The sequence below is a fragment of the Bombyx mori genome, chromosome 20 (assembly GCF_030269925.1).
Source record: "Bombyx mori chromosome 20, ASM3026992v2".
Lineage (NCBI taxonomy): Eukaryota > Metazoa > Arthropoda > Insecta > Lepidoptera > Bombycidae > Bombyx > Bombyx mori.
In genome coordinates, this window is record NC_085126.1 from 8,336,686 (window position 1) to 8,408,774 (window position 72,089).

Here is a 72,089-nt window from a genome sequence, read left to right on the forward strand (position 1 = left end):
TTGATCAGTGAACCCAAACTTTGCAAGTGAAGATCCACAAAGGGACCTTTAAAATAATGAGATAGATAGGATTTAAATTTTGTAGATATCTACTTACAATGTTCTTATCATGTATTTATTACTAGGTGTTGATGATATAGAGATATTTAGGAATCGCAAGTCCTATATGTCTATTAATGTGCAGACTATGAGTGATGCCAACTTATTAATAACAGATCTTGTTGCTCGCTGGCCAGGCTCAACACATGACTCTACCATACACCAAAACAGTCAAAGACACCGTGTGTTTGAAAGTGGAGCTTATAATGTTGCATATCTCTTAGGGGACAGTGGATATCCTTTGAAGGTAAGGTTTGCATGCAAAACTAATACAGAAACAAAGACAACATTGCATGTTTATACGTATACAGCTAGGTATGTTGTAAAATAAAAAGCTAATGACCAATCAACAACCAGTATAATATTTATAATTAAGGATCTAGCAATCACAATTTTACTATGTTTTTTCTTTATGCAATCCAAACACAGTTGGTATGTTTATATTTCTACCTGTAAAAAAGGTACATTCATTACTATATTAAAAAATAAAATAAAATAATACATTTTCTTTCAGAGTCATCTTTTGACTCCGTACTTGAACCCTTCAACTCATGGAGAATGAAAGTATAATGAAGCTCACATAAAAACAAGGAACATTGTTGAACGTCAGTATGGTGTTTTAAAAAGAAGATTGCCTGTTTTCGCTGTATGTTTAAGGTTAAAACTGACAACTTTTGTGCACGTTATATTGACCTGTTGTATCTTGCACAATATATCTATATATATAAAAGAAAATCGTGTTAGTTACACTATTTATAACTCAAGAACGGCTAAACTGATTTGGATTTGGCTGAAAATTGGTGGGGAGGTAGCTTAGAACCAGGAGAAGGACATAGGATACTTTTTATCATGCTCCCGTGGGGCGCGACATAAAACGTGGTATAAAAAAACGCAACTGATATGGAATTACAAAATGCAACTGACAGCTAAACGTAATGTAGTCTATGGCTAATTATAGTAGAATTTTTAAGTTGACCGGTTGATGTGTTTGTTTCGAATTTCTATTTATTGTGCCGAGATAGGTAATCATTAAGAAAGCCTTGCCGCGACCAGCACTATCAAATCTTTTCCGACGAAGCCGTAATGCAACTAGGATTCGAAACATTGCGAGTGAAAGGACTGAAGAAGAATAAGAAAATACAATAATAATAATACCAGCTAAAATACATGGCCAATAAAGTATCTTTAAAATACTTGCTATTTTAATTTATATTAATTATCCAAATAAGAAATTGACCATGATAAAATCAAAAGTCTGCTCATCTATTGCCTCTAAGGCGGAACAAAGTTTGCCGGGTCACCTAGTGCATTATAAAAAAGGAACGAGATCCTATAAATGATGGCAGCATTCCAAATTTAGAAGAGTTGATACAAAATGGACAAATTCCTCCTACTCATCATATTGCAGCTGATCTTAGTTATGGATTTCAGAGAAATTATATGACACAATATTTTGGAAATCTTACAAACAAATTAAAATATATGATTATTTAAAAATCTTTTTTTACCCTATAGATGAAAAGTAATGTTTTTGAAGTGAACGACTGTTTGAGTAAATTTAAATTATAGCTCTATGGGTATCAAATAAAAACTTATAAATAGCCAATTCCAAATTAATGTTCATTATAGCTCTTGCTACTATTTTAATACCAACCGAAAGAAAAGAAAGTTAATATTTGCAGTCAGATTTTTTTTATTACTTATTTACCTGTAATCTTTAGTTTAGTAAAAATAAATTATTATTTTAAATAATTTTAATTGAAGTGAGACTTCATTCTTAATTTCGACTTCCTTTGTCTGCTGCCTCTAATGAGTACTTGTAAAACTTTCTTTTATATTCTAATGCTTCCTGAAGAAGTTGTCTTTTTATGTCTTCTATATCCTCTTTCTTTTTGTTCACGATGCGAACTTGTCCAAAAATAATTCTAAATTACTAGGGTTTGCAGAAGAGATAGGTTTAAATTCAAATAATTGATCAAAATACGCAGTAGCAGATAGACCTTTATCTTCGTATTTTCTATTTAACAAATCAAAAATTAATGAATAATTTTCGGCGCTTGGAGTGATTCCCGCGCATATGGTACGAGCCCTGCCAATTAACTTGCCTATCAAATAATAAAGTTTCTCAGGGTCCGTTAACGATATATTATTATGTACGACATTCCGAAAGCTAGAGATAAACAAAGGCCAGTTTTTTATATCGCCATTGAATTCGGGAATTTCTATTAGGGGTAGTGTTGGAACCCTATGTTGAAAAGCCTAACATGATCCCCCGTTTGCGATTGCGATTGTAACCTTTTGGCAGCTCGTTTCACGCAGCCTAAGAGATCTTCAAACGCCGTAAGAGGTTAATAATTAACTAAATAATCGGGATTACTTATTAACTCCGGCATGATTATTTTATCCAGCACACCTTCAAAATCTTCACGCAATGAATCTACTGTTTCAAAGTCGCACAAAAAAGCGTCAGTGTTGAATGACTTTGAATCCATATCTCTAACGTGTCTAATTTTAGTACTTTCAGACAGAGGCCAGACTGATGTGCAGGAAGGCCGAGTTGTAGAATTTAATTATTACTAACATTTCTAATTATTGTAAAACATTTCTGATCGAGTGAAAGGATTCTGAACGTATGCTGTGTGAAAGGGACGGATGTAGCTCTATCTCTCGCTCTCGCACGACGCCGCCATTATGAGTAAGATGTGTTTAATGTGCTCTATAAGAAATTAAATAAAAAGTATAGTTAAACCCAAGAAGTAGTGATTTCATTTAGACCCACACCTACAAATTCTCGTTCGGGATACTCAGGAATATCAAGGTCTAAATGATTTAACGTATCTACACATATTTTACGAAGTTGTCGCGTGGTGTGAACAACGCCGCGGCCGCCATACTTAACCTGCGCCGACGCCACGCCGCCGGTTATCTTTTTCAAAGACGAAAGACGCATTTATACGACGATATACGACGATTCTACACGATGGCGGAGAGCAAAAACGACGATAGCAAGAATCTAATTTACACGATGGACGCTGTACCAAAGTTCACGGGTGATGACATCACGTACTCTTCTGCGAAGTGGACACAAGATCTTGACGATAATGCCGATATATTTGGGTGGAGCCAGCAGCAGAAACTCATTATAGCGCGACGATGTTTAGCTGGAACAGCAGAATTATGGTTAAAAACCGAAAAAACTTTCAGAAGTTACGAGGAACTAAAAGTGGCTTTGATGAAGGAATTCCCAGAGGTGATAAACAGTAAACAAATGCATGAGACAATGAGCAGACGGAAAAAACAACCCAACGAGTCGTTTTATCAATATATGCTCGTAATGAAAGAACTCGGAAAAAGAGCTAAGTTTCCGGATTTCGTCGCGATTCAGTATATAATCGACGGAATATCTGACTATGAATCTAACAAGTTGTTATTTTACGGGTTAACGTCGTATTCTGTGCTCAAGGAGAAATTAGTATTATATGAAAGTGTAGTGTGTAAGTTAGTAGTAAGTGAGTCAGAAATATAGCGTTGTGCAATTAAGACGTGCATTTTATTATATCCCGCAAACCCCACACACCGCATGGCGACCCTAGCCAGTCGTGCGATAAAAATCGCCGCGTGCACTTGCACAGTTATATACGCACTTGCACCGTAATATCCGTTCGATATAAACGAAATAAAATGGGAAAATCATACTCAAAACAAGAAGAAAAAGAAGTCATTATAACACAAAACGCGGCTGCTGGAGAAAATAGCGCAACAGCAATCAGGGAAGATCATATACACACAAATAACATCCTATTAGGCACCCTAGTAACCATCGTCGAACTGGTGATTTTAATAATTCTACTTAAAAATTATAAAAAGTGCATGAAAAAGTGGATGCGCAAGGAGATACGCAATGAGATGTTCCAGAGAGTACAAGCAAGATGGACAAGGCGTGAGCAGACAAAGGCGTCCGGAGACGAGGAAGCTGCCATCTGAATAAGTGAATTAGTGTAGTGAACAAAAAAAAAACCCCGCGTACCGCAAAAGTTTCAAAGAGAAGTCCAAAAAAGTGTTGATACTGTAGGGGAATGATACCCCGCCCCGCTTCGCTTACCATGCAGTTATTGTGCATAGAGTCAGTGGTTAAAGTGCAGTGATCCACCGCGGTCGCTGCGCGAATAAACATATAATTTATACTTTATACTTAGTGTTTTATTGACCACTCTGATGAGGTTTCCTGAGGAGAATGTATAATAAACCCACAACACCATACAAAACCTCACACTGGTGACCCCTGCTAAACTCACGCGGACTTTTGGACAAAGTGTTGTCGTGTTAGTGATCGTGTTTGGTGACGATGTATCCGACTCAGCACGTGGGTGGCGCACCCATTGCGCAACCGCCTGCGACGCCTTTACCAAGAAGCGACGCGCCAGCTCCAGGACCCAGCAATGTAACCTCGGACACAAAGGACATTTCGGCTATCACAGTGGACTCACGAATTCCCGAATTTTGGACAGACCAGCCACGTGTCTGGTTCATTAGGGCTGAATCCGTCCTAAATCCACAAAAATGCAGTGATGATGCCAAATTCCAAGTACTTATTTCGAAATTGGGAAAGGCCCCTATACAACAAGTCACAGATATTCTCTGCAGGCCGCCTGATACTGGAAGGTATGAAACTTTAAAAGCACGCTTGTTAGATATTTATGAGGAATCTGAGAACCGTCAGGTGCAGAAACTGATTGGTGAGATGGAGCTCGGCGATCAAAAGCCCTCACAGCTTCTTCGCCGTATGCGTGACCTCGCCAGGGACAAAATACCTGATGACACACTCCGAATTTTATGGCAAGGCCATCTGCCCGCAGCTGTAAGAACCGTCCTGGCGATTACTGAGACTAAGGACATGGAGAAATTAGCTGCCGCTGCAGACAAGGTAATGGAGACGTTACAGCCGTCACAGTTATCGGTCGTCGAAGTCAAAGTACCAGCTCAAACGAGTGGTAACAAGGATATATTAACTGAGATAGCAAAGTTGAGCATCCGCATGAGGAACATGGAGCGATTTCAACGTAAGGGATCTCGTGACATAAGCCAAGGTCGACGCTCGCGTTCCAGCTCCCGTGCTAGTGGCCAATCTGGTGGTAAAACTAAGGATCCGAATAGGCTATGTTTTTATCACTACCGCTTCAAGGAACGAGCCAATAAGTGCGTGCAGCCCTGTGCCTGGAAGGAGCAGAAAAACTAGGCGAAGTGCAGGTAAATCAGGCGGATACCTGTGCAATGTTGCCGACACAAAACCGCCTATGCGTTACAGATGTGTGTACCGGTTTTCGATTTTTAGTTGACACTGGAGCTAACATTTCCGTTTTACCAGTTACTAAAAAGTGTTTTAACAGTGTTCAGTGTTCAGATTATAAACTTTACGCGGCTAATGGGACCGAGATACGAACATATGGCACAAAATCTATGATTTTAGACTTGCGATTGCGCAGGCAATATAAATGGACTTTTATTGTTGCCGACGTAAAGCAACCAATCTTAGGTGCCGATTTTCTTAGTTATTATGGTTTGTTGGTAGACATAAGAGCTAAAAAACTTATAGATAAAATAACTACGTTAGGTATTATAGCGTCAGTTGTAAAATGTAATGAGTTAACCTTATGTAGTACAGATAAAAACCATCCTTATTGGGACGTAATAAGTAAATATCCCAATATAACTAAGCCCGCTTGTTATAGAGAAACACCTAAACATTCTGTGTATCACTACATCGAAACGAATGGTCCTCCTGTACACGCACGTGCAAGACGCTTACCACCCGATAAGTATGATAAGGTAAAATCTGAATTTAGTACTATGCATGATCTAGGGATCTGCAGGCCGTCGCGTAGCCCGTGGTCTAGTCCGCTACACGTTGTACCCAAAAAGAATGGGGAAATACGTCCTTGTGGCGATTATAGACGTTTAAACGCTATTACAGTACCAGATCGTTACCCTTTGCCTAGAATACAAGACTTTACTTATATTTTAGATAAAAAGGTTATATTCTCACGGATTGATGTAATACGTGCCTATCATTATATCCCTGTTTGGCCAGAACATATAGATAAAACCGCAATCATAACTCCTTTTGGTTTGTTCGAATTTCCTCGAATGACCTTTGGTTTACGCAACGCAGCGCAAACGTACCAAAGATTCATGAATCATACTGTTCTAGAAGGACTCGATTTTATTTTTTCCTATTTGGATGACGTCATCATAGGAAGTTCATCAGTGACAGAGCACAAACAACATCTTGAGATAATTTTTGAAAGATTCAATAAATTTGGTATTTCTATTAATGTAGCTAAATGTTGTTTTGGGCAAGAGAAACTGGATTTCTTAGGCTATGAGGTGTCGTCTAATGGCATTCGTCCACTAGATACAAAAATAAAAGCGATTCAGGAATTCCCTAAGCCAAAGACAGTAGAAGAGTTACGTAGATTCTTAGGTATGGTTAATTTTTACCGTTCCCACATACCTATGGCCGTAATGCATCAATCAGTGTTGAATAATTATTTAAATAATGCTAAAAAGAGAGACAAGACTGTTATCGTTTGGACACCTGAAGCCGACATTGCATTCGAACAATGCAAGCTGAGTTTGCAAAACGCAGTCACGTTGTCGCCACCGTGTACAGACGTACCTATAGCTTTGATGACCGATGCATCAAATTCTTGTGTAGGCGCTGTACTACAGCAATACTCTGGCGATGCTTGGAAACCATTAGGTTATTTTTCACAAAAAATAAGTAATGCTCAGACCAAGTATTCTACTTATGATAGAGAACTTTTGGCGATTTATTTAGCTATCCGTCATTTTAAAGATATAGTCGAAGGTCGTCATTTGATCATATATACCGATCATAAGCCTCTTACTTTCGCATTTAATAAAACTAAATGTGAGAAGGAGACTCCGACGCGCATACGACAACTTTCTTTTATTAGTGAGTACTGTACGGATATTCGTCATGTCAGCGGCTACGACAACGTGGTAGCCGATACTTTATCGCGCGTAGAGACAGTAAACTGTCCCACGGTTATAGATTTCGAAGAATTAGCAAGTTGCCAAGCGAATGATATCACGCTTGTGCAACTATTGCAGAACGATAATATGAAGTTAAAAAAAGTAGTTATGCCAAATGGCAAACCTATTTTTTGCGTAATTTCGGCAGAAAAGTTGCGACCGTATTTACCCGAAAAATTTCGTAGGATTGCATTTAATTCGGTTCATGGCTTAAGTCATCCCGGTATACGTTCGTCTAGAAAATTAATTTCAGATAAATTCTTTTGGCCCAATATGAACACAGACATAAATCTGTGGGCTAAGACATGTGTGTTATGCCAGCGTTCTAAAGTAGTTAGGCATACTAATTCAGCACTGGAAACATTTTCTACTTGCGATCGATTTGAACACATACATATAGATATTGTAGGTCCTCTACCTACAACATCCGATGGTTATAGATACTGTTTAACTATTATAGATAGACGTACGCGATGGCCCGAAGCGTTTCCGATAAAAGATATAACTGCGGAAACGGTTGCCAAAAACGTCTACGATGGTTGGATTTCACGTTTTGGATGCCCGTTAAGACTAACAACTGATCAAGGTCGTCAATTTGAGAGCGATTTATTCTCAAAGTTAATGGAGTTACTAGGTATTCGTAAAAACCGAACCACTCCATATCATCCTCAGTGCAACGGCGCCGTAGAACGATGGCACCGGTCACTGAAGGCAGCGTTAGCCGCTCGACTTAGTGATAGCGCGACCTCATGGTTAGATGAATTGTCAACCGTGTTGTTAGGTTTAAGAGCAGCCGTTAGGAGTGATAATGGTATCAGCGCAGCAGAAATGACTTATGCCCATGTACTAAGATTACCATCTGATTTTTATAGTCCACAATCCAAAGGATCAGTAGATGACTATACCTATGTCGAGAAATTGCGTGAGATTATATCCAGTTTTAAGCCAGCATCTATAGCGCAGTCAAATAAATCTATTTTTGTACATCCCGATTTAAAGACTTGCGAGTATGTATTTGTACGTGATGAAGTACATAAACCTTTAAAACCTGCATACAATGGTCCATACCGTGTATTAAAGAGAGGAACTAAAGTTTACACCGTACAACTACTTAATCGCAAGGCTAATACTTCCATAGACCGCTTAAAGCCTGCATATGTACTCCACGCAACCGACCCACTAGATACCCGCAGTAGCGCTTGCGCAGCGGATCCGCCCGACGCCAGCGTTGCTGACAATGCTCGTACGACACGGTGCGGCCGTATAGTTAGGAGGCCCGTACGTTTCAATGAGTAGGCGAAACACTTAACATAGTTTATATTTAATTTTGTTTTTAAAGCATATTATTATAATTTTGTTATTAAATGTACTAAAATTTTTTTGTATTTAGGTTATTAGGTTAATATGTTGCGAGTTTGTAAAAAATTTTTTGCCTGAATTATAAATACGAATGGTTATTCACTCAACTTATTCATTTCGTATTCTTCGTCAAATCAACTAGTACTGAATTTTATAAAATGGGTGGTTACGAAAGTAAACAGCAAGATAATGTCGTTATTGCTGGTGCTATCCATCAAAAGAATGTGGAAGAGAAAATTAATACTTTCACATACTTATATATTACAGTAACTATCATGTGTGCTATAATGGCAGCATTGTTGATAACGCACTTCTGCCGATCAAGATGCAAAAATTGGTTGAGAAAAGAAGTAAGAAATGTCAGTCGTAAAGTGGATAGCCATCCGCAACCAGTGATGCATACTGGAGTGCAGCAAGCTCAAGCAAACTACCCCTAAAATGTAATGTAGTGGATAGGAATACTTTTATTGTATTTACCTTTATTTTGTGTTTACCTTTATTTTGTGTTTACCTTTATCTTGTGTATAACTTTATGGTATTGTAGTAAAATATGTGTTAGCTTTAAGATTTATTATTATTTTTCAAATATAGAGGGGGTGTAGTGTAGGGGAATGATACCCCGCCCCGCTTCGCTTACCATGCAGTTATTGTGCATAGAGTCAGTGGTTAAAGTGCAGTGATCCACCGCGGTCGCTGCGCGAATAAACATATAATTTATACTTTATACTTAGTGTTTTATTGACCACTCTGATGAGGTTTCCTGAGGAGAATGTATAATAAACCCACAACACCATACAAAACCTCACAATACCATGAGACGAGGTCAGCGAGGCGCGGCGGTAATGCCTAGGATGAAGACGGAACCTGTGCCAAGGCAGGTTCATCGATGTTCAATTGTGGTGAAATAGGGCACCTATCTAGTTCCTGCCGCAAAGGTATCAAATGCTTCAAGTGCAAAGGGTTTGGGCACAAGGGTACGGAGTGCCGCGCATCACATGGTATGGAAGCTAAAAAAGCATCAAATAATTATTATGGAGGAGGTGATAAACAAGATCGGCGATCAATGTTTGTTCAACAGCAGGAGGACGACGAGATGAACGAGAACGAACTATACGAACGTAAGCAATGTGATTTAAATGAACAAGTGAGTGAAATGTCAAATTTTGGTTGTCAACAACTAATTCATATTGTTTCGTCAAATTTATTGAATGTAAACAAACGTGATTCTCTAAACATTAGTGTAAAATCAGTAAAAGTAGGTAATTATGTGACTAATTGTTTAATTGACACAGGTAGCGACTTAAATTTAATAACTTTTGATTTGTTTACAAAACTAAAATGCGAGTACATACCAGAAAAAATGTTGCTTACTGGGTTAGGAAGTTCTAAAGTATTTTCGATTGGTAAGTTCGACACAGATTTAACTATTGACAGTCACAGATATAGTATTAATTTGTATATTGTACCTACAGGTGGGATACCATATGATGTAATATACTGGGTCAACAATTTTTAGTAAATACTATCACAGTTATTGACAAGGGTTTAGTTGAGGTCAGGCCTTCTTGTTATGACATTTCGTATCAAAATGCTATCTGTCTATTTTCCAGTAACAATGACCAGTGTACAGCGGTGAGGGAAATTATTGACAGTTACACACCTTTGAAGACTAAAGATGCACCTATCAGGCTGAAGATTGTGTTGAAGGATGATGTACCAGTTTCACAAAAACCAAGACGACTAGCCATCACTGAAGAACAAATTGATGATTGGTTGGAGCAAGGTGTTATTCGTCCGAGCTACTCTGAGTATTCATCTCCACTTGTACTAGTAAAGAAAAAGGATGGAAATATACGCGTGTGTGTGAATTATATGAAAATTAACCAGAAGATGGTGAAAGATTACCTGTGATTAAGGATCATATTGACAAGCTAAGTAAAGTAAATGTGTTCAGTACTCTAGATTTAAAAAATGGATTTTTTCATTTGCCGATTGAAGAAGAATCTGTAAAATATACAGCATTTGTTACTAGTAACCCTGAAGGCCAGTATGAATTTTTAAAAGCACCATTTGGTCTGTCCATTTGTCCAAAGTACTTCACCAGGTATATAAACATAATATTTGCTGAGTTCATAAGAAAAGGAATTGTGTTGATATTTATTGACGACTTAATCATACTATCAAAAGATGAAAAAGAAGGTATTACAAGACTAAAAGATGTGTTAAGAGTTGCAGCAGAGTATGGTCTGGAAATTAATTGGAAAAAGTCACAACTACTACAGAGATCTGTTGCATATTTAGGTTATAATATTTCTAATGGGACTGTAAAGCCATCTATAGATAAAACAAATGCTATTATGACGTTTCCTATACCAAAGAATTTGAAAGAAGTACACAGCTTTATAGGACTAACTTCATATTTCAGAAAATTTATAGAAAAGTATGCACTATATAGCTAAACCACTGAGTGACTTATTAAAGAAAGGTGAATTGAGTACTAAGTAAGAGTATTTACTATTTGCTTTTATTAGCTGTGTGCAGAGTTATAGCATGATTGTTTGTAATAGGGTTTAACTAAAAATACCTTGTAGCGTTATTATTGTGTAAAATGTTTAAAAAATAGCATAGTAGTATTAGGTACATTAAGGTAAAGTTAGAGATTTTATTTTTATTTTTATTTTTAATTCAAAAGAATTATTTTAGTACTTTCAGACAGAGGCCAGACTGATGTGCAGGAAGGCCGAGTTGTAGAATTTAATTATTACTAACATTTCTAATTATTGTAAAACATTTCTGATCGAGTGAAAGGATTCTGAACGTATGCTGTGTGAAAGGGACGGATGTAGCTCTATCTCTCGCTCTCGCACGACGCCGCCATTATGAGTAAGATGTGTTTAATGTGCTCTATAAGGAATTAAATAAAAAGTATAGTTAAACCCAAGAAATAGTGATTTCATTTAGACCCACACCTACATAAATATTTCAGATTAACAAACTAAAGATATTCGAAGCGGCGGGAAAGGTAAACACCTACCCACAAGAACAAATTTACGCGAATAATACAATATTTTGGAGTAACAAACTAAAGACATTCGAAGCGGCGGGTGTTATTAACACACAGGAAAACGTTACTACTCGTCGCCTGGTGTTTTACCAGGGGCCGGAGGACGGATTACACCCGTACGTCCTGGTCCCTGTAGGTGGCGGCTTCCCCCCAGTGAAGGTCAAGCCAGCACTCTAGCGCGCTGCCGAGTAATAAGAGCGACCGGTTGGCGGTGTATCGCATCCCGACCCGGCAAGCTGGTTCTGGTCCAGCAGGGTATTTCGGGACACCAGCGGCACCGTCTGGGAGGCCTGACCGAGACGGCCGACGTTTCAGAGCCTTCGATTTGCTTCGAAGGCTCCGTCGGCTGGGCGTCCTTGGGGTGAGCCGCGCCGTCTGGTTGTAGTGTTGACTGCGGTAACCCCCCTACCTCATCCGGGTTCTGACCTCGGAGGGGATTGGACGTCGGGTGTAAGAGTGCAGGGGAGTCGTTTAGTGGGTGGGCCTTAAAATCCTTGGGCCCGCGGTCTGCTCACAACACCATGCAGATCGTTGACTCTCACATACTCCGCGCGCCCCTTTTGCGCGGGGACCTCGTAGGAGGTTCGGCCCCCTACCAGAAAAAAAAAACACAACTACTTGATGTGGCCTGTTTTTCGACCGATAAAGACACGAGAACCCTCTCATCGTGGTCGCCGGTAACTACATCCTGCGGATAAAATGGAAAGCAGTCGACGTCGCCCCAAACACGTCCTGTCGGATCCTCCCGATCCACTAACGGTGCTTTTAGGTACCTCAAGCACCGGACATCGTTTTCGTCGAACCCGTCACTCGCGACGAAGGGTTCGACGAGTAAATTAACCCTCAGACACAGCCCACTGAGTTTCTCGTCGGATCTCGGATCTCAGCTAGATCTCAGCGATCCGAAAGCAAGGAATTTGGAATGGCCGCAACACCTTAGGCTGAGTTGATGCTGAATTAGGTCACTGTAATGAATTAGCAACTAAAGCATATGTGATGATGCTTGTTTCTAATACTATAACCGAAAATTGCCACTCGACAATTTTTTTATAAATGGTCTCTCAGGAGATCTTAGAGCCAATTTGATTAGAACTTATCTGGAGAAATGCTTTCAAGTTGGTGTTAACGTCATCTGAACGTCACATATACTTCAGAAATCAAATTATGGAAGTTCACTTAGCTGTTCAGTTGTAAAGCAGAAGCGTAGCGAAATCACTAGAACACTCTTCACAGTAACTCAAAAATTGGAAAATTGACGATGTTGCCCGATGTATAAATTTTTAAGCAATCTCAATGACATTTTTGATGTCTTTAATCGAGCAGATCAATATCAATTATAAAACTGCACCATATCGCGAAAATTCCGCTCATTTTTTACAAACTATTAAAGAATGTATTATAAACATAAAGATTTATAATAACATAAAAAGAACAAAAAAAGGAAATATAAAAATAATTATCAGTAGGTAAATAAAAAGCGTGTTAAATATCTGTGAGTCTAAATGAAGGACAGGGTTTATTGGATTTATGGTTGATAATGAAAGTCTTACGTATTTGTATGAGGCGTATGTCGAAAAAAAGCAATTAATGAGTTATATATTAGAGTTGTTTTTTTATGAAACAGCACGGGGGCTTAATAACAACCCTAATGCACAACAGATTTAATATATTTCTAATATGATTATTTGAGCGACCAATATCTAACTAATTAACCTTGCTTGGAAACGCATTAAAAGATCGAGAAGAATTAAAGAGACGAACTCAATGTGAACAGCCAGAGGAAGAAAGTGTTCGATTACTCTACGATAAAATACTCCCAATTTCTACAGAAAAGTTTAAAAATGTCGTAAGTTTATACAAGTGTAACGCGATTCCAGAAAGTTATCACAAATTTTACTTGTATCTTCCACATTCAACTCAATAAGGTGAAGATAACGTTACCAAGCAAGAAAATGGAGTTGTTTTTTTTTGTTTTAGTTTTTACAAGTATATTAATAATTTATTTAGAAGTATATTAAATCGCACTGGTGGTATAACGATCGGACCGGAACGAGTTGTTCGAGCCAAGGACTTGTGTTAGATAATATAGGTGGTTTATGGCTATGTCGGTTTCGTAACAAAAGTATTTTTACATGAAGGGGTTGTCAGCCCCTTGCATGAGGACCACACCCTACTTTAGTCAGCGAGCCCATCTAACTTAGCCGGCAGCTAGCTAGGCTGTACACCGACCACTTCTATTCGTTATATGCTGTTCAACCTGGAACTTGAAATTTCATACGGAAAGTGAAACACACCTAACGGCGGAGTGTGGCTCAATGGACAGCATAAGGTGATCGGGTATGCCGATGCCCTTGCTCTACTAGGATAAAGAAAGCAGCGCGTAATAGACTCAATCAACTGCCTCGAATAAGAAGCCTCTCGGATTGGCCTTCGTGTGAGCCACGAGAAGAGATCTTCACATGTATCGATACAAAAACATTTGAGAAGACATAGTTGTTGGAAATATGAGGTACAAAGAAGTGGCCAGATTCCGGTACCTTGGCTGCACTGTAACATACACTAATGACAAAGAAGACGAGATCGAAATACGTGTACAAAATATCCTACGATACAGTGTAGCCCTATATCCGGTTCTCTGTTCGAAGTTACTAAACAGGCGTACCAATATTCGGATATACAAGACTATAGTCAGACCGATCTTATTGTATGGATGCGAACCATGGACGCCTAGGGCTCTTTCAGAGTAAAGGCAGTGTGGGCGCGGGTGCGGGTACGGGTAGATCAAATGCATCTAGACGCCTCTCGCTTTCACAATGGTCGCGAGTATGTGCTAGAGATGAGTCGGATTTATTAGAACAGATACGAGTATTAAGTATTTTACGAGATTGTGTATAATCCACCTGTTTCACCTAATCTTCGTATTCTTAAAACATATTCGATTCGTACTGAATTCGTGGAATTCGTTATTCCTTTCGTATTCTTACTTTTTTTTCTGACCAGATATGGGTAGTTTTTTAATTAGTATATATATGAAATGTTATTATGGACGAGAATTGAGTCACTAGTATAAACGCGAATGAGTATGTATGGGTCTTCGGCGATGCGTGTGATGGAGAAAACATATCTGAGTAGGCGCCGTCGGTGGTCTTTTGGGTGGTAAAACAATTTCAACACCTTGCACACTAATTAAATGTTTATTACAAGTAACACTTAGTCCACATGAAAATACAACACAGTTTTATATTATTACAATAACGAAGAAAAGAAGGTAACGAGCACAGAAGAGATTCAGTTTATATGTAGTATACAGAAGACACTTTACACGACAATACAATTACGATAAGCACAAGAAAAGCGCGTTATCAAAAGCGAGGCAAAGCTTCGAAAACAATATACGCAAAAGCGACGTGCGTTCAATCTCGATGTAAGTTTCGACTGGGGGCGTGGCTAGCCGCGATCAGTTGTGCAGGAGTACTTTGTCGATCTACCCGCGACGTTCCGTCCAAGCGCGCGTGTCCACAGCGCAAACGAACGGGCGGCCAGCTGATCGACGCGGTACGATAAGTTGTCGTGTGTGTATGCTGTTTTATATATAATTTAGTAATAATATATTAATAAATATGTCGTATGTGTGAATGTATATTCTGCGTGTATTAATAATTATATTACATAAGCATTATATTGTAGAGTATCTAAATGTGTGTGCATGGAATGTGGGATAAGCCCACATCATCTAAACCAGGTGTAGTATCTTTTCTTGAATTCGAGCTCATAACAAATTCCTTCCAAGTAAATGGATTAATAAAAAATATGAATCATTATTATTATTCATATCAAATAAAAGAGATAATAATGACAACTTATCCAATAATGGTTGAATAAAATCATTATTCTGAATATAATTTAATGGTTTCAATCTTTTCTAATCTGTCTAATATAATTCCATATATCCACCAATATAGTTATCCATAGTAAGATTATTTCAGTAATACTTGAAAGCTTGCTATGATGTAACACCTACATCTTCACATTCTTTGTTCCACCAAGCTGCTGGGACCCCAATTTTTTTTTGTCCTGTTTTAGCAACTTTTGGTATGCAAATCGATTTCTATAGATCTAAACTATTACAAAAATGTTCATAAGACTGAAGTGATTTTTTAGGATCTATTTCAAAATATTTTTCTGATTATAAAGAACCCAATCTGATCTGTGATATAAGTATTTTTCTACAGAGCCGCCGTCACGATATCTACTTGCAGATAAATTAAGTTTGGTAATAGTTGGATAATGATAACTGCCCATAGGCTCATCATGCACATACCATGAACATAATGGAGCAATGTTTGGGCTGACAAATGTAAATAGCTGATGGGTTATTGTATGATCTGTTAACAATAGTAGGGCTACCATCATTTAGAACGCAGAAATCATTTGTATCTATGATATTATACAAAGTGCGCCCTCTACTTTATTTAGTAACTAGCGACCCGCCCTCGCTTCACTACGGAAACATTAAAACACACACGAAACCAAAAAAAAAAAAAAAAAATTTTTTTTTAAAAAAGTAGCCTATGTTCATCAGGGACAATGTCGGCTTCTAATGGAAAAAGAATTTTTCAAATCGGTCCAGTAGTTTCGGAGCCTATTCAAAACAAACAAACAAACAAATCTTTCCTCTTTATAATATTAAGTATAGATATAGATATAGATCTGTGCCTCTCCTGTCAGTAAAGGCTCAACCGAGAGATGGATTATGAGAGATGGATTATTTTACTAAAACTCCTAAAAACTCTTTGTTATTTACAATTTCAGTTTTGATGTCATATGGTTTCTTTATAACTTTTTTTTTGTTTGCTGAAAAAAAAAAATTTTTTACATTTACTTTTGCTACGTCCAATTTGTATGGTAACTGAGAAAATTCTTTAACGAGTTTATAGTGTTGGTAACTGAAGCATGTTATTTTACTCTTTTTTTCTAATATTTTTTTAACTTTAATAGGACATAATTTTTAAATTGCCAAGTGAGGCCCGCTGCAATGAACGCAAACTTTATACGAATGTTTACCTGCACAAATCGAGCATCGCTGTAAAGTATTACAGATTTTAGCAGAATCATAATAAATATATATGTCGGGGAAAGGCTCTCGTCGTTGACATCGTCATTAGTGGATGTGGGCTTAGTGGGCTTCATTGGGATGAAATGCGAGCACAAAACACAATGGATGCCGTTTTATCAGTAGTTTAATTCAGTTTATACAATATTTTGTTATTCCACGGTAATATTGTAGGAATACAACAGTTTAGACCGAGCAGCGAGTTCGGTGCACCAATCTCACTTTAACTATATCCAACGATCCAACTCGATACGTTTTTATGCTCACAAAATGTGTCAATCGACAACACAAGCCTTCCCAAAGTAAAGATGGCGCCTCGACCACGCTAGAGACAAACGCTCTGCTCTGATTGGTCGCGGCCTACGTGAATTTACAGTTTTGGTACCTTTTATTACAATTTATTTTTATAAAAGGTGTAATAAAAGGTACCAAAAGCTATAGGAAAACGTAACAAACAGAATAAAATAAATTTAGGAATTATAACGTAAAAATAATAATAATAAACATTATGCATCTAAACAAGAATCAACTCACTCATTGCTTCCTCTGACATGGCCGTCCTTACATATCACACGTCCTCGTGTGATTGTGACGTGTGATGTTGAAGGCCGTGCATTATCGTTATCTGCAAAAAAAAGATACTTTCTTTTTGTACATCTCGGCCACTCCTGACCCAGGACCATTACAGGATCCTTACATTTGATCCTTTATGAAATTCCATTTCTATTTCGTGTCTCGATCTGAATCCTAATAGATTCCACGCTACATTCTAAATTAATTCCATAGTATCTAAACAGTCACTTCGCCGTTAACAGACTAATAACAATAAAATGGCCACCTCGCCATCCTATGGCCACCTCGCCATCCAATGGCTACCTCGCCATCCTATCCAAATTTGTGAATTACATGTAACACAATGTAGTAATGGCGTGCTGTAATGTACCGACAAGCTTACCAGAGACGTTCTCTTTAATTAAGGAACAGTCAGCACTAGAATCAAAACAAAATGAGAACTGCTCACCAAATTGTGTAATTATCCCGGTGACAGGCTTCATACCACACACGTTCACGACGCTGGGTGCGACGGTGGGTTATGCACTATTACTTGCAACTGACCATGTTTTTGAGCACCGCGATGCCACATGACCTTCAACACCACACTTGTAGCAAGTCACAGAGGCACGCTTACCCTCAGCTGTGTCAGGGTGTTCAAAGATCGAAGTTGTTTGCTGTTTTTCATGCGATCGACTGAAACATTCATTAGTTTTATGGCCAAGCTTTCCACAAGCGTAACATTTTGTGGAACCAGAACTTAATTTAGGAAGTTTGTTAACGTGCGTATTGCTTGCAACGGCTTTTGTCATCTCTTGGTAGCTCCGTTTGCGATAAGAAAAAGCCATTAGTTCGCGTAGCATTTTACAGCGGGTAGTTATTTCTTCCGCAAAAATATTGCGTTGTAACCGTGGCTCAATTTGTCACATGTGTTCAAGTATTAAAGACACCACCATTTCTTTCTTGTCTAAATTACTCCATCGTGACATGAGTAAGGTAAATAAACGGCTTGCATATGCAGCAAGACATTCACCTTCTTGTGGTTTACCACTAAGCATCTTCAATATCGTCGCAGCACATGTTTCTAACGTATCCAAATGAGAAATAAAAATTTCCTTAAACTCTACCTATTTCATATTAGGAAAAACTATTTGAGAAAACCATGTTGCGGCCGACCCTTTCATGGCTTTACTAAGAATGAGAATTAATTTACTTCCCTGTATCTCACGATCCGATAAGCAGATGTCGGCGGTGGCCAGCCAGGCCCGGGCGTCAGTGTTTGCATCATCCGGTTGAAACTTAGGAAGCGTGATGTTCTCATTCTCGAGATTCGGTGGGTTGGTCAAAGCCTCCACGAGTAGCCTCATGCTGGTTTGTTGTGCTTCAAATAACGCACGCCATCCATCATTTGCCGTTATCTGCCCGTTCACGTTTTGTGCCTGCACCGATCCCACTTCTGATGTCGGGGAAAGGCTCTCCTCGTTGACATCGTCATTAGTGGATGTGGGCTTAGTGGGCTTCATTGGGATGAAATGCGAGCACAAAACACAATGGATGCCGTTTTATCAGTAGTTTAATTCAGTTTATACAATATTTTGTTATTCCACGGTAATATTGTAGGAATACAACAGTTTAGACCGAGCAGCGAGTTCGGTGCACCAATCTCACTTTAACTATATCCAACGATCCAACTCGATACGTTTTTATGCTCACAAAATGTGTCAACCGACAACACAAGCCTTCCCAAAGTAAAGATGGCGCCTCGACCACGCTAGAGACAAACGCTCTGCTCTGATTGGTCGCGGCCTACGTGAATTTACAGTTTTGGTACCTTTTATTACAATTTATTTTTATAAAAGGTGTAATAAAAGGTACCAAAAGCTATAGGAAAACGTAACAAACAGAATAAAATAAAATTAGGAATTATAAAAGTAATTACAACGTAAAAATAATAATAATAAACATTATGCATCTAAACAAGAATCAAGTTTTTTTGGCGAGGGAACTTCGATCGTGGCGGGTGTCTTTTTTTTCTTGTTTTAATATAATTTGATAATTTTTGTGTAAATAGATTAGGAAAGTTTGTTTAAGCTGTAAATACTTTTATTTATATTTAGATTTTAGTTTTTGTTTATACAGTCAAAACCGTTTACTGCGACATCGTTTAATACAACATGCCGGTTATAATAACCAAGAACAAAGGTCCCGGCTGAATGCCATATGACCGCCTTATTAAAAATATTGCTTTCTACGACATTGGTAATAACGACATACCTCATAAAACGACCACATTTAACTAATGTTTCGGAGAATTAGATCTGTTAGAACGACCGGCTAAGCTGTATTGTAAACAATTTGAATAGGTATCCACATTTGTCTTCAATGGCTATTAAAATCAGGAAAGAAAACAATAGGATATAATTTAGTGTAGGGTCTTTTCTAATTCTTAAAAACAAAACACGTGCATGCGGTGGTCAAAGCCCGCTTCTTCATATCTCTTCATTTAGTTTGTTACTTATCTATACACAAGACGCACCAAAACTTTGTGGAGTTATTCGTGAAACTTTCAAAATGTCGCAAAGAAAAAGAAAACAAATTAATATTGAAGAAAAATCGCGTATTATGTAAATATATTTTTCTAATAATTCCCTATCGATTTGTTCGTACTTGCACGATACACATTAAACATCACCGGTTGTTACGACTATCGGTTTTTACGACTGAATATGAGCAGTCCCTTCGATGTCGTTATAACAGATTTTGACTGTATATATTTTTTTATAGGGTAAGTTTTTTTTTTACTTTTACTGTACATGAATGAACCTGAAGACCCGGGGGTTTCTCCCCCTGCGGTTGCACATCATGTAACTATTTCATATGACTCCAGTATGGATACTGATGGGTCAAATAGCACGTCGATTTTGAGACGTAAAAGAAATACGCCTAAGACTTGCAGACACTGCAATAAAAAAAGGAAGAGGAACAACAAAAATTTAGATCATGGCACAGATTGTTCTTGTGAATCTAATGTTACTGAGTCGGTTCCACATAATATTCCTTCTTCCCCATCTTCTCATACTGTTTCTGACTCCAACGCCGCAGTTACACCTAATTCAGATAATGTTAATCGTTTATACTTACCTTCTGACGCAGCTCTCTTTGTTGTCCACATTAGTAAGATCATAAGTTCTCCAAATGACAATGTAAGTTTACATCCTCTCATTTTTGGTAGATTTTTAAAACACAATAGCTTCCAAAATATAGTCAACGGTAGTTTAAAAAAAATTGGCAGAAACAGACTTTCTATAGCTTTTAATAACCATTCAGATGCCAACAAATTTTATCCAAAATTCTATATTACCAGCTAACAAATATAAAGCTCTTATACCTACTTTTAACATCACTCGAATGGGAATTGTAAGAGGGATTCCTATTGATTTAAGCCCAGAGCAAATTATCGAAAATGTTTCTGTTCCAATAGGGTGTGGTAGAATTTTAAAAACTAGAAGATTAAAAGTTAAAAAAACTATAGATGGTAATACTGTGTTTAATGATACAGAGACGGTGGTCATTACATTTGATGGACAAATTTTACCAAATAGAATATATATGTGCTATACAGCATTGCCTGTAGATTTATATATTTACCCAACCATACAATGTTACAATTGTTGCCGGTATGGTCATATTAAGAGCCAGTGTAGATCTAAGCCACGCTGCTTTAAGTGTGGACAGGAACACTCTGGAGATTCATGTGCTGTTGATGATGATTTGATTCAGTGCTTACACTGTTCATCAATCTCACATACAGCTATAAGTAAGAGCTGCCCCGAACATGCAAGACAACGCTCTATTAAAGAATCCATGGCCAAAAGTTCGATTTCATATGCTGAATCTGCAAAATTACATCCACCTATCAATCGATCTTATTCTTCTGTAGTATCGTCTCCTTCTACTTTGAAAAAGAATCTGATTGATTCTTCTTACAACCTTCATTGAAAATAATTGAACATTTAGTAAAAAATCGACTTGAATTTTTTGTCGAAAGTAATTGCTTATTGGCTGAAAGTCAATATGGCTTTAGGCGAGGGAAGAGTGCTATGATGGGTGGACGAGCTCACAGCCTACCTGGTGTTAAGTGGTTACTGGAGCCCATAGACATCTACAACGTAGACGCGCCACCCACCTTGAGATACAAATTCTTAAGTCTCAGTATAGTTACAACGTCTGCCCCACCCTTCAAACCGAAACGCATTACTGCTTCACGGCAGAATTAGGCAGGGCGGTGGTACCTATCTGCGCGGACTCACAAGTGGTCCTACCACCAGTAATTACGCAAATTATAATTTTGCGGGTTTGATTTTTATGACTCGATGTTATTCCTTCACCGTGGAAGTCAATAGTGAACATTTGTTGAGTACGTATTTCATTCGAAAAATTGGTACCCGCCTGAGATTCGAACACCGGTGCTTTGCTTCAATACGAATGCACCGGACGTCTTATCCTTATGGCCACGACGACTTCAAACGACTTCGACGACGAGTTTTTATATCTATCAACTCCAACACTTTCCCTAAGCATTTAGATAGTACACAATCCTAGCGCCTTGCGTAGAACTGCATATGACGGACGAGGTAGTGCTTTGGTGAGGATGTCTGCAACTTGATCCTTTGTTCCGATCGATACCAATTCTCTGACGTAGAAATGTCTGAGCCGGATATGCTTTGTTCTTTTGTGAAACTCGGGGTTGTGAGCAAGACGAACAGCAGCTTCAATGTCCAAATGCAGAAACGGTACGTCCGCAATTGTAGTTAATGCCTGGTATATTTTAACATTAAAAAAGAAACGGTGTTCAGCGAGTGGGCCACCACCGGAGTGTACAAAAGTAGAAAAAAGTTGTATGATCTGTACTCTGAAAAAGTTTATAATAATGATGAAACATTTCATCAATATGTCAGGAACTATTCAAAACTATTTAGAAAAGTTTGTTTAGCGGCAAAATCTTTACATTTAAGTGATTTAATAAAAAAATGCCACTGACAAGATAAAGATGACTTGGAACATCATTGGTAGAGAAAGTGGAAAAGTCAGAAGTAGCCATCATGAATTCTCATTAAAAATAGACGATAAATTTTTCTCTGACATTCCAGTTTCAACTACCACTTCTCTAAATTCATCCCCCACAGCAGCTGAAATATTATTGCATAACCATGTCAACAAATGTAGTAAAAAAATTAAATTTAAGAAAATTAATTCAAGCAATATAATAAAAAGTTTTAATAGCCTTAATGTAAAAAATACAGCTGACTTGTGGGGAATATCAGTAAAGGTTTTGAAGTCTGTAATAGACATTATTGCTTCTCACCTTGTTAGTATTTTTAATGATTGTATTAAGTGTGGTGTATTTCCTGACTTAATGAAACATAGTAAAGTGATTCCTCTTTTTAAATCTGGTAGTACTGATGACCCCTCTAACTATAGACCTATTTCAGTACTTCCTACGTTGAGTAAAATCTTTGAAAAAATTATTTTGATACAACTTTTAGAACATTTTAATTCAAATAACCTGCTTCATAATAAACAATTCGGGTTTACAAGGGGTCGCTCTACAACTGATGCAGGTGCTTATCTAATCATTTCAAGAGGAACCTCCTCTTCATAGTCCGATAGTAGCGACGATAGTTGCGATAGTATTTTTGATTCTAGGCGTCTTATCAAACGCAAACATACTCCTAATATGGACAGATTTGAGTCATCGAGTCGTCAGAAGACTTCAAAACCCGAGGAGACATTTAACCGTCCAATATCTCCAGATTGGCACATGGCAACCTCACCATCTATCATTCAAGATTATGGTGAGCTACCTGATATTCCGGATAATTTATTAAATAATTCTATTACACCATCAGTATCTATGTTAATGTCCGATGTCTTATCGATCAACATTCCCATTGAAGATATTGAAAACTCGCCGCTAAGGTCACCAACTTTAGTCGAAACTTCACGTACTAGAGTTGAAAGGCTAGATAACCTACCATCTGAGGAAGGAGCTACATCTTTTTGGAGTACACAAGGGACAATGAAAATTATAGATTTCACCAAAACTCAGGAATTATTAGTTCCACCTCCATCTGATCCATTTGAGGCATTCCAGTTACTAGTAGACAACAATATTCAAGATTTAATAGTGCGTGAAACTAATGCTAATGCCATTCGAGTGCAGAATGCACCTGGTGTTAAACAACACTCGCGAATAACATCATGGAAAGACATAACACGAGCTGAATTGTCAACATTTCTTGGGCTATTTCTTCATACAGGAACAATCCGGTTAAATCGACTCAATGATTACTGGAAAAAGCATTGGCTCTTTAATATTCCTTGTTTTGCACAATATATGTCTCGTAACCGTTTTATGTTAATATTGCGATGCCTCCATTTTTCATCTGAAACAAATGAAGAAGATCGACTGGCCAAAATTCGTCCGATAGTAGATCATTTTAACAATAGAATGAATGATATTTATTACCCAGGCAAACAGCTTTCTCTGGATGAAGCGATGGTGTTATGGCGTGGACGTTTGCAGTTTAGGCAATACATTAAAAACAAGCGCCATAAGTATGGGGTAAAGTTATACGTACTTGCAGAACCAGATGGCACAGTACTGAAGTTTCAAATATACGGTGGTGCAGGCGATGATACGTCTGGAGTAGGGCACACTCAAAAAATAGTTCTCAAACTACTGGAAGAGAAATTGGACGCGGGACACAGTGTCTATATGGACAATTATTACAACTCTTATGATTTAGCTGTCAAACTATTAGATCGCCAAACATACTGTACGGGTACTTTAAATAAAAATCGAAAAGGTAATCCAATAGAACTTGGTACTGTCACGTTGCGTAAAGGAGAAAATAAATCTTTGTTTTTAAATGGTGTACATATAGGTAAATGGAAAGACAAGCGATACGTGCTTTATATATCGACAGAGCACGATAATGAAATGATGGAAACCACAAACAAAAGAGGCACTGTTATCATAAAACCATCAGCAATTCTTCATTATAACAATTTTATGTCAGGTGTGGATTTACAGGACCAAATGCTGTCTTATTATCCATCTGAAAGAAAAACCATGAGATGGTATAAGAAGATATTCTTCGACACACTCCAAATGAGCTTGAATAATGCGTGGCATTTATATAATAAATTTAGTATCAGTAGCAAAATGAATTTTTATGATTTTCGTTTACATATTTTGGAAAAATTGTTACCAAAACCTGAACAAATAACTGAGAAAATTTCAACTAAACATATTTTAACCAAAATTGAGAACGTTAAGACGCGTCTAAAAAAAGAGGGTAACACGACAAGATCTATCACAGAAGTGGTAAGAAAAGAATGTAAAGGGTGTAGAGAAAAGAAGAACCGAGTTGCCACTATCTATGAATGCAAGAGCTGTATTGGAAGGCCAGCCCTATGCATTGAATGTTACTTTGAACAACATTTATAATTTTTGAAAATTCTTGTCATTATTGGTATTTTTTTTCTGCAATTAAACTTGTGTGATTATTAAATTTGTTTAATTTGTAATACCTATGTTCTAATTTAAATAATTTAACACAAAAACACTATAAATACATCACATACTGTATCAAAAATAAAATACTCGACGCCGTGTGTTTGGCCACTCATAGCTCCGTAGGCCAAGTACACGGCGCCGTGTAAATGCATTTTTTTTTTATCAATAAATAAAGGTTTATTAAAAATATTATCAAAAATTACCTATAATACTTAATTACAAATAATTAAAACACTTTAAACTTATGGCCACAGTAGTACATTCATTACCAAAAACTGCTTACAGAGATACAACTTACAATGCATTTGGCATTGAATGTGTTAATGGGATTGGATACGTTGCAAATAGCCTGTTCGGTATTCTAGATGACAATTTTGCAAAAAATACGAAGAAGATATCAGACTTACGAAACAAAACTAAAAACATCTCGCGCAACTATGGAAAAATCAAACTTCCATTGTCGAAGCCGAATTCAATTTACTCAAGAGAACTGAAAATATGATGGAGAAACATCATAAAATGATTAACAAAAAACTGATTAATATTAGCAGCTCTATCACAATACTCAAATTAGAAATGCAAAACCAATCAATTCTCAGCGAAGTCATATTATCTGCATTGACTGCAAATAACATTTTATCATATCTTAAAAATGAAAAGGATACGTTGCCGGGTTTGCCGGGTTTCCACGCTTGCCAAGGCTCGACCAGCATCCACAAGCACAAGCGTGTAAAAAAGTCGTTTGGCTAGGCTTGCGTGAGTTTGTCGACGCTTGTATCCGATCCGGGCCAGTGTCGGTTTTTGGAAAGACATCAGAGGGCGCTTGCGACGCGTTCACACGTTGGCGCGCGCTTAGTAGCCGCTGTGATCTCGCGATGGACGCACGTCTAGTTCCGACTTCAAAATGAGTGGCTGGTCGAACGAAGAGAGTTTATCGTTTTTGGAATATTACCAGACCGAAACTGTGCTAAATCGGCTTTTTGATTGTTGAAAAATGTTATTCTGCCATTTGCAACGTAAACGCGAACGGGCGACCACAGACGCTTCGCAAGAAGAGTGACATTTTCCAAAAAAGTGCTTGAAAACAACTGTAAAAGGTAAGTAAAAAGAAATACAACCGATTTGTACTTAGGACATTTATTTACATAATTATTATAATTACTGAATAATAGAAAACAGTTACAATTTGAAATAAACTAAGGTTCAGACAATAGATTATTGTTCATGTTTTTTTTGTTTTCTACATAAAGATTTATCTTTTTATAAATACATTTTACAAAATTTAAAGTTTTTTTTAATGGACTTATAAATAATGTATTTTTTTAAATTAAATCATTATATAAATATTAATTTATTTTTAGGATGAATCGTGGTGCGCAATTTTTAAAATAGTGTTGTCCGAAGGCCAGAATCCAGTTGCTAATAATAAACCATTGGAGTCCAGGAGATACTATTCGCAGTCTTTAAAAAGCAATGTTAATAATATGTCAAATTTAAATAGCAGCAGTTGTTTCGGATTCACAAATTGTGCCATATTTTATGAAGAATGATCCACCTGAACCAAGTAATGTTGATATGAAGAATAATAACTTGATGAAAAAATACAAATAATAAATGTATAGTTGTCACCTACGATTTGCAACCCGTAATGCCGTGTCCTAGAGGTGACGTCTCGAATTTCTATTACATTTCCAAACTGAAAGTACTCAACTTTACCATTTACGACCTTGGCTCCAAAGATGTGAATTGCTAGATATGGCACGAAAGTGAGGGATCAATAGGGGTAAATGAAATAGGCTCTTGCGTTTTATATTATTTAAGAAGCCTCCAAGAGCAAAGTAAGGAAGACTTTTAAGTTATAATAGGTCAGAGAAAAAGTTTCTTCGCATTTTTTAAGATTAACTTTTTTTAATATACTTTATTTACATGTAACTAAAGTATGTAGGTATCATTTTGTTCGATAACTTTTTGCTATCTTGTAGGTAGGGACATGATCCAATTGCTGTATAAATTTTGGGGCTTCTGATCAAAATACCGCAACACAAAATACCGCAACAATTGGTTTTGGCAGTCCTCTCGTGATGTTAACCTGACACTGCCTAAAGGATTCTGAAGAGACCGAAACAGGTGGAAATGTGAAAGTACAAGGTCAAGACTATACGGCGGATGCATTAACATCTCCCAGCCAAGCTCTCTTAATTTTTACTGAGTGGCTAAAAATGTGTGAGGTCTAGCGTTATCACGATGAAAAACCACACCCCTTCTGTTGATTAATTCCGGCCGCTTTCTGTCAACTTCTTGCTTTAATCTCATCAGTTGTTCGCAGTAGAGTTAAGAATCGATGGTCCTGTGATGATGATGACCATCTTTTTTGGTCTGCTAAACCAAAATGAAACAGGAAATCGGGCAGTAAATTTCATTATTTATTTATTTATTACACTTCATGTAAAATTTACATTGACGGACTTAATGCCTAAGGCATTCTCTACCAGTCAACCAAAGGTAGTGAGTGCAGAGTGGATAGTGGCACATTACTGCGCAAGTTAAAAATGTCCTAGGTTGTATAGGAATTGGAATTCAATTATGAGTATGAAGGCGTATAACGCATTAATTCTCATTATTGTTCTTTACCACCATTCAGCGTAACAGCACCTGTAATATACTACCTCAAAATAATTATAAATATTTCCTGAAGTTTAGGGTGTAAAGCACATTATTCTATTATTCCAGACTCAAAACGCATCAAGCTGATTTTGGGGTTCATTGAGTTCATAATCATTGTATTCAGTTTTTAATTCTTTATCGACTAGTAAGTATAATAAATACACAAAGTTTCGAAATTCGAACAAAAATGCTGTAGACATTCCATGTATTTTATCGCTAAACCAAAATCAAACAGAAAGTCAGGCTATATCGGCTGCGCAAGTCAAAAACCACCTAGGTTGTTATACACATTAAGACATAATAATGTAACACATTAATTCTCAAAATGTTATTGTCCCTTACATCATTCATTCAACATAATCAACAACTATACCATACTACCTCAAAACAAATTATGTAAATGCATAAAGTATTTTCTGATTTTAAGGTGTAAATCACATTGTATTTGACAACTGTTCTTCACGCTCTGAATAATAAAATAATTAAACATATTTTTTTGTTTGCCTCATTTGTTCTTTACTTCCTCACACTAAAGTTTAATTGCTCTTGTACTATCTAATACAACATTTTTAGCCCTTATTTTCATGTAGTTATGGAATATATTTAAAAAAAAATACAAATGTTTACTCAACACTATCACAAGGACAAATAAGATATTGCTTTCTCTTTCAACATAGCGATTAATCGGCCACTCTTCTTAATGTTCCGTTTAATGAAATAAAAAAAATTATTTCAACTTTGTCAAAGCTCAGTCTGCTTTGAACCTTCGTTCAAACAAATTGTATTGTTTTATCGTCGTCCGGCTTTAGTTGTAAACAAAACTAAGCTGTGACATTGATCTAAGTTTTGCGGAAATATTAATTATACAGTTTTGTCAGGATGCCCAATTGTGATAAAAACAAAAACATGAATGCCCTGGATGCTTTACAGCATACTTTCTGTAAAGTTTCAGTTTTCTGTAAGTACAGCTATATTACAGAAAAGGGTACAGTAGTCGCTCAGAAAAAAAAGTAAAGATTTAGGAATATGGAGGTTAAAATGTGCTGAAAGAATCACAGTGGCTGAAAGAAAACAGAGTTTTGACGATTATTGGCAATTAGGGCAGAGAGATAGAAGAGCAGCGTTTAAATCAGTAACGACACTGCCAAAAAAATCTCAAACAACTGGTTGTAGAGAAAAGAACAGGGATTGCTAGTGTGTGTATAAAGTCTTGATTTCTAATGAAGAGGAACCGATTTGCAAAGAGTGTTTTTGCAGACTTCTTGGTAAAACTAAAGGATTTGTAAATGTGATGGTCGAAAAAAAAAAACTACGGGCATCATAAACAGTGATCAGAGAGATTGTAAGACGCCAAAAAATAAAAAAAAACCCCGAAGGAAATAACGTCTGTCCGAAAACACATTTCCAGTTTTCGGAGCTACGCAAGTAACTATTGCAGGAAATTCACTGGCAAGAAATACCTTGCTACCGATTTATCGATTGCAAAAATGTATCGGGGAATATAAAAAATCTACGTTAAATCCTGTTACTTTGAAACTATATGCCAAATGCTTCCATGACCTAAATCTCTCGTTTAAACAACACTCAAAAGACACCTGCAATACATGCGATGCCTTCAATGCCAAAAATAAAATAGCAGACGCCGATGGGAAATAACCATTTCACCTCAGCAGCTCAAACATGCCGCTTTTGCTGTGAGACAACAGTGAACAAAACGCGATTTTGATTCGAGCGTGGGTCAAAGTAGCTTTTTAATTTTTCAATCTTCAGTGCCACGAATTGACATTGTTCAGCCATAATTTTACTGTGCTCTGTCTCTTTCACATGCATATAAAAAAGTGAGTGATAAAAACAAACCCCTTCGAAATTCGATTTTGGAATTCGACCTCAAAGAAGCAAGTTGGCGGGAGATTTCAAAATGTAAACCGCAAAATCGAACAGGTGGGATAATTAAAATCATAAATAAAAATAAATTAGCATGACTAAGCTACATTAGTAATATTGAAGGAGTTGCCATAGGTAAAATATATTTATATTTTAAGCATTTCACATTAACTCTTCTTAAAAAAACACATTATACCTAGTCAGGTCATAAGTATTGTCACACAGTAAAAACTTTTCTTTTAGAATTCTGGCCACAAAAAAGTTTATTGAATTCGAATTTCGAATTGTTCATGAAAATAAAAATGTATACTTTTAGAATTTTACTAATTTTTAAATATGGAGTGGACGCTTAAAGAAGACCGTGTTGCAGTTATTGCATTGCATCGTTGTGGTTACGCGCCAATTCAAATTTTTAACATACTGAAAAATTTGAATATAACCAAAAGATTCGTTTATCGTACCATCAAACGATACAATGAAGACACTAGTGTAGATGACAGGTCAAGAAGTGGTCGCCCTCGGTCTGTTAGGACTCCAGCAGTGATAAAAGTTGTGAAGGCGCGAATTCAAAGAAATCCCAAACGTAAGCAGAATCTGTTGGCCCTTCAGATGGGGTTAAGTAGAACCACGGTGAAAAGGGTGTTAAATGAAGACTTAGGGCTTCGGGCATATCGAAGAAAAACAGGACATCGTTTGAATGCTCGTCTAATGGACCTGTGACTGAAGAGATGCCGCGCTTTGTTGAAGCGGTACGCGGGGAAAAAATATCGGGAAATTCTTTTTTCGGATGAAAAAATTTTTACCGTAGAAGAGAGCTACAACAAACAAAATGATAAGGTGTACGCACACAGTAGTGAAGAAGCGAGCAACCGTATTCCGCGTGTCCAACGAGGTCATTTTCCATCCTCGCTCATGGTATGGTTGGGAGTTTCTTATTGGGGCTTAACAGAGGTACATTTTTGTGAGAAAGGTGTAAAAACGAATGCAGTTGTGTATCAAAATACAGTCCTGACGAACCTTGTGGAACCTGTTTCTCATACCATGTTCAATAACAGGCACTGGGTATTCCAACAAGATTCGGCGCCAGCTCATAGAGCGAAGAGCACACAAGACTGGCTGGCGGCGCGTGAAATCGACTTCATCCGGCACGAAGACTGGCCCTCCTCCAGTCCAGATTTGAATCCGTTAGATTACAAGATATGGCAACACTTGGAGGAAAAGGCGTGCTCAAAGCCTCATCCCAATTTGGAGTCACTCAAGACATTCTTGATTAAGGCAGCCGCCGATATTGACATGGACCTCGTTCGTGCTGCGATAGACGACTGGCCGCGCAGATTGAAGGCCTGTCTTCAAAATCACGGAGGTCATTTTGAATAAACTTTAGTGTCATAAGAATCTATGTTTTGTTAAGTTCATTTTGGTATATGAATGGTTACATAATGAATAAACTTGTTTCAATTATTTTACATTAAACATGTGACAGAATTTATGACCTGACTAGGTATATTGCAAAAAACTAGCAAAATATATTAACATATTTAATTAATGGATTTTAAAATTAATATAAAATATTATATCTAAACAAAAGTCTATTTTTATACTTTTATATCCGTAGAATAAATCATTACATGGATGAATAATTATTGACCTTAAGCATAAAAAAAAAACTAGGCTTGTTTAATGTTTATTGACGTTTTACATTTGATCACTCGTTTACGCATTGTGGATATTATTAAGTGTTTCGTTGTGATACACCTGCTTATTATATTTTGTTGTGCATAATGGAAGGACTTAGGTGTTTGAATTGTGGTCATAAAGTATAGTAATATAAATAATATTTAAGCTGATGATGATGTTAAAGTGTCAGTGTATTGACAGCAAAATCATATGATATAACTTAAAATTATGATCTTATTTTTTAATATGGAGTGACCCCTGTCCTTTAAGGATATGTGTAATGAAGAAATTACGTTTTTTTTTCCAAATGTTATTGTTTATATATTTATTTTATTATTGGATTTTATTTATTAAAAGCCTAATTATTAGTATAAAATTGGTATTTAACGAATACATTTTTATTTGGAATTTCAACAATGATACATTTGAAAAATAAACATCAGGGACGCGGTATTAAAACGCAATTTAAAAAAATAGCGGGTATAAAAATTTCGCTGATGCTGATAGCGTATCGTATTAAATTATATTAATATATAAAATATTCTGAAAAGATGAGCGAAACTAGCGATGATGACTGTACTTTAACACCAGAAGAGTTAAAACAACACAAATTAACTAAGAATTAAGTTTCCTTCCTGAGAAGTCTCGCGAAAAATATAAGAAAGAACAGCAAACGTCAGATACGTTTACTGAATGATAAACTTTTAAACTTGCATAAAGTTTTTAAAAACGAAACAAGCATGAAAATCTCATACCAAACATTTCGAAGATACCGTCTTAGATTTTGGATTCTGTTTCCTAAATAACATGTCTCTGTGCATTATATGAAAATAGCGATAGTTAGACATAGTTCGATCAGTTTATAAAGCAAAAATTGCTCGTATATCTTACGAATCAGCTTCTGATGTGTCTAAAGTAATGTGTTGTAATAAATAAGCTGAATCGACATAGAGCGAAGATGCAAAGATTGCCAAAACAAGAAAATCGCATTTAATTTTTTTAATGGAGACGATTTTATTACTTATAAAGTTATGATAGATGGGTTATTAAAAATGTTAGTATAATTGTAAAAGAAAAAACAATGTAAAAAATGCATTAAAGAATATTGACAACATTTGACAGGGACAGAATGACGATTAAAATAAGTTTAGCGATAAATCGGTTTAGTGATTGGTCGGCCTTAAGGTACCGTTACACATGCTCATTTCAAGCATGAAAGCATGCTTCTATTGAGCAGTTCCTATTTAGTAGCATGTATGTCGGAATGTTGCTCAAAATGAGCATACTCATTACGAATTTGCTTAAAAATCAACAGGCGTGCGATTTTTGTGCACGCTACCTGCGACGCGGTCGGTCGTGGGGTCGTCGCGTCCACTTGCGGGGGCGCGGAGCGGGCCTCGGTGTAACCCCTCTGCCCGGACTGGATCTCCCTACCTATTGAGGCAGGGGTGATGCACTGCGGAATGGTGTGTAGCAGGCTCGAGGTGTGTGATGGGACGACTTCTTTCTTCTCTTCCCTCTTCTCTTCATCATTTCTTCTTTCTTCTCTTCTTCGTTCTTCGGGGGCGGCTGCTACTCTCCTCCAATTTTTTTTTTGCTTGATGTTAGTATGCTGATTGGAAACTGCAGAATAGACTCGGGATATGCTCAGGACTCTCTGCCTGAAGATTTAAATATTCCAGAAAATTTATATCAATATTTAACAAACATCGGAAACACTACAACAGCAACTGGTAAAGAAATAAAATTTAACATTCCCGACGTAGCTATACCAGGAATGTCAGATGACGAAGTCGGAATACCGTCAGACACGTTTGGAATTGTAGATGCCCAGACACATAACGCTTACGAGTGCTACATCTGTCCACTAGTCACGATGAACAGAGTACTTGACTCACGGGCTGATGGAGAAGGCCCTCGCGACCCACCACTTCCAGCGGCTATGGTACCAGCCGGACCAACACCAACAGCTAACCTAGTTGGATATGGACCTGCGACGCGGGTGGAAGGGGGCGTGCTTTAAGCGCGCCTAAACGGGTTTGCTTATTGAGCATGCTAGTATCGATCGGAAACGCGACCCACTGAGAATATCCGGCGAGAAAATCAGTGGGCTGTGTCTAAGAGTTAATTTACTCGTCGAGCCCTTCGTCGCGAGCGACGGGTTCGGTGAGGATGGTGACTGGGGATGGCTGCTGCTGCCGATGGAACCATATTGTCCCCTTATGTAGTCTATAAATCTCCACACGTTTACGACACATGGAGGCAGAATGGGCCAGTGGGCTGTCGGTATAATTGTACTACCTCTGGCTGGTTTAACACAATGACATTTGATGATTGGGTAAGGACAATCATGTTTCCGTATTTTAAAGACAAAACTGGTTCCAAGATCTTGATATGAGACAACCTTTCTTTTATTATCAATATTTATCTTTTGATTTAATTCGTGAATGCAAGAGACATGATATCCGTTTTATTTTTTATTCTTACCGGCTAACTCTACCTACTTGACCCAGCCATTATGTCAGGCCAGATGTAGCGGTATTCAGACCGTTGAAATGCGCGTGGAGGAACATTTGTATATTTCCATCATTGTTAAAAATATTGATGAACCGAATAGAACTCAATATGTCCGATACCATGCTAGTGCCTTTGCCGCCAGTATTTAAAAAATGTGGGATTAGTTCCATAGATAGAAATAAAGTACTAGATAGGTTGCCAGCTCATATTAAAGCGACAGAAAACGACCTTAGGAATGCCATTGATGTGACAGTACTATCAATGTTGAAAGAAATGAGGTATGGTTATGCAACTACTCGACAATCAAATAAAAAGAAAAAAAATTAGGTAGTGCCTGGAAGGAGCGAAGAAAATAAGATAGAAGAAACCAGCCAACATGAATGTGATATGGAACAGGCTGGTGCAAATGAAAGTAATACTGAACAAATACCGACTACATCGACCTCAAAAGCCTTAAATATAGCAAGACTAAAGAGAAAAAAAGACTGATAAAATATCATTGATAAAAAATACTAAATATACCAAGAAATCTAATTCTCAAGAAATAAGTAATGGCTTAGCAAACACTCGACAATCGAAACAGAAGAAGCAAGATGAGACCGTATCTGGCAAGAGTATAGAAATTCTGACAGAAGAATTTAAAAAACATGACTTTAGCACGGAAGGCAAGTAAAAATGAAAATAGCAGTGAAGAAATCCTATATAATTATTGTGGTGCATCGACTTTAGAATCTGCAGACATAGTTAGAATGAAAAGAGGAAAAAAGACAAATAATGTAACTTTGATTAAGAAAACAAAGTACAACAAGAAATGTTGATAGTGAAAAACGCAAATAAAGAAGAATGACATTTTTAACTGAATGTTTTAAAAGGTGTCTTAGACTAAGATATAAACGAAACTTAATTATTTTATTTGCTCAGTTTTCATATGGTGTTATGACAGTACAGTTTACGTGGCAAAGCCACGACACAATTTACTTACCTTGCTAGCTTATCCTTTGTTACAATGGGTACATAATAAAATAACTAAATAATTGGTCGTATATATATACGACAAACAATAAAAAAATAATATAATATTATTTTATTTTGTTGTACGCTGTTATCACACGAATCACACGATTGACCTAATTCATCTTAAGTTTTGATCTTGGCTTTGCCCACGGACTTGATTCGCTGTCCCCATACGACGACTTGTGCCATTTGTGCATTCTCACGGACGATCAGTGGTATTTATCTGACAAATAGTGTATTTTTCTAACGGACTCCGATTGTGCCTTGGTGCTTGAATATTGTGCGCTTTTATCATGGATAGCAGGTGCATATTGTGCGTGAATTGCAATACATATCCGCATAAATACTCTTTCCCGATATCGGATTTTGGATCAAAACACGAGAGTGTGTACCATGGTCTGCAACTGGATTGGTCCACAAATCGTAAGTCCTAAAAAACGCTATTGCCCGTTTGTCTCTAAACGATGTGGAATTTATTAATCTAACGTGTTATGTATACCTTGGAACACGGTTTATTTGTTATATACATGGTAAATTGTAATATAATACGTTAAAACTTAACTTAATATTACTTTCAGATAACTGATGACGATTATGTTTGCGAAGCATGTTGGGAACTTTCGACAACTACAGTAAACCAGAATCTTCAGCAAAATACTGGTAATGAACCATGAGCTGGAACTAGTCAGCGTGGTCATAGCAATGTTTCTATTTTCTGTGGCTGTTTCCTTGTGCGAAGGCAAAGTGACAAAATATTAAGAGAAAATCCCACTGAACTGCAACTACAAAAGATAGAAATAATTAAGCGCCTTAAGAAACCAGGTGGTAAAATAAGATTCAAACCACACATCTTGGTTTAAATCTTATTTTATATTATTAGTTCCATAGATATTGGACTAAAAGACCTTTATTTAATATTAATGTTAATATCAATTAATCTTTGTACAATTAATCTGATTGTACGATTTAACATATATTATTTGATCAATTTAACCTGTATTATTTTCATCCTAGATAAATGTTACACCATTATATGCTAAAATCATAAGCATATCTTATACTACTTCCAAGTATACCATGTCTGTTGGTTGCGAACCAAAACGGAGGTTCTGCGTATGAATCATGCTGATGAATTAAGAGTGGAATGAGCTATTCAACATGGAGATGATAATGCCTCACATAGTAACCCACCTAATGAGCCTACTGTTGCAGTTGCATATTTCTATGCCTAAAGCAGGTATATCTTTGGACGACCACCAATCCCATGGAGATCCACATGAACAAGTTATTGTCAGGCCATCAGGCACTCCAAATATAGTCTGGATCTATGGTATTACCAGAATACAGGAGAGTGGCCAATATTGGTGTAGAATAGGGATCGCAGCGCATAAAATAAAACTTCCACTGTTCCAAAATCTTCTGTAATAATAATAATTTAAAAATTAATTTAAACTTTTATTACGCCTTGCTCATTTTTTAACCGTTTTCGCCATCTTCTTTTTCTCTGTCATTCTGTCTGTTATTCTCTTTTTCCCTTTCTTTCCGTTTCCTTTCACTCACATCTTAATGCTCCGTTCCACTCTTTTTATACGTTCCGTTCTTATCAATCCCACATCGGTAATCATTGCCTCTTTCCTGACTGCAGTAACATTGGTACTTTACATAGTGTCTGAGACAAATTAAGATCTTTAATATTAAGTAACCATAAATATTATGTCCTAAAACGGGTACGAGTCTGTGGCATTGATTTATTTAGAAATTAATGGAATATTCTGTATGAATCAGAGAAAAGCATTAACATGTTTAATGTTGAGCATGTTCAACATATATTTTCATTTGTAAATGCATTTAAACCTACACTAAACTTTGAAAATTTACAAGTAATGGATGACCAAATATTTGAATATTGAGTGGGCTATCTAAACAAAAGTTTTATTTAATATTAGAGGAAGTACCAAGGATTTTAAAAATGAAAAGGGGGAGTCTAGGTCTTGTGACTTTGCTTCTAAAACTGCAAACAACAATCTGGCAAATATGATAGAAGCAGAAAATATAAATCGGAGATCAGCCAACTTCCAGAGTCTCACAGCTCACCGCAACAATGTGCTATTATTTTCTCGACTTGTATATAGAGATCTCATATTAATTCGTCAAGCTTACTCCTATTATGGGGATCACATACGTTTCCATGGCGGGTACAGAATTGAATTCTATAGCGACTCTATTGATACCTCTGAATATAACTTAAGGGGAACTGGAGACAACTGGAGAGAACTGGAGGAAAATAATAATTCAAGCAGATCGAGTATCGTCGAATACTGTTGCAATTGTTTAGTTGGTCGGCGTACTGTAGGTTGTTGCACACACGTCATGTGGTACCTTGGATGGACCAGGCATGATACACGTATCTGCACCAGCATATTTTCTCGATGAGATAGTCGTTAGAGACCTAGATGATGAGGAATGTAGGAATGTTATGTATTTAAAATTATTTTTTGTTTTATACTATAAGTACCTATATATGTATCGAAGATTGCCTTTGGTTAAAACAGTTCGTATTGTTAATACCTACTTAACCTTTTGACCACCAGAGCAAAAATCATCGGCGTGCCCTCCTCGCCAAGCCCCAAATTCTATAAAAATATTATATCGTGAAATAATCTATTAAATAATTATTTAATTCATCAAATAAACAATGCTTGAAAATAATCTTTGAACACATCCCCTATTGTGTTGCTCTATAGAGAAGGAAAAAGGCACGCAACTCAAATGAAAAAAAAAAATGATTGTGAAGAAGATGAAATAATCTATTAAATCATTATTTAATTATTTATGTTTTTTTTAACTTTTATAGTGGGTACCTACAAAAATCGGTGACAGCTATAGATAACCTCAAATTATAAAGTAAAAACGTTAATATATTTTTTTTGTGACTTTCTATTAAAAAAAATATTTCTGATTAAGCTTATGCTATGTTATCTCTATCGTTTTAGCATTTTTTTTATTTCAAGACGCCTCAAATGGATATATCAGGTGTAACGTTCTATAGAAAGATGCCATTGTTCTTTACGAGATAATGTAGTATTAAAAAAAAGCTTTTGCCAAAATACAATCACCATTAAAAACTTTCGTTGATGTTGACACTAACGGAGCTGGTGGTAGAAATGGTAGCAAAAAACGAGGGAAAAAGAACAGACATTTTAAATATGCCAGTAGTTTATGAGCATTTTTTTTACAGTAAATGAAAGCGTAGAGGTTTACATTTACGTATACACTTAATTGGTAACAATATACCAATATATACAGTGTTGGCAGACCCGTGAAAAATTATTATCGTATCAGGGCCGTAAAGTTAGAGTACTTTCAATAAAATTATTGTACATTTAAAAATTAAATTTGTCATCTGAAAGCAATCTGAAATTTAAAGGAGAATCACTGAAATAATTTTGTTCAAACGATATTCCGGCAATTATTAATCATTTTTTTTAAATGAAGTTTTTCAGTCAAGTATCTAATACATACTTGAGAGCTCACTTAGTAATTGGTAAGGCGGGAAATTTGAATCAAACATTTCGATAAGATCTTAATAAAGAATAACGATGTCAATGAGTTTATTTTTGTTATTTAGCATTCAATGATATTTATTTATTCCTAAAATTATATACATAATACTTATATTAATGTTTATCATTTTATAACATTCATTTTATATTAAAATAACTAATCAAATATATTATTACTTTTTAAAACATTCAATACCTATTTTATATTTTTTGTCTTGTATTATATTGCGTTATAATAAAAGTAATTATAGAATATTTCACTTTTTATAATCTGACAATCTGACATTATCAATATTTTCCGAATCAGAATTGTCAGATTCCGATTCATCAATTAAAGATAGAAGCATTCTCTCTAAGTCGGTACTTCTTTAGATTTTACATTTTTCTTTTTGATACCCTTTGGATAAAGTACATTACTCGTCATTCTACTGTATTCCTCAATTCCTCAAGCATGGCTCAAAAGATACACAATCTTTGTTGACACTTTATCTTGCAAGAAGCAAACTGTTGACAGTTGATGTAACTAATTTATTTCTTGTCCGAGTTTTAATCAAATTTATCGCACTAAAACTCTTTCACATTCAGCATTAGAATGAGGTAATGATAGTGCACTTAAAGCAAATCTCGGTAAATTATTAAAACCATTAAATATGTGATCTTATTCATGATTATTGAAATTGTGCCAAAAAACATCAATGCCGTCGGATGTATTAATGTGGGAAGTTAATTCATAGGCAGGTAACTTTCTCGATTCCTCATCAATAATTTGATATTCATTTTGATTGACTAGACGTGGTAACGATTGAATTAAAGGAAGTGAGCACGGTACAAGATCTCTATAATTTTCACTCATTGCGTACACTGCTTTTAAAGCAGACATTCTTTGTAATGTAGCATCGTCGAAATCAAACTTTTTTTAATTCAAGATATCCATTTAACTGTACTGACTGTACCGACCGTACTGACCGTAATGGGAGGTAGAAAATATAACTCATGATATTCCAAACTTTGGAAAGCATTTCAAGCTCGTGTTTACTGACACACATAAAACTTCGCCTATAACTATATTTGACAGATTTTTTCCTGATATATTGATATTAATAATTAGCCAGACAAACCAATAAATACGCCAACTAGAGAAACAGCGCTCAATGGAAACCAGTTAGGGCCAAGCCCCATTGGTGCGTTGCGTCGATGCACGCGACGTTTCACCGGATCGACGAACAAGAGACGAAGCGGGAGGGAGAGTGATGTGCTGCGCTGGCAGAGCTCCGGTGCGGCGACGCTACGACGGACAGTGTTCCGCTGCTTGAGGGGTAAACTACACGTGCGTAACATTTTTGAACTGGTACAAGGAAGCCCGATGTTATGGGATAAAGGCATTTCAGATCCTCCCGATCTACTAACGGTGCTTTTAGGTACCTCAAGGATCGGTCATCGTTCTCGTCGAACCTGTCGTTTGCGACTAAGGGCTCGATGAGTAAATTAATCCATAGACACCACTGCAACAGCCCACTGAGTTTCTCGCCGGATCTTCTCAGTGGGTCACTTTTCCGATCCGGTAATAGATTCTGCGAAGCACGATTCTTGCTAGGGTTCGTGGTAAAGGATAAAAGGGTAGGCAGCGGCTTGGCTCCCTGGCTTGGCTGTCCCTGGCATTGCTGACGTCTATGAGCGACGGCAACCACTCACCATCAGGTGGGACGTATGCTCGAAAATCGCCACTTATCATTTTTTAAAAGAATTTTGCCTTTGAACGAGTTTACGGAATTACAAAGGTTGACATTCCAAATCAAACTTTAAATATCATTACCAAAATGAAGTTCGGGGAACAGTCATCAAACACTACCATTAATAACTTTACTGATGATAGTCAAGAAGAATATAACTTTGATGTGCTCTTCAATTCTAATGCTTAAATAAATACTAAAAAAAAAACTAATATGTGTTTCTAATGCTTCCCTCAATGTAATACCAATCTTTTCGATTGGTTCTACGGGGTTCATGAAATTGGTATACTGCTTCTTTAAATATAGTTCTAAGGTTATCCCCAAACACCTAATGCAGGCCACACTCATTCTAAATTTTATTTTCATCTGGCAACAACTCTCTATATTCCTGAGCATAAAAAAACTGACCATCACTATTTCTAATGCAATCCAGGAAGACATCAAAAATCTGTTTCTACGTTTGTTTGAGCGGTGGCGTAATAAAAGCAACAAAAGAATACGTTTGTAACGATCCATTGTGAAGGTTGAACTGAAACGTTTTGGCTGGCGACTGCGACGGCGTGCGTCGCCCTCTTGCGTTGCGATGTCGTGCGTCGACGTAACGCAGGTGTGGCTTACAACGCGTTGATCCGTTGCGGCAACGCAACGCATTAATGTGAACGCAAAACTTAGTGAGCAAGATATAAGGAGCCTATTTAAGAGTTTTAATTCTGATGGAATTGAACCCTCTTCCAGATATGGAACTCTATTGGTCGACCGATACATTTTACCACAACAAAGAAATCGGGTAAGTTTTTTCACTCACTAGATTTGAAAAAATCACCGAAAATCTACATTTGAATGATAACCAAACCCAACCATCAAGATTCTCCTGATTATGACAAACTACACAAAGTGAGACCTCCAATAATAGACCTAAACAAAAATATATCAGAATGAAGCTTGCAATTCCTACAATCCAATCAGTTGACGAATGTATGGTCAAATTTAAAGGACGCAGCTCCTTAAAACAATATATGTCAAAAAAAAACCATTAAAAGGGGTTTTAAAGTCTAGGCGAGATGCGACGCAAAAACAGGCTATTTATATTATTAATAAAGTAAAGTTCTGTGAGCAACTTCTCTATGATTATCTGTGCGAATTAATATGTCGCGAGTTCTTAGTTACGCTGTCAAGGTATAATGTTAATTTAAAATTATAAAATATATAGGCTAAGCTGTTTCTAATTATGCACGTCCTAACAGGTTATGGGCCCAGGAATTTATAAAGAAACGATGTAGCGATTAATAAGTCTTAGTAGGCGTAATCAATTGTATAAATTGTTACCTGTTTTATTGAAGTTGAGGAAACTTCGAAATGGCTGCTTCTATCAAGATTGATCAACTTACTGGCGATAATTTTGAATGGAAGATACATACGAGAGCAATTTTGAAGAAAAAATGATTAGTGAGGTTATGTAGCCGAGACGTTACCACGGCCGTCTTGTTCGGATGCAAAGTACGCGGAATGGTGTAAAATGGACGTTAAGGCTGAGTCGGATATATCATTGGCGGTCAGTCCAAGTGAGTTAGTTGCCTTGGATAGCTTGGGAACCTCGAAAACTATCTGGGATAAACTTAAGTCTACTTATCAGTCAAGTGGGCCAGCCAGGAAAGCCTCGTTGTTGAAGAAACTTCTTTTATCTCGTATGCAGGAAAAGAAGATGACCTGTGTAGCATGTTAAAAATTATTTGTTGCGTAATATTATTATTATTACATTTACATTATACAAATAGATTTAAATTTTAATAAATAATTGTATGTTGAACGGAAAAACGATCCGAATTTTTATATAGTGACTGCAAATACAAAATAAATGTACATCTAGACACACTTGGTATCGGTCCTCGCCAAGTCAGTCAGCTGGTCGATTTAAGGCGAGACGCTTGCGCTTTTTGAATGACTTTGGCTTACAACAGTGATTATAAAAGACTTATAAGTTTGTAATAGTATATACAGCTCGACCAAGCTAAGTTAGCACCTCGCATCGATTACGTCACACTGCCGCTTAGGTATGGTCTGAAAAAAGGAATCGCTATGACTAAAAATGTAAACAAATGTTTGTTAGATTTTACTTTGCATTTATATATATTATACATAGGTACATTAGAATATAGCGATATCGGGTTTTTGTATTAAGACCACCCGGGCGTTCTTGCACTTTTTAAAGGACAATGACCACATATATATGGAATTCCGTCCTAAGTTGTTGCACAATAAATCTTTATTTTTGATAGACTACGGTTTATATATTATCCAATAAAAGTATTCGCTTCCCCATAATTAACCGGGTTTTCAAGTAATTAGATCAAAACGGACATAACCTATAAATAATGTTAAGCCCACAAACAAAACATAAATCATAGTTTTCACACACCGACTTTTCCTCATTATCAGAGGCCAAGCATTAACATGATTACAGAATTACAGAAGACTCAAGAGTTCATAAACAAAACATATAAACGTCCTGGCGTAATAAAACACTTTTAGGTACATAAAAACGTATGGCCGCTTGCTGGGTCGCAGCCGCCGGCTCGTCTGACGTATATCGACAATATCCTAATAATATAGCTTGACAGTTGCGTTTGCGTGAAACTGAACACAGAAAAAATAATTAATTTAACTTAATGATAAAATCATAATTCAATACGTTGTAAACTATAATATAAGAATATAATATATCAAGTTATTTAACTGTACAAGATTTTGATATCATGTTTGTGATTATTGAGTCTAAAAACTCATGCATGAGTAATTTGTCTAAAAAGAGAGGAGAACGAAACGTCATGTCATGACTTTAATACGGAAATGAGGCGAACAATTGTTGATTTACTATTAATCTTAAAATCATAATTCCGGTCCTGTACAAAACATTTCTGAAGTAAATTGATTGTAAAAAATGAGAAAACTATTTCGATGTTATTTTGATTCTGCAACATGCATCTTTGCTAGACGTCTTTTGGTCATTCTCCTTTGTATCCCAATTGCTCAGTAATAATTTTCCTTTATGTTTCTTTTTCAGGATGATGTTTCTCCCTTCACTGTGTATCAGCTTTCCTTTCATTTTGTTGCCCACAACAATCCTCTCGAAGTAAAAAAAATGAACGTTAAGCTTTCAGTAACAACAGTTCAACAAAAACTTAATCAAAATAGTTCATTAATATAACTAAACTTCAACAAAAAACCTAACAAGAACAGTTAAAAAATTTAAAATTCAACGGATAAGGAGACGAAAACTCGTATGACCGTGTCGGCGACAAAGATGCTAACCGTACTGACGCGACAGGGCGATCGCGGGAAGGTGAGCGGGGATGCGGGCGGGGCGCCGCATTCCAGCGAGGTGCAAAGTCGCTTCATGTTATCGTTTCTCATATCTCCACTCTTTTCTCTTTCTTTGTGTTTGTGCTTTCTTTTGACATTAAACTGATAGTGTTTTAAACGCTGCGGGTGGTTTAATTTTACAACACTTTACCTGCGGAAATGTCACAATGAACTTCCTGTAAACTATACAAGAAGTGCAATGTTCGTGTCACCACGATCACATATAATCTAAAGGAAGGGAACCCCTGTCGCTTGCTCGATTCTGATGCAACCGGCTTTCCTATTGTCAGACATGTGGTTTGTATCCCAAAATGAACGCCAAGACTACGGGGCGGGTGCTGGCTGGTGATCAAAGAACACCCACGGTTTCGATCTCACATGCACGTGACGGGAAAGACAGACGGTCTAGAAAGTTCGACTCCGTTATTGAACATCGCAGTGGAAGATCCCACGGTAAAGCAGACGGTCTGTCTAGAAGACCTTGCGTTGAGAACAGTAATCACTGTGCTAGACTAAGGAGGTTGTGCCCGTGCGGACGCTGAGAACGAATCTTAGTGAAGAATGGAAGGAAATCTTGAAGCAAGCTCAGGAAAATGATGTGGAAATCAAAACCAATCCTCGAATGGCTTAGAAGTAGTGCATCTAAGCCGAAGTGGAGTGATGTTGCAGGTTGGTCGTCCAAGAAAGAGTCTTGTGTCGAAGATGGGAAAACGCCCGGGGAGACAAATGTCATTTGCAAATGATAGTCCCAAAGTCGAAGGTACCAGATGTCCTATCCTACAGCTACAACACAGGATTCTCGGGTGGGCATTTGGGGGTAAAAAGGACGCTTTTGAAATTGCGAGAGCGTTTTACTGAATCCATTGCCGAGATGATGTTGAGGACTGGTGTCGTAAATGTACCAGTTGTGCTTCAGTTAAAGGTACACACGTAGCAACGGTGTGCTGAAATTGTACAACGTAGGAGCGCCATGGGAAAGAATTGCATTAGATGTCGCCAGTCCGTTCCCGGAAAGCGACAGTGAAAACAAGTACTTTATGGTGGTGATGGATTATTTCAGCAAGTGGCCCGAAGTCTTTGCCATTCCTAATCAAGAAGCCTCAACGATCGCCGATAAATTAATACACGAAGTGTTCTGTCGCTTTGGAGTACCCCTAGAAATACACACAGTGACCAGGGAAGGAATTTCGAGTCCCAGGTATTTCAAGAGACTTGCAAAGTCTTGGGTATCCACAAAACCAGAACCACATCTTATTACCCGCAATCCGATGGAATGTTGGAACGGTTTGACCAACATTGGAGAGATATCTGACGAAAGTCGTGGAGAATAAGCAAAGGGAATTCTCCTAAGTTACAGGCAAAATGGGACGGACCGTATAGGATTGTGACTTAAATTAATGACGTTTTAGTTGTATTAATGCGTTTTAGCCCAATTACCTTCTTGTGTGTATGTGATGAAATAAACTGTTTGTGTTTGTGTACGGAGTGTACCTACATTATTTGAAACCACCTACCAACCATCACAACCACCGAAGGTAATTGAGCTAAAACGCATTAATACAACTAAATTGGTGACCCCTTACGAGCACCAAAAAAAAAAAATAATGAGCAAGTCAAGAGATAGTGAAACTACCGACAGTGGTTCCACAAAAACGCAATTAGAGACGAGAAACGTCACCACCCGTCGAACAAAGACGAAGCGCGTTTCCATGGACCCGGATCCACAGACGTCATTTGACGTACGAAAATTAAATTTTAAAGTCCCAACATTTTCACCGGACGATCCTGAGATTTGGTTCGCATTACTTGAAGGACAGTTCGAAAACTTCGGCATAACTGACGACCATGCGAAGTTCAACCAAGTAATTACGAACTTGGATATCGTGCACGCCAAGGACGTCAAGGATATTATCGTTAACCCTCCTGCAAGACACCGGTACGATAAGGTGAAATTCGAGCTCATCAAGCGCCTCACCGCCTCGCACGAGAACAAGGTCAGGCAGCTGCTGACACATGAGGAACTGGGTGACAGGAAAGCATCCCAATTTCTCCGACACCTGCAAGATTTAGCAGGACCGGATGTTCCAGAGGAGTTCCTGAGGTCGTAAGCCCACAACGTCACATATCGAATTCAGAAAGTTCTGCGAGGTGGGCCTAAAGTTCGATTGGCGAAATATTACGGGCCTAACGATGCTCGGGACGAGCATGTCTAAGGAGGGGGCAGTGTTACGCAGGTAAGAGTAATGTCATCTATCGCCGAACCGTCGAACGAATATCGAAGGATCTAGCAGCACCTAGAACGCTCGAGAAGTACAACACCATCTATTGTCAAATAGCGGAAACACACAATACTCGACTTTTGTGGAATGTTCTTGACGATTCTAGGGTTTTCTTCTCTACTATAAAAGCGTTGCAGAGATGGCATGCAGTCAATTAGTAATCGGAACTACTTGAAGCGAAACAGCGAAAGGATTACCTGAAGCGAATTGTGAATTTTAAAGTGTTTGTGAAATGTTTTAAGTTTTCTAAATGTTGAACACAGTTTCTAATTTGTACTTCGGTAGAATTTTATTTATCCAGAACCCCAGCGCGTAACGGTTTTAAAGTGCGTTAGTAAAATCTGGAGTTATCGTTATAAACACCTACTGCGTTCTCGCTTTGTGCTCGCACATATTTTTTTGGTCTTTTGAGTCGGATCTTACGTGGTGTGTGATCTTATATATCATTGGAGCGAGTTATTGAGCTGAACTAGGAAAAAATATGGGTGTAGCGCTGAATGATCTGTGTTTGGGACAATCTGTCATAAATTATTGTATGCCTGGGGCTTCATGTACCCACATACTTAATAAAATTTTAAATGTGACTCATTGCCCTAACACAACAATAATTATAATGATTGGGAGAAGGGGAAATGCAGATATAAGAGATATAAAATATCAAATAAATCAATTATTAACACTACAGGTGAAAAAGATCATCATGTTTGCATTTCCATTTATTCAGAGTATGCCAGCAGAAAATAAAATAAGACATAGCATTAATGATTTCATGCAAACAGTTTCTAATGTAAATAATTATTATGTCATGAAACCATGCAAATCAGAAAATACATTCTATACTATTGACATTAATTGCATGATAAAAAATAAATGTATTATGTCCGAGCAAAGAGCCTGCTCGTTTGCAGATAGCAAATACACGCGCAAGCCAATTGGGGTTAATTAATTTTAAGTTCATTCATTCCATCTTTGTTCGTCATCAAGGCAATACAAGTATTTTTACAAGACACTATTTTGGAGTTTTTATGAAGAGTCCCCATTCATTTCCCCTACATGTGGTCATTCGAGCGGATGTTGGATTTCTTGAAGATAATTATTAAACAGCGGAATTGAATAATTACATTGAAATTTGCCGTGGAGGGTATAAGCCTATAACGGATATCTGGACAAAAAACTTCAAGATAATTTACGGTGTTTATAGTAACATTATAGTAAAATATCATCACCCAACACTCGGTCAGGTAGTATGTAACCATAATTAAGGATATTAAAAGGTTAGTGCTGTTTTGTCCTGAGTTTAACGTAGATACCTATGTGCATTGTGAATAGTTTGCCTTATCGTCTTTAATGATGATTATTTGCGAATACAATTATACGTACTCATTGTAACAGTGAAGTACAGTAGATATTTGCTACATTTATAATTGTATACTTGCATTTTAGTTAATTTTTCACCTTAGATAGTTGTTAGTGTGTAGGTAGGTATTATTAATGTTTAGTTGGCGTTAGATAGATATTAAAGAATTTAATTTGCTATAATTCAGTTAATAAAACCGTATTAGTGTACATAATAAATAATCAATTATTGTATTGTCTTTAATTTCCGACGTTAGGTAATTAGTATATCGGTATTTAGGAATTTGGTCAAAATTGAATTGTTATCAAATCAATTCCAGGTTGACTACACTCGGTTCCCAGTATGTCCGAAGAAAGAGAATTAGTTAAAAAACGAGGAAGTTTCAAGGGCCGTTTAACTGCATTTCACAACTTCCTTGATGCATCGAGTAACAAGCAGTTGACTAGTTGTGAGATCAAGGAATTACAGTTACGGATGGGTAAAATCGAGGCTTTATATGAGCAGTACGACGAGGTACAGTTGCGATTAGAATGTTTGGTAGATGATGTCAAGGCTCAGTTCTCTGAACGTGCCGAGTTTGAGTCCCTGTATTACAAAACTCTGTCTAGGTCACATGAGTTGATAAGTAAGTATAAAAATGATAATGAGTCCGCAAATAGTGATAAATGTTCCCGTATTAGTCAACGTAAACCTGTTAAGTTGCCCACTATACAGCTACCAAAGTTTAATGGGTGTTATAGCAATTGGTTGGAGTTCCGGGACACTTTTACTAGTCTCATTCACTGTAACGATGAAATTGATCAAATTAACAAGTTTCATTATTTGCGAGCGTCTCTGGAGGGATCTGCTGCTGTGGTAATCAATTCTATTGGGTTCTCGGCAAGCAATTATGATATAGCTTGGAAGCTAATTTGTGATCGCTTCGATAACAAAAGGTTGTTAGTACAAAATCATGTGTCATCCTTATTTAACTTAAACACTATTTCAAAGGAATCCTCTGTTGCGTTAAAAGGTATGATCGACCAACTTAACAAGAATTTGCGCACTTTAGAATCTTTAGGTGAACCTGTTCAGCATTGGGACACTTTGCTTATATACATAGTTACTCGTAAGTTAAGTCAGCAAACATATCGTGAGTGGGAGGAACACAAAGGTCGCATAGACAAAGATAGCACAATAACATTTGATGCATTCCTGCAATTTATTCGCACTCGCGCTGATTTAGTAGAAACACTAGAGTTAACACGAAATAGCAATAATCCCACTGTTGCTAAGCCTAAGTCCAATTATAATGCGATGCAATCTATGGTTATATCACAGGATTATAATAGTTCTAGTAAGCAATGTCCCCACTGTCAAGCCGATCACATTCTAAGTAATTGTTCAGCATTTCTTGCGCTTAGTATAGACGCCCGTATCAAATTATTACCTAGTTATAAAGTCTGCTATAATTGTTTTCGTGCAGGTCACTTTGCCAATCGATGTAAAAGGCCGGGTTGCAAAATATGTAAGCGCCGGCATAACACGTTAATACATTCGTCGGAGAACAAAAGTACTACAAACTCTAGTAATAATAATCATAAAACCATGTCAAACGGGAGTTCGTCTCATCCCGTATCAACGTCATTGCCCACTGACGCCGTAACGAGCACTAATGCGACTGCGAGTGCAAATAATTTAACGTTGTCGGCGGCCCTCAGTTCATCTTGTGGCGAGCGTAAACAACGCGGCGTGTTATTGTCCACCGCTCTTGTCAAGTTATGTGATCAAAATGATCGTGAGCACATAGTGCGGGCCATGCTTGATAGCGGTAGCACGTCTTGTTTTATGACGGAACGATTATATAAACGGCTTAACTTAAATTCTAGTCAGGTAAATGGTTCAGTATATGGCATTAATAACGTGAGTTCTCGCGTAGGCAAAATTTGTCAAGTCAAAATGACGTCATTAGACAATAGCTATTGCAATAAGTTTTATTGTTTTATTTTGCCATCATTAACGACTGTGGTGCCATGTCGTGAAGTCGACATTTCAGACCTGAATATTCCTGATACCTTGTGTTTAGCTGACCCCACCTTTTATAAGCCGTCAGAAGTGGATGTCTTAATCGGTGCTGATCTCTTTTGGGACCTGGTCAGTTCACAAAGAATTCATTTAGGTTTAGATAAGCCAGTTTTATGTAAAACATTGTTAGGCTGGATTGTATCTGGGCCTGTTAGTTATAATAATAATAATAGTAAATCATTTTCGCATGATATCTCATGTAATTTTACTCAAACCGATCCCTCTGGTAACGGTGATTTAAATAAAATTCACAAAGATTTAATAAAATTTTGGAATTTAGAGGAGGTTAACTCGCAATCTCCAAATTATTTACCCGAGGAAAAGTTGTGTGAGGAACATTTTGTCGAGAATACGACACGTTTAGAGGACGGTCATTTTTGTGTTCGTATTCCTTTAAAGCAAAGTCCTTCTATCTTAGGAGAATCTTTTCAAAGAGCTTCTAAATGTTTATATTCTTTGAAACGCAGACTAAAGTCAAAACCTGATTTAGGTAAATTATATCGCGACTTCATGTCTGAATATGAGACTTTAGGACACATGACCGAAAATCAAAATAGTGACAGTCCCAATGGCTATTTTATACCTCACCACGGGGTACTGCGTGAATGTAGCACTACTACCAAACTCCGTGTAGTCTTTAATGCGAGTTGTGTTACTTCTTCGGGAGTGTCCTTCAATGGTCTGCAAATGGTTGGTCCCACGGTGCAGGACGATCTTATATCTGTGCTTCTTCGGTTTCGACAGCACAAGTTCGTCTTGTCAGCTGATGTTGCGAAGATGTACAGGTGTGTATACGTCCACCCATCTGATAGATACCTACAACAGGTACTGTGGCGTGATAATGCTTGCGACCCTGTTAAGACGTACACATTAAATACTGTATCGTATGGTACGGCTAGTGCACCATTTCTCGCTACGCGCTGTCTAAAGCAAATAGGTATTGACTATCAAAACAGCGCTATTAAGATGTGTTCGCATTCTGTAGGCGAGTCATACCCAGGTATCAGAGATAGGATCGCTGACGTCATCAAGCATGACTTTTACGTTGATGACCTGCTGACTGGAGGTGATGATGTAAATGAGGTTATGTTCATGCGCACCGAGGTCACCAACGCACTGGCGTCTGCTTGTATGCCACTCAGAAAGTGGAGATCCAACGTACCTGAATTAGTATCTGGAGCTTCACAGTCGTCGTTAGATTTAGATATGGGCTCTAATGAACCCAACAAGTTGTTAGGACTTGACTGGTCTGCTAGTTACGATGAATTGGGCTTTTCATGTTCTACGCTATCTTCTAAAGTTTCTGCGACTAAGCGAGACATACTTTCTGCCATTGCACGTATTTTTGACCCCCTAGGACTTTTATCTCCTTGCGTAGTTACCATGAAAATGTTATTACAAAGAATGTGGTTGGATAAACTCTCATGGGATGAGCCGTTAACCCCGGTACTTAATGATATTTGGAATAACACTGTGAAAGCATTGCCACTTATCAATGATTTCCGTGTTCCACGACTCGTGTGTGATTCATTTGCGAACGCAGAATTACACATTTTCACGGACGCATCTGAGCGTGCGTATGGCGCCTGCGCCTATGTGCGCAGCACCAATGACCAGGGTAAATTTATGGTTAGTTTATTGGTCGCTAAAAGTCGAGTGGCGCCGATCAAGCCGACCACCATTCCAAGACTGGAATTGTGTGGGGCTGTTGTAGGAGCTCGTTTGTGCGAGAAGGTCGTGAACTCACTGAGACTACAATTTAGTCAAATTTATTGCTGGACTGACTCCACAGTCGTGTTGGGATGGTTGCAGATGTTGCCTTCTAAGTTACAGCCGTTCGTGCGAAATCGAGTTGCTGAAGTTTTAGACAAGGCGGGACATTGTACTTGGCGACACGTCCCAACCCATCAAAACCCAGCAGACCTAATATCTCGTGGCGTGGATATTAGTGTTCTGCAATCATTGGATTTGTGGTGGAGTGGCCCTAGTTTTTTAAAGCAAGAACCGTCTCACTGGCCTTCTCAACAAAAATGGTTAGAGTCAGATAAGCTGCCTGAAACTCGACCTATTTCGTTTAGCGCTAGTGTTAGTGAAACTAAGCACTGTAATAATGCATTCATAGATTTCAATCGGTTTTCTAATTATTCAAAGCTTATTCGCAGCATAGCAACTGTCTTAAGGTTTATTAAAATGTGTAGAAAAAATCCTCCTCACAGTAAATTTCTATCACAATCAGAGTTGCAGGATGCATTGAATATAATTATAATTATAAGTCAAATTGAATCCTTTCCCGAATATAAATTATTAATTAATAATCAGAAATTGCCTAATAAAGCGCTCTTATTAAATTTAATGTGTTTATAGATAGTAATAAAATAATGCGTGTCGGAGGACGCTTAGCAAATTCTGAATTTTCTTTTGATAAAAAACACCCTATAATTTTACAGTCCACTCACAAATTTACCAAGTTACTGTTCGAGTATGAACATGTAAAACTAATGCATGCGGGCCCTCAATTATTGCTAGCTTCGATTAGAGAATCGTACTGGCCCATAGGCGGACGAAGTTTAGCAAAGAGTTGTTATCGTAATTGCGTGCGTTGTTGTCGCATGTCGGGTAGAACGATTACTCCGTTGATGGGTAGCTTACCACAGCAGCGTCTCCTTCCAGGCGGTTATCCTTTTGAAAGCACTGGTGTGGATTATGCTGGTCCCATCATGGCTGCTAGTAGGCAAGGTCGAGGATGTAGGCTATTAAAAGTGTACATAGCAATCTTTGTGTGTTTCACCACCAAGGCTATTCACCTGGAGCTGGTTAGTGACTTAACCAGCAATAAATATTTACTAGCCCTATATAGATTTATTTCACGACGGGGAAAACCTACTAACATCTACTCAGACAACGGTACCTCTTTCGTTGGTGCATGCAGTGAACTTTCGAGGTTCCTTAAATCTGATTGTGATTCCTTGGGCGAGCAACTAGCTAATGACGGGATTAAATTCCATTTTATCCCAGCGTACACCCCTCATTTTGGCGGACTCTGGGAAGCGGGTGTCAAGTCGACAAAATACCATCTCAGGCGAGTGTTGGGAAATTGTAATCTCACTTTTGAAGAACTTAACACCACGTTAGTCCAGATTGAGGCTATATTAAATTCACGTCCGCTGACGCCGCTGTCTTCCGATCCAGCAGACTGCACTCCACTGACTCCGGGTCATTTTCTTGTTGGTCGGCCGCTTACGTCACTTCCGCAACAAGATGTACAGGACTACTCCGCTACTTCACTGTCTCGCTTTCAACGGATCGAGCAACTTCGCCAGCATTTTTGGGCTCGTTGGAGCAAAGAGTTTGTGTCTGAGTTGCAGCAAAGGACCAAATGGCACACTTGCAAAGACACACTGAAGCTTGGATCCTTGGTTATTATAAAGGAGGATCATCTACCTCCCCTCAAATGGAGATTAGGAAGAGTCGTCGCCGTCCATCCAGGGTCAGATGGGATTGTTCGCGTGGCAGATATTAAAACCACCACTGGAGTCATCCGCAGAGCCTTTAACAGGATTTGCCCACTGCCCGTTGATTCTACATTGGGTTGAAAGCGCACCTGCTGCTTCCAACGTCCGGGGGCATGTCCGAGCAAAGAGCCTGCTCGTTTGCAGATAGCAAATACACGCGCAAGCCAATTGGGGTTAATTAATTTTAAGTTCATTCATTCCATCTTTGTTCGTCATCAAGGCAATACAAGTATTTTTACATGACACTATTTTGGAGTTTTTATGAAGAGTCCCCATTCATTTCCCCTACATATTATTATGACAAAACCTAACAAATACTATTTAGGTAGCTACAATTTTAGACAAGTAGCAAACTCGCTACATTATTTTTTACATATTTATCTAGCCATGAATTTGGCTAATCAACCTACTGCTTCTTTTGAGCAGGAAAAAAATATGACATTTATTAATTTGGAATCCGTTCCAAGTAATTTAAATTAAATCCTAAGACAACAGAGTTTACCTCTTGCAGTAAACATGATTTATTTGGACACAACCCATCAACCAATAATGTTTATTTGAAAACAACTGTGATCAACCTGGTGCATCAGAACTTACAAGGTTTGATGGGTAAAGAACTTGAAATTGATTTGTTCCTAGATTTTAATAAAGTCAATGTTCTATGTGTAACTGAACATTGGCTTAAAAAATATGAATTGAATTGTAATTTTAAAAATCACCAGGTTGTGAGTTCCTTCTGCAGAGAGAATGCTATACGAGGTGGCTCACTGATCATTGTTAATAAAGATTATAAATGTAAGGAACGTAGAGACATTGTGAGCCTCTCTGTGGAACGGATTATTGAAATGGCCTGTGTAGAGCTTGAGCGATTCATTGTTGTAAGTGTGTACAGACCTCCTGATGCGTTATATCTAGGGTCAGCAGACTAAAGCACATAAGTCAAAAAACTCGACTTTACAGGAATTAAAAAAAACTATTTAGAACCTTATACATTAACAAACTTAATAATGTTTATTTGAATTATATAAGTCTATAACACTAACTTATTATTAAAATTAAATATTTTAAAGTAAATGTGATTATTTAATAATTAGATGACTTAAGTTATAAGGAACACAATAATAGTATGAGTTAAGTGAAAAAGATCAACAATTAAGATATATATTATAATAATATAAGTCATAAATATAAATATAAATATCAATTCAATGTTTAATTAAAATTCTTCTTCTTCATCGAGTTCTAAAATATCTGGATCAGTATTTCGTAAAGTTTCCAACGTGGGAAGACTTATGTAAAATTCATGGAAAATATCTAGTATTAAAGGGAGCAGCGGAATTAAATCATTTTTTTTCTCGATGGATATGGGTAATGGCTGTATAGATATTATATCATCAGTTTGAGAACCTCCTATGGATGATCTCCTTTTCATAGCAACTGTCTTTATAAAATTGACACTTTCATCTAACGGTTTCATTAAACGTCCTCGGCAGACAGGTTCACGTTTACCCTGCACAGTAAAAAAGTATTTTTATGTCTTCATTCTAAGCTTTTGCTTTTCAGGTTCAATAGCTCGTATTCTTTGCTTAGATTTATCTTGAATTTCCATTAAAGACGCCAAGTATGCAGATCTTTTTACATATGACCCCATTTGCCAATATTCTGTAAATATGGCATGCCTATCAGCTAATGGTTTACGTTCTTTACATTTCATTCTGCAAACAGGTAACTCTTTCAAATTCAAAATCATTTATTTGAACTTAGATGTCAGTATAACACACTTGTTGAATGTCAAAATATAAATAACAATGTAAACTCTACCACCGGCTCCAAAAAAAGCCACAGTCTTGAGAAGAACCGGCGAAACAAACTCAGCAGCCTTTTTTTTTTGTTTTTTCTCAAATTTTTTTTTCATAGTGCGATCTGATATACATTTTCCTTTTAAAGTTTTGTATGCCTGTCCTAAGTTACGTTTTATTTTTTCTCTTTTTATAGTACGCAATACTCTTTTTTGGAGACACATTAGGATTCATTGAAATTTCATCACAAGTACTTGAACTTGATGTGATTGGAAGTCTCGGTAATTCATAACATGGATCTCGTACAAAATCATCACTAGAGAAGTCAAATACAGAATAGTATGTTAAACTACTGACTTGACCTGATGATGTTGACGGTATAGGATCGTCTACTACTAGGTTCTCTGTGTTCAAAATCGACTGTTGACTTACATTTTCTAAAAAAGGACAAGACAATTATCTATTTATAATGATATAATATTGATATAATTACGTAATTTGCAAATCATAATTTAGAAGGTATGTGAAAATATACCTTCATTGCTTTCCAGATGAGTGGATAACGTCATTTCAACTAATTTCTTGCCTCTTTGAATATTCATCTTAAATAATTAAAATACTTAAGCTACTACTGTGCACAATCGACAACATTAGTAAATTAAAACCACTTACCGAAGTATTGTTTACGTTATAAATATTTTTAAGTAACCACTTTCTCTAAAGAAATGTTACATTTTGATGTTCTTTATAACATAAGTCAAACTTCTTACGTTAATAACTTTGTACTTATGGTGTTCCTTAGAACATAAGTCCAGTTATGTTTTTTAGTTCGTTTGATTATATTAGGATTTGATAAGGTTGATACAGAACGCCGCTTGAATACGCCATGAAATACTTGACTTTGATTTATGTGCTTTAGTCAGATTGTGTGTTGAGCAAAATGTAAACCGATGATGTAATAAAAAATAAATTGAAATTTTTGACTTATGTGCTTTAGTCTGCCGACCCTAGATATGATTCTTTTGAAAATATTTTGGAAAATGTATTGCTAAAGCTTTCTGTCTCTAATAAACAAATTTTTGTATGTGGTGATTATAATATCAATCTTTTAGAAAACACAAATACCACTATTAGATTCAGAACATTGTTAAAGTCATATAACCTCCCAAACTTATTTCTAGAGCCTACTAGGACAACGACCACATCGGCAACATGTTTAGATAACATATTTACAAATGTAACACCGATTAACAAAAAAATTATTAATCAATTAACATCAGACCATAGTGGACAATTTGTGTCTTTTGAATCTATTATGAATTCTAAAGATAAAAATACTCTTGTGACTGTTCCTATTAATAAAAAACGAATTGAGAAGTTTAGAAATAATATTAAGCAAGAACATTCAGAAATTATTTATAACAAAAACCCAAATTTATCATACCAGAATATGTTTGAGAGAATTAATATGGTCTTTACTGATGTATTTATTCCTAAAACTGTAACATTAAAAAACAAAACGGTGTTCAGCGAGTGGGCCACCACCGGAGTGTACAAAAGTAGAAAAAAATTGTATGATCTGTACTCTGAAAAAGCTTATAATAATGATGAAACATTTCATCAATATGTCAGGAACTATTCCAAACTATTTAGAAAAGTTTGTTTAGCGGCAAAATCTTTACATTTAAGTGATTTAATCAAAAATGCCCCTGACAAGATAAAGATGACTTGGAACATCATTGGTAGAGAAAGTGGAAAAGTCAGAAATAGCCATCAAGAATTCTCGTTAAAAATAGACGATAAATTGGTAACTAGTCATGAAGATGTGGCTAATGCTTTTGAAAAGTTTTTCTCTGACATTCCAGTTTCAACTACCACATCTCTAAATTCATCCCCCACACCAGCTGAAATATTATTGCATAACCATGTCAAGAAATGCAATGAAATTTTTAAATTTAAGAAAATTAATTCAAACAATATAATAAAAAGTTTTAATAGCCTTAATGTAAAAAATACAGCTGACTTGTGGGGAATATCAGTAAAGGTTTTGAAGTCTGTAATAGACATTATTGCTTCTCATCTTGTTAGTATTTTTAATGATTGTATTAAGTGTGGTGTATTTCCTGACTTAATGAAACATAGTAAAGTGATTCCTCTTTTTAAATCTGGTAGTACTGATGACCCCTCTAACTATAGACCTATTTCAGTACTCCCTACGTTGAGTAAAATCTTTGAAAAAATTATTTTGACACAACTTTTAGAACATTTCAATTCAAATAACCTGCTTCATAATAAACAATTCGGGTTTACAAGGGGTCGCTCTACAACTGATGCAGGTGCTTATCTAATCAAAAATATATTTCAATCTTGGGAGGAATCGCATGATTGTCTTGGAATTTTTTGTGACTTATCCAAAGCATTTGACTGTGTTGAACATGAAACATTGGTGAGGAAACTACATCACTATGGTATTAGGGATGGTGCATTGGAACTTATTACTTCCTATTTATCAGGAAGGATACAAACAGTAGATGTGAAAGGAAATAGATCTTCAGGCACCACGTTGAAAATGGGTGTACCTCAGGGTTCCATTTTGGGTCCTTTTTTATTTCTAATATATATAAACGATTTGCCTAGTTTTATTGAGTCCCGACACGAGGTCGTATTATTCGCAGATGATACATCTTTATTATTTAAAATTAAACGACAATTACAAGTCTATGACGAAGTGAATGATGCGATTTCGTGTGTGGTTCATTGGTTCCGTATCAATAACCTATTATTGAATAGTAAGAAAACGAAATGTATTAAATTTACTTTAAAATGTATTAAGTCATCTTTAAATGTGAGACAAGTAGATAGTAATGTAATTGTTTCTGAGGAATCATTGGAGCTTGTTGAGTCAACCGTATTTCTTGGTATAACAGTGGATTCCAAACTGCAGTGGGGACCTCATATTCATAAATTGGCGAGTAAGCTTAGCTCTGCAGCATACGCAGTAAAAAAAATTAGAATGTTAACAAATGCGGACACGGCTCGTTTAGTTTACTTTAGTTACTTCCACAGTGTCATGTCCTATGGCATTTTGCTATGGGGCAATGCGGCCGATGTAGAAATGATATTTATTCTGCAGAAAAGAGCTATACGTGCTATTTATAACATGCACTCAAGGGAATCCCTGAGGGAAAAATTTAAAGAAATTAAAGTTCTCACTATGCCATCCCAGTACATCTTTGAAAATTTGATGTATGTTCGTAAACATATTGAGGAGTTTCCTAAGATGTCGGACATACATAATAGAAATACTAGGAACAAACACAAGCTTGTTGTGCCGATGAGTAGGTTACATAAGATACGAAATTCATTCGGGTGTTTGTCTGTGCGCCTGTACAACAAAATCCCACAAGATGTTCAGAACCTACATATACATAGGTTTAAGAAAACTATTAAAGAACATCTGTGCAATAAAGCTTACTATAAAGTCAATGATTATCTAGAAGATTGCACAAAGTGGGAATGAGTTGCTCGCTCCGGGAATTTCAATATTGTAAAATTGTTATGTTATAATTACTTATTGTAATATGAATATTTAAAAAAAAAAATATTTAAAATAAAAATAAAAATCTAATATTTAAAAAAAAAAAAAAAACATGCCCGCTGAGTTTCTTGCCAATTCTTCTCAGGACGGAGGCTAATTCTTGTGAATTGGCGGTAATTCTTTTGACGTTCAACAAGTATGTACTTTCATTTATGTTGAATAAAACTTTTTTGATTTGATTTGATTTGATTTGAACAGTCATTAAACGATGTGTTTTAGCGAAGTGTGAGGTACGCAGTACTAGGAATTAGTGTGCACAGCAGTAGAGTCGAGGAGCAACACTCACGTATGTAATACTTTTCCTTATATTATTCCACAACAATATAAACAAACAACACCAAAGAAGAAACAAGAATTACCTCATAGAGGATTTGTTGCTATCGCATAATTCATTTGGGAAAAATAGTACGCATTCTAGCGTGGATACTTAGGGCATTGACACCCACTTTGCGACGTCAACATTTACCGTGCTACTACTTAACATTATTAGAATTACTTAAGGCTAAATTAGCTATTATAAAATACGTGCAAAAAAAAGACGATATTGAAAAATTGACTCGGGATGGACACGTTGGTCAACACAGTAAACTATTAAATTTAAATTGTTTCATTGACAAGGACGGCTTATTGAGAGTGGGAGGACGCTTAAGACGCGAACATAAGCGTCGAAATGAAGCACCCAAAGGTAATTCCTAATAAAAGCCGGTTAGCTGAACTTCTGATAGTAGAATCTCATTGGTTAACATTTCACGGGGATCCGAGACTAAATTTGGCGACATTCAGGATACCGAGTTGCTCAGACGAAATAAAAAACGTATTGTTGACTTATGGAGGAATCAAACTTCTATTATTGAATCAGAGTATAACCTACTCAAACGACCACCATTTGTACCATTACTGTACAAGCTATATCATAAGCATAATTTGCCAAGATCAAAATCAATTGGAGCGGCTATCTAAAGCGGGAATCGTGTCCTTGACACCTGGTTGCTTATTTCTAACGTTTTAAAATTGGTGATGGTTGCTTAGACGTCGACGCTGAAGGTTATATATCACTATCAAGAGATTTTTGTAATTTAGTAGAAAATGATGGGGATCTTATTGCTCATGTTTTTCCGGAAATGAAACAAAATTTGAGTAGTGATCAGTGGTTGTGCGCAAGAGCAATATTAGCACCAACAAATGAAGTAGTTAATAGAATCAACACCGACATTTTAATAGAGGTGCAAGGAGAAATGAAGGAATATTTATCAATGGATACAATTATGGATACGAAACTAAGTACTCCATATCCTGTGGAGTTTTTGAATTCACTTGAACTGTCAGGTGTACCGTCGCAAAAACTTCAATTGAAACTAAATGTACCAGTAATGCTTATGCGAAATCTAGATGCTCCTCGCGTATGCAATGGAACAAGGCTTCGGATAACAAAATTGGGGCAGAATATACTTGGTGCTACTATTTTAACAGGTGTCGGTAAGGGAGAAAGTGTTATCATACCTCGGATTCTAATTATTCCCTCTGACCTTCCGTTCAAATTCAAAAGGGTTCAGTTTCCCGTCAAGCTTAGCTTTGCTATTACTATAAACAAACCACAAGGGCAGACATTACAGGTAGCGGGAGTGCATTTAGAAAAGCCATGCTTCTCTCATGGTCAACTATGTATGTAGCCTGTTCGCGTGTGTCTAATGCCCGGAATTTACATATATTTGCACCCGACGGAAAAAACTTATAATATAGTCTACAAAAATATCCTACATTAATACTCTGCATTTATATCTTATAAAATTGTTAAAGTCCAAAATTATTTATTTTTGTTGCAGAGAAATGTATTATACCTTTTTTTTTTCCTACCTAAGCTGGTAGCCTAGAGAGGCTATTCCAGCGTAACCGTAACTAGTAGGTGAGCTCACGGGGCTCAAACTTGACGACGATGCTAACACGAACCCTAGCAAGAGCCGTGCTTCGCAGAATCTACCACCGGATCGGAAACGCGACCCACTGAGAAGATCCGGCGAGAAACTCAGTGGGCTGTGTCTGAGAGTTATATGTTACCGTTTGTTGTTGCATTTCAATAAAGTATTTTGTAAGTTTTTTAAACGTCATTGTATGTTGTAATTTTAAAAATTGATAATCCCAGCTAAGCAATAAAATAGAGTTATCATATTGGTTCATTTCTATGGTAATGATCTTTTATACTTATTTAACGGCTTCAATGCGAGTGAAGCCGCGGGCAAAAGCTAGTTATTATTATAAATTTAAAAATATCATTTTATGCAAAATTTCCATAAGATAGTTTAGTGGGTTTTGAAAGTATACCCCTCATATCAATAATTTGATTGATTCTTTCCCAAAGCTATTGGCGGTTGATTTTAACGCTCATCATACGATGTGGAGTTGCACTTCTTGTGATGGTCGTGGTACAACACTACATAATATTATTGAAGATAATGATCTATGTATACTCAATGATAGAAAGGCCAACACTGTGGGTTCCCACAAATGGCGTGTCAATGTGTTAGATCTCACAATTGTTTCACCATCGCTATCACTCTGTTGCAACTGGTCTGATCACAATGATCCAAGGGGCAGCTATCACTTGCCAACTGTCAATAGCATCTTGTTCAGCAAGTTAAGGTAATTTTTCAAAACCAAGTTACATAAATATTGACTGATTCAAGTATAAACAAATTGTTGACTCGAGAATTTTAGATTACACTTTCAATTTTTCTGATCCCATTCTATCATACACAAATTATTGGAAAGTGTCAATGATGCTAACATGAAATAAAAAAACACAACCTTATCACTCAAAACAAATCACAAAAAAAGGCTTTTTTTTATTGCTTAGGTGGGTGGACGAGCTCACAGCCCACCTGGTGTTAAGTGGTTACTGGAGCCCAGAGACATCCGCAACGTAAATGCGCCACCCACCTTGAGAATAAGCTCTAAGGTCTCAAGTATAGATACAAAGGCTGCCCCACCCTTCAAACCGAAACGCGTTCTGCTTCACGGCAGTAATAGGCAGAGTGGTGGTACTCATCCGCGCTGACTCACAAGAGGTCCTACCACCAGTAATTAGGCAAATTATAATTTTGCAGGTTTCATTTTTATTACACTATGTTATTCCTTCACTGTGGAAGTCAATCGTGAACATTTGTTGAGTACGTATTTCATTAGAAAAATTGGTACCCACCTGAGATTCATACACCAGTGCATCGCTCAACACAAGTGCATTGGACGTCTTATCTGTTAGGCCTCAACTTCAAAAGATTATGTCTACCTCGGTAGAATCAAACCTCTACTACTGTAGAAAAGTGTCGCAAGGCTTATTTGCAATTCAAATCAGATCCTTCTATGGAAAACTATATTTTATTTAAAAAACAACAAGTACTTAAAAATCTTACACTTAATAAAGAAAGAGAAGCTTCTTGGACAGATTTTTGTGAGTTACTCAATAGACAAACATCTTAATCGATCATCTGGAAAACAATAATAAAAGGTAATAAACTTATCACAACAGTAATGTTAAAAGCTCTACTACCATTAGTTGGATACAAGATTTTTTTAAATTAATTTACTTCAAACCCCCAGTCACAGGTCAATTTCAATATTAATGTATCAAACACACATAATGAATTTATTACTAAAACATTTACTTTACTTGAACTTCACAGTGCTTTCAACTCTAAGCTTTTGGTTTTGATAATCTATATATGAGTCGTCTATTATCAAAGGCGGCAATCTGTGCATTTGGACAACAAAATTTTATTGATATGTCAATACAGATTTATTTGAATATAATCGTCTCCTTCAAAGAATACGGTTCAAAACCTGCATTAAATAAATGTTAATAGTTAACCTGTTATTTATCTAAGATGTCGTTCGGAAGAGTTTTGTGACTGCCGATGGAATACAAAGTCAATAATTCGTTTTTCTGATTTACCAATCATTGTCCAAAAGTCAGATTGCCGCCTTTGATAATAGTCGACTCATATATAAAAATGAATTGCTGTTCGTTAGTCTCGCTAAAACTCGAAAACAACTTGACCGATTTTGCTAATTTTGGTCTTGAATTACTTGTAGAAGTCCAGAGAAAGTTTAAAAGGTAGATAAATATGAAAATACTCGGAATTAAATGAAAATAACAATTTTATTTTTTCTTTGATGTGTCCCCCGTCGGACAGATTCCTTTTGTTTATTTTAAGTTTATTTTATACAAAACTTTAGGTCTTTTATTTATCGATTGAGGCAATACGAATTCTGCCGGGTCAGCTAGTATTTCATAAAAAATGCTGAAGAATCTCTCAGTTGACATTAAAAATATTTCTCATATTAAACCTACTTTGGAATGCATCTCTGGTCCCGGAGTGGAAAACTGATTGTCTTGTACCAATATTAAAACCAGGTAAAGATAGCACAAATCACAATACCTATACCTCTGACATCTTGGTTTGGTAAACTTTTTGAGAAAATGTTAAAACAATCATTAGAGTTTTAAATAGAATCAAATAAATTATTACTTTCAAATCAATGTGGCTTCCGTAGAGGTTTTTCTGCTGGTAATCTTTACTTAGACATTCATCGTTCACTTGCATATAACAAATTCCTGGTTTGTGTTTTTCTTGATTTTGTAGGAGCAATTAATAAGCATGGCGATCATCAATATGCAAGTAGAATGTAACGTCCCACAATTACATCTAAGATTCAATTATATAAAGTTTAAATTTATTCTTAAGCTCTTCTCTATTTCACATCATGCACTACTGCGAAAAATTCAGCATTCCCAAACAATTGCTATTTCCATTAATTTTTCAAAATACCCTTTCATTCTTCTTCACTTCTCGAATTTTAAGGCGCTCGTTGAGCAACATAACATTTATAAAGCAGTTGTTATATGGGCTTGTTATGAAGATAAACTTCTTGGTCAACACCTTACCGAATGGCCTGATTTTCACTGTATGTATACTGCGCCTCAAAATCAGATCAAGGAGTATCGAACTTTGGACGGATTTGCTTATTCAAAATATCACTGTTGAATTCACATGGACTCCAGCACATCGCGCCTTGTGGATTGTGTTGTGGAGTTGGTGGGAAAAGTCATATTTTATCATATATTAGTGTATAATCTATGTGAAAAATATTAAGTGTATAATCTATGGTGGTGTGCACAGGGCAATAGGGATGTGCGTTACGATAAAAAATTAATGAAGATCGATTTAATTGAATATGATCAAGCGATTTTTTGAATCGATTCACTTCAATACGATATTTACATTACGATATATTTACATTACATTTGTATCGATTCACAAGTTAAGGGAATCGAATCCTTTATTTAGATCGTAGGTATTATAAAAACACTGTTAAGAAGAAAGATAGGTTATAAACGAATGCCGACACTATAATTATTCACATTATTAGTTTGCAATGCTTATGATAGTATATAGCGGAGCAAGTCCAAAGGCAAAAATAATGAAACTTAATGCAGGTAGTTCTAAAAACTCCTCGTTGATTTTATTTTGCTTTTGTCATTGTGCCGTACGTATGATCGTGTTTTAATAATTGTGCCTATTGTGATTTTTGTCGATGACTCCACCTATTAAATCCAGTGTGTGTTCCAATTTCGTAAACTCATATTGGAGGACAATGCAAAATATATAATTGTATCGTTAAAACAAAAGGTAGCACCACAAACCTTTCTAACCATACGAAAAGACATCATCCTTTGTTTTCGCAAAGTAATGAAATGAAAAATCAAGATGAAAATGCATTGGATATTTTGGATACGGTACTACATTAACGGATCATGTATATTATTGCAAATGTAAGTAACTTATGTTTTATTATAGAAAAAGCCTAACTTGATGTCTTTATCATCGTCCTATAGATTGAAAAAAAATTGTATGTAAGTTTGATTTCTTTTGGCTATAATGTCATTGTTTTTAGATTCAGTGGCAAGAATAAAACTTATATAAATAAATGTAATATATAAAATTCTCGTGTCACGGTGTGCGTGATTGAACTCCTCCGAAACGGCTCGACCGATTTTCGTGAATCTTAACGTTCATATCGGCCAAGGTGAAGAATCAGACAACATCTATTTTTCATCCTCCTAAATCTTAACCCCCAAACTTTTTTTTTTTTGATAAAATTATTTGTTTTTGCTTATTTTATTTTATCATTATGTCATATTTAGTTCCTGTCACAATCTGTTCTTTTCTGCATATTACTTTTACAAAATAATGTCGATGTTTCACATCAGCCAGGCGTCCCGTGACGGCTCACATTTCTTTTTATTATAAACTTAATTTTTTTTTAACACCGGTACATCGCTCGATACGACTGCACCGGACGTCTTATCCACCGAATACCGCGACGAGAGAGGGCCGTTTCAATATCCACCTGGTTATTGTTCAAGAAATTTACTACATCCCGCAAGTAACGGTCCGCACCTACAAAATTCGTTCCGTTATCGGAGCGTATCAATTCGGGTAAGCCTCGACGGGACACAAATCTATCCAAGCTCGCAATAAAGGCTTCAGTTGTAAGGTCGGCAACAACTTCAAGATGTACAGCTTTGGTTGAAAGGCAGACAAAGACGCACAGATAAGCCTTAATTAACCTAACATTCCGCAAACGTGAAGCCTTGATCATGAAGGGCCCAGCGAAGTCCGTACCAACTCCAGAAAACGGCCTCATCTTCTTCACTCTGTCTGGAGGCAGATCTCCCATCTGAGGCTGCATCGTAGACGCCTTAAGCCGATAACAGGGTAAACACCGGAAAAGGACGCTCCGAACCGTACGACGCCCTGACAGAATCCAAAATTCCCTCTGGAGGGATGCCAGCAGCGCATTGCAACCGGAATGCGAATTTGCGATGTGGCGATCCATCACCAACAGGTCAACTAACTGGCTCTTCTTTATTAAATACTTTGCTTTTGATCTTTGCTTACAATCCATTATGCTCCAAAAAATCGATTTAAAGAGAAAACCGTGCATCCCTACTGGGCAATGAAAAAACTGATAATTTTGCAAAATCAAAATCAAAAATCAAAACAAAAAGTAAATGGTACGCAGAAATAGTTAATGAAATTGGTATTAAACCCTGATACGCTAGAAGCAAATCTTTCCATAAAAGGAAATTCTACACACAGATTTGTAGACTGAGATTTGGTCATTACAAATTTAACGTTGGTCTATACCGAATGAAAAAAGTTCAGCACCAAATTGCAATGAATGCTCCCTAAATGAAGAACAAACTTAACATTTTTTTTTCACATGTCCGGCTTTTAATATTCATCGCATCCTATTCATCGATCAACTGCAAGAGGTTTATAAGGATAGCATCCCGGCATCTCTTCAAGAATTGCATAAGTGCCCTGCAAGTTTTAGACCAGTAGGTATATGAATATAATTTTTATTATTTTTTATTGCTTATATCTATGGACGAGCTCACAGTCCACCTGGTGTTAAGCGGTTACTAGAACCCATAGACATTGTTCGATTCGAACCCAGCGACCTCGTGGCAGCCTAGGGCTACGGAAACCAGCACGAGGTGCGCGTCGAACATGTGCCGCGATTCGCGGCGCCGTATGTACTATTTTAACAAAATATCATGCAATCACTCACCGGAACCGATGCCTTCGTCTTCTCACGCCGTATCACTTAGGGAGAAGGGTATGGGGCAGGAATGGATAAGGATTAGCGATGATACACAACTTTAGCGTAGACCGTCAATATACAGGTACCGTCCCGTTCGAGAAGCAAGACAAAGTGACAGATGTCAAATCGCGACGGCACCGTCAAATCGCGACCCGTGTTGCCGTGGTAAGAATTCAAAAACTAACGGATTGGTTTCGAACAGTCACCCGCCCGGACAGGTCCCCTACCTGTCCCTAATCAACTGGCAGCCGGGACAACGTTGTGACCGCTCGTTTGAGAACCGAGTCCCCGACCAGAACCTCTGCAGACCGTGGGGTCCCATCCTTACCGGGAAACAGATTAACAATGCGCCCCCTACGCCAACGCAGTGGCGGCAGGTTAGCATCCTTAACCAACACAAGGTCACCGACGTGAGGGGGACTGGTTCTATCCGTCCACTTAAAGCGCTGCTGGAGCAGATGTAAATACTCAAGGGACCAACGTTTCCAAAAATCTTGGGACATCTGCTGCAACATCTGGTATCGCCTCAACCGTCCAGGCTTGATATCCGAGAGGGGATACTCCGGCAACGCATATCCACCGAATACCGCGACGAGAGAGGGCCGTTTCAATATCCACCTGGTTATTGTTCAAGAAATTTACTACATCCCGCAAGTAACGGTCCGCACCTACAAAATTCGTTCCGTTATCGGAGCGTATCAATTCGGGTAAGCCTCGACGGGACACAAATCTATCCAAGCTCGCAATAAAGGCTTCAGTTGTAAGGTCGGCAACAACTTCAAGATGTACAGCTTTGGTTGAAAGGCAGACAAAGACGCACAGATAAGCCTTAATTAACCTAACATTCCGCAAACGTGAAGCCTTGATCATGAAGGGCCCAGCGAAGTCCGTACCAACTCCAGAAAACGGCCTCATCTTCTTCACTCTGTCTGGAGGCAGATCTCCCATCTGAGGCTGCATCGTAGACGCCTTAAGCCGATAACAGGGTAAACACCGGAAAAGGACGCTCCGAACCGTACGACGCCCTGACAGAATCCAAAATTCCCTCTGGAGGGATGCCAGCAGCGCATTGCAACCGGAATGCGAATTTGCGATGTGGCGATCCATCACCAACAGGTCAACTAACTGGCTCTTCTTGGGAAGTAAAAGAGGATGGCGCGCCGAATAAGGTAAATTGGAGTTACTTAATCTACCTCCCACTCGAATCAACCCCTGGCCGTCTACAAAGGGGCTAAGACGAGCGATAGCTCCACGAAGCTTAGGGCGCTCAGTCCTTAGCGCCTTCAATTCTGAATGAAAGCTGGTGGCTTGCACAACTTCAATTAATTTCAGCAGTGCCTTCTTCCGCTCGATGGGACACACAACAGGTGTCATATTGCGTTGAGACACCGACAAACGACAATTCCGAATAAACCTCAAAATCCAGGCGGTAACCTTAACCAGCTTGTCCAAGGAGCTATAACGGTTGATGAGCAGATCCAAATCCAACCCCTGAATCACTCCTCGATCCTCGAACTGCGCCGGTGCAGCCACGAGACCTGGAGGAACTCCTATGCGAGAGGGTGGCCACTGAGAAGCCTTCATTGTGAGCCACTGGGGACCCCACCATAACTGATGATCAACTATTTCCGATGCTAAGCATCCCCGAGAAGCGCAGTCCGCCGGATTGAGCTCACCAGGCACGTGTCTCCATGTTAGAGGGACCTCAGATCCTTGAATCTGGGAGACACGGTTGGCCACGAAAACTTCAAGTGTATGAACCGAAGCCTTCAACCAGCACAACACTATCTGGCTGTCTGTCCAAGCATACACAGTGTTTTCTAAATCAATAACCGACCGTAAACTAGTAGCTGTATGGTTTAACAACCTAGTCAGTAGAGCGGCACCAGACAACTCGAGCTTCGGAATCGTCATGCGTGTCCGAAGCGGAGCGACCTTACTCTTAGCTAACACCAACCGTATATCAACCCTTCCAGTTGAAGAAACCGTTCGCAAGTATACCGCAGCTGCGAATCCGCGTTCCGAGGCATCCGAAAACCCGTGGAGAGACGCCTTGTATTTGCCCGCAGGAACCAGCTTCCGAGGTATTGACACGTGGTTAATATCAGGAAGAGACGAGAACAAGTTCAACCAATCCTTCAATAGGTCACCAGCAATCCCCTCGTCCCATGACAGGTTAGCAGACCACAGTCGCTGCATGAAGCACTTTAAGAGAAAAGTGACAGGAGCGATCCAACCGTTTGGATCGAAGGTTCGAGCAATTGTGGAAAGCACCGTTCGCTTAGACCATACCTTTGGATTTTCCAACTCCACCCGATAGGTAAATTCGTCTTGAATCGGACGATATTGAATCCCTAGGACCGACAGCATGTTAGGGTTATCGACATTCTCGAAAAGATGGGGATCCTGTTGATACTCCGTTGGCAAACCAGTCAACAACTCAGGACAGTTAGACAGCCATTTTCTCAACTCGTACCCGCCCCTGTTCAAAAGGCGGATCAGTTCATCCTTGCGTGATAAGGCCTCTTCGACACTGTCGGCGCCCGTACATACGTCATCGACATATAGGTCCCGTTCCAAAATGTCCGCAGCACGAGGGTAGTGCAACCGTTCCCTCACTGCCAGCTCCCGCAAAGAACGAACCGCCAAATATGGACTCGACCGCAACCCGTAAGTGTTCGTGTTCAGTTCATAAATTTTTATGGGCTCATCTGAGCTTTCACGCCAGAGAATGAGTTGATACCGCCTATCCTCCGGATGAATCACCGTTTGCCTGAACATCATACGGATGTCTGCCACGAAAACGATCTGGTGCCGGCGGAAGCTCGTCAGTATATCTGAAATGTCCCGGTTCAGCTTTGGACCCGAATGGAGACACTGATTTAACGAGACGCCGGAGGAGGTCGTGACCGAACCGTCAAACACAACCCTAATTTTCCCGTTAGGAGTTTTCAAAACCGCATGATGAGGCAGGAAACAGTGCTCCGTAGCACTCCAATCTACCTTGGAAACCGACATGTGACCTAAGGATTCATACTCCCGCATAAACTCTACATATTTCTGACGGAACACCGCGTCGCGCCTCATGCGTCTCTCCATTGACAAAAGTCTAGTCTCTGCTGCCTTCCTCGAACTGCCTAGCAGTGGGCGATTCGCCCGAAAAGGAAGTCTTAACAAGAACCGGCCCGAATAGAGACGACCCGTATTATTCTGGTAAAACAGCTCACATTCCTCCTCATCCGGGTTAACTCGATAAGCTGTAGGAGGTTCTTCTAGTTCCCAAAACCGTTGGACTACTTCCGAAAGCGTAGACCCGACCAGAAAATTGTCCGATTTCCTCGCAGCGACCGGCCGGAACGCAGGACCCAACAATACATGCCCTAATTTTGTGTCCATTGCAACCAAACCCTCCGCATGAAGAACGCGCTTCCCAGTCAGGAGCAGCTTCCCTAGTACATCCGCCCCAAGTAGTACGTCTACTGGCCCCGGTGTGTCAAACTTGGGGTCCGCTAGCCGTAAGTCTGAAGTCAATGACCGTATGTAACTATTTACCTTCACCGGAGGGTGACGACCTATCACCTCAGGCATCACCAAAGCTGAGACTCTAAACTGTAAGCGAGGGTTAGGATTCGATGAGAAAATAAATGAAGTGTGACCGATCACGTCCGAAATTCTAACATTGCCCACTCCACGAATAGAATAAGAAGACTTGTAAATAGGATTGCCCAACCGTACTGCAAGGTTGCTCGACATAATACTGCCCTGTGCGCCGGAATCCAACAGAGCTCGAGCAAACACAGTGTTGCCATCCGAATCCAACACCCGAATAGAAGCGGTAGGAAGTAAAACAGCTTCTGGGGCTGGGGCAACACTGCAGTGAGCGGCAATTTCCTAGCGGGGGCCCGGGTCCCCGCTATCCCGGTCGGCGCGCGACGGAAGGTCGTAGCGTGCCAGCGGATCCCACGCTCCCACATAAGGCCCTCGTTTCCCGTCCCGCCTCATATACCTCCGCGTACGATGGCCAAACGGGCCAAACACTGGAGGGAGTCGCTCCAGCGTCGGCCGCTCCCTCAGCGGAGGGGAAAACCGTACTTCTGAGGGAGGGGGAGACGAGTGAGCAGGGCTACTCGATCCAGCAGGCGAACACGGCCCCGCACGGGGGGACAACGTGGCCACCCCGGCGTAGCTAGTGGGCATCCGCTGGCACCCGCCCGCAGTACCTAACCCGGCGCCTCCCTGCGAAGCCTCTTTCCGAGGGTCCACGCCGCCGAATTGGCGAGGGCTACGACCGGTGCGCTCACCGGTCGGCGAGGCTGGATGACTGCGTCCGGATGACCTCGGAGTGGCGGCAGACTCCAGACACAGGAGGGCATGGTGCCGACCGTCGCAATTAGGGCACAATTGTGGCTGTGGACAGACGCTCGCCGTGTGCGGCCCAAAACAAAAAAAGCACCATCGCCGCTGGGCAACGATGTTGCGTCTACCCCTGATGCGCGTCGACCGGAACCTCGGACAGGCGGCTACGTCGTGCCCGCTCTCATGACAGAAGGCACACCGTGGGCCTCCCACCGCTGCCATGAGCGCAGTCAGTCGTTGAGACGGCCCCCTCTTATCCCCTCCCCCTCCCCTCTGAGCAACCGAAACGGCGTGGCCGGAAGCCGGCACACGCGACCCAGAGGAGGAGGGCGGTGGCATAATCTCGTGTCGGCGACTTTCGGCTTCTAAAAACGCCAGCAGACTGGCCAGGGTAGGCAGTTCGTCCCTACCTGCGTTGTCCTGCTGCTCGAAGCGAGTGAGCACCTCAACCGGCAGCCTACCTGCAACAATATAAAAGAGCAGATATGACCATTGGTCTACTGGTAGACCCAAATTGCCCAAGGCCTTAGTGGCCACCGTAACTGGATTCAGTACCTCGGCTCTGATATCGGAAGCCCGAGAAAGTTTTGGTATCGCAAACAGCCTGGCCAGCTGAGCGTCCACCAACCGTCGTTGATTTTGATATCGGTCGAACAGGATCTGGCGTGCGACCGCATAATTGTCGTTGGTGATAGGCAAGTGTGCCACCAATTCACCAGGTTCACCTCGCAGAGCACCCCGAAGCTGAGCCATCTTATAAGAGGCAGTCAAGTCCGACCGACCATGGACCAGGCTGTCAAACAAATTAATAAAGCCGACCCACTCGTTCAGATCACCGTGGAAGATCGGCAGGTCGATGGAGGGGAGGCGTGATATGACGCCTGACGAAGTTCCCGAACCTCCATTACCACCGGAAGACGACTGCTTCTTAATATCGGCCACCCGTTGCAGAATGGCATCAGCGTACTCCTGACACTGGTCCACGTCAAGACTGATGGCATGGATCACCTCCTTCTCCACTTCGGACCCCAAAGCAACGAGGTCAGACAACCGATCGTACACTACCTCCAACCGTCCGTGCACCTGAGACGCCCTATCGAGCAATGCCGCATCCCTATCTGTTCTGTCAACCAAAGCATGAGCTGATGCGAACCATCGGAGCTCACTAGTCACCTTCCCGCGAATGTAGGACACCGACATGTTACTTGCAGTTTACAACCAGAACAAAAAAAATTCAAAAAAAATTCAAAAAAAAATTCAAAAAAAAATAAAAAAAAAAAATAAAAAAAATTCAAAATAAAAATTCAAAAAAAATCAAAGGAATTATTTAAAGTAGTGTACGAGTGAGCCCACCAAAATATTCCTACTCCTAAGTATTTAGGTAACCTAGACCTCACCACTGTACCAAGGACACCCCAACAATTAAGAACAAACTTAAAATTAAAAGTTATAAGATAGAAAATTGCTGATACCAGGTTTTGAGTTGAAAACTAAACTCAAGCACACCTGGCCTCTAGACTATAACTAGAAGCCAGTCACCAAGCAGGACCCAATCAACAATTTACTATCACAAAGTATTCACACCGTTCAACGGGTAAGTCAAATAACAAAATTAAAATTAAAAATTAATTATATGATAGCAAATTGCTGATAAAAATTTGTGAATTAATTTTCAAACACTGATGGCCTCAGGACTATACCAAAGCCAGTCACCAAGCAGGGCCCACAGTCAGCAATCCACTACCACAAATTCAAACAAGTAATTTAAATTTAGAACAAATTAAAACAAATAACAAAAAATATATATAATAGCAAATTGCTGGTATAAGTTTTGAAATGACACTCATACACCGTTGGCCTCTGGACTATAACTAACCTAGTCTCCAAACAGGGCCCAACCAGCAATCTACTACTACAAGTTCAACAAGTACTCCAGTTATATTCAATTACAAATGTGTAATTATACTAAAATATAAGTAGTAAGTGAGCTACAATCATACACAAATTAATAATGAATTATAAACCCAAACTGTAATAACATTCAGATTGTTACACACAACTATGCTTAAATAGATGTGGTAATCTACTGCTATGATGAGCAGAATTAACATAAATCTGTAGTAATAGTATGAAAATAGCTGACCACTGTAGCAGCTGTGTGCTAGGTCATAAACTCAGCCAGCACAGCTGTCCAACTCACGTACAATTAGTCAGCTATGCGCAGT

General features: G+C 38.1%; 1 protein-coding gene and 1 non-coding gene across 2 annotated transcripts; one reads left to right on the forward strand and one right to left on the reverse strand.

The window, feature by feature from the left end:
* Window positions 1–246: 246 nt before the first annotated feature.
* On the reverse strand, window positions 247–369 carry Mir3385 (microRNA mir-3385). The gene has a single exon (NR_107661.1). It is a non-coding gene; the product is annotated as a microRNA mir-3385 (primary transcript).
* A 4,075-nt stretch (window positions 370–4,444) lies between these two features.
* Window positions 4,445–5,335, forward strand: LOC134200816 (uncharacterized). Its single transcript, XM_062674475.1, has one exon. It carries the CDS (start codon window positions 4,445–4,447, stop codon window positions 5,333–5,335), a length of 891 nt encoding a protein of 296 aa, XP_062530459.1.
* Window positions 5,336–72,089: the final 66,754 nt, after the last annotated feature.

Excerpts from the sequence above, each read along its gene's own strand:
- LOC134200816 (XM_062674475.1), top strand. The coding sequence starts at position 4,445 with ATGTATCCGACTCAGCACGTGGGTGGCGCACCCATTGCGCAACCGCCT.